Source organism: Tamandua tetradactyla, chromosome X, assembly GCF_023851605.1.
Source record: "Tamandua tetradactyla isolate mTamTet1 chromosome X, mTamTet1.pri, whole genome shotgun sequence".
NCBI classification, from domain to species: Eukaryota; Metazoa; Chordata; class Mammalia; order Pilosa; family Myrmecophagidae; genus Tamandua; species Tamandua tetradactyla.
This window is the reverse complement of record NC_135353.1, coordinates 129032597-129104685: the sequence shown is the minus strand read 5'-3', so window position 1 is coordinate 129104685 and position 72089 is coordinate 129032597. Positions and strand designations below refer to the sequence as shown.

Below are 72089 nucleotides of genomic sequence, written 5' to 3'. Positions count from 1 at the left end.
AGGTTCCATGTAGTTATAGTGTTTCAATAAACTGACCATCCAAGTTAAATTAGATAGTGTGCTACAAAAATATAAATTTTGCACAAAATAATCATCTTTTCCTTTGATCTCACACAGAAGTTGAAGTTTTAAAACACAGTCAATATCATCCTTTACCCTCTAGTCTGATTTACCATAGTCCTAACCAGATCTGCTTCCTTCATACCTCAAATTGAAGTCTGATCATTTTTTCAGCTTTTTAAACCATTGCTGTATGGGGTAATGTTGACTTTCAGAACTGCAGAACTCTACCTGAGTCTCAGAAATATCAAACAGATACCCAAAATCCCAGGGACTGACCAGTTATACACAAAGAACTCGGCATCTCAGAATTTAAAAATAATGGTTGCCACTCAGGATTAGATGTGAATACTTAAGAGCTTACAATCTAGGAACCTTTACAATGAGCCTTCCTTTGATAACCTATGCTCTTGGATTCAATTCTCAGAGTTTGCACATTATAGTTAGTCCATATTAGTGAGGCATTATAATGTTTGTCTTTTCATTTCTCGCTTATTTCACTCAACATACGGTCCTCAAAGACCATTTGCATAGTTGCATACCTCACAACTTCATTCCTTTTGCAGCTGCTCAATATTCTATTGTATTTATTTACCACAGTTCAGCCCTTCCATTCATCAGTCAACAAACCCCTAGGCCACCTCCATCCATTGTAAATTTTTGAACACTCCCACTATAAACACCAGTGTGCAAATGTCCATTAGTATTCCTGCTTTCAGTTATTCCAAGTATACACCTAACAATGGGGTAGCAGGGTCAAATAGCAATCCTATACTTAGCCTCCCGTGGAATCACAAACTACCCTCCAGATGGGCTGCACCATTTTATTTCCCTACCAACATGAGATAGTCAAACAGTCCATAGGGAACAGTACATCATCCTCTCTCCACTTTTTCTCCAGCACTTGTATCTTTCTGTTTATTTTTAATCAGTTTTATTCACACACATACAATTTATCCTAAGGAAGCAATCAATGGTTCTTTGTATAATCACATAGTTATGCATTCACTATTACAATTTACATGAGGAGACTTCCATTTGCTCTGCAAAGAAAGAGGAAGAGGAAGAAAAAAAAGAAGAATGAAAACAAAATGAAAATAAAAACAAAAAATAATTAAAATGTAAAGGTGAAAGAGTAACGCCAACACCAAGAATCCCATACCCCTTCTTTGTATCCTCCTCATTTGACATTTAGCTTTGGTATATTGCCTTTCTTAAATTTACTGGAAGCATATTAAATGTTACTGTTAAATATAGACTCTAGCTTCCATTGATTGCATTTTTACTGAATACCATCCTTTTTCAACACCTTGCAATGGCAATTACCACTTGTTCTCCCTCATGTGAAAGCATACTTATATTTGTGCATTTAATCAACATCATTGACCAATCTAGGTTTCACTAAGTTACATAGCCCCAGTCTTTACTTTCTATCTTTCCTTCTGGTCATACATGCTCCTTGTCTTCCTCTTTCAACAATTCATCTTTGTTCAGTGTAGTTACAATATTGTGCTATCATCAGGCAGTATTGTCCTTTCCATTTCTGAATCTATACAATCAACCCTATTGGACATTCTGTACTCCTTCAGCATCAAATGTCCAATATCTACTCCTTTTCTAACTCCTGAAAACCTGTGTTTTCAACTTTAAGTTTCAAAGTTCACCTTATTAATGTTAGTTCGTATTAGTGAAACCACACAGTATTTGTCCTTTTGTTTCTGGCTAATTTCACTCAACATAATGTCCTCAAGGTTCACCCATGTTGTTGCATATTTCATAACTTTATTCTGTCTTAACACTGTGTAATATCCCATTGCATGTATATACCACAGTTTGCTTATCTTCTTGTCTGATGATGGACATTTGGACTATTTCCATATTTTGGCAATACTGAATAAAGCTACTATAAATATCAGCGTGCAAATGTCCGTTTGTGTCATTGCCTTCAGTTCTTCTGAATATCTACCTAGTAATGGGACTGCTAGATCATATGGCAATTCTCCACATAGTTTCCTGAGGAACCCCTGAACTGCATTCCAGAGTGGTGGTGTAGCGCGAAAACCAGGAACAAGGCCGCAGGCCTCCAGGAACGTTTCACGAAGTTAGAACAGGCTGAGACTAAGGATTCGTAGTAGAAAGCAGGTTTTATTTTCTATGGCCATAGGGCTCAGCCGAGTAGCCTCTGAAAGTCTGAGCCCCAAACAAAAGGCAACCTTAGCTTTTATAGACTCTATGACATGTTAAAGACAAGGTAAATAATTGGCTGATTTAAGTTGAGAATGGCTCAGAGCTGAACCATTGAGGGCCCTTCACCCCAGGAATGTCTTATCTTGCCTACGTGCATCTTCACCAGTTCCTGAAGGCTAGGGGAGGGGGTTCCTATCCCAGGAATGTGTCTTATCTCGCTTGCCTGCAAGGAGAGGGGGTTTGAGGATTTTCCACAGAAAGCACAGCTAAACCAGAAAGAGGGTGAGGCCTGCCTGCTACAATGGCACCATTTTACATTCCCACCAACAGTAGATAAGTGTGCCCCCTCTCAAAATTCTCTCCAGCATTTGTAATTTATGCTTTTTTTTTAAAATAATAGTCATTCTAGTAGGTGTGAAGTGATATCTCATTGTGGTTTTGATCCACATTTCCCTAATAGCCAGTGAAGTTGAACATTTTTTCATATGTTTTTGAGCCATTTGTATTTCCTCTTCAGAAAAGTATCTGTTCAGTTTGCTAGCTGCCAGAATGCAATATATCAGAAATGGAATGACTTTTAAAAAGAGGAATTTAATGAGTTGTTAGTTTACATTTCTAAGGCAGAGAAAATGTCCCAATTAAAGCAAGCCTATAGAAATGTCCAATCAAAGGCATCCAGGGAAAGATACCTAAGTTCAAGAAGGTCGATGAAGTTCAGGGTCTCTCTCTCATCCGAGAAGGCACATGGTGAACACAGTCATGGTTTCTTCCTTGGCTGAAAGGTCACATGGCGAGCACAGCATCATCTGCTAGCTTTCTCTCCTGCACTTATATCAGTTTCCTGCCTTCTTGGAGACCACGTTCTAGTGGGATAAGATGGATACAAAAACAAATAAATAAGTGAAATATGTAATTTTCAGGTGATGATGTGTTAAGGAAAATAATCTAGGAAAGTGGAGATAGAAAAGTTTGGGGAAAGGGGAGATGCAATTTGTAATATGATGGTTGGGAAAGGCTTCACAGAGAAGGTGACATCTATATACAAACTTGAAGAAGCATTTGGATATGATTTGGAAGGGGGTGTTCTAGACAGAGGAACAGTGGGTATAAGGACTCTGAGGCAAGGGTGATCTTGTTTGTAAGTGGAACTGCTATAGAGGAGGTTTCCTTGAGTTTAACAAACTTTTAAAACTATGAGCCACATGACAATTCAAATTTTCCATGACTTTTCTATCAAATTACTATGAAGCTTTTAATTTTACTGACTTTCAGTTATTTGCCCTTTACTTGAAGCTAACAAAATCTTTTGCATATTAAGTCTGCTTCCATTTTTTAAAATTAGACAGGAATGGTAAAGCAATATTATTTGACATCAACATGATAGTAAACCTAATTAAACATGCAGGCATTGAAACACAGTGATGGGACTCAGGGCTAATTGGTCATCGGGTTAGATTATGCTTAATTTAATATAGTTATATTATCACAAAAATCTAAATTCTGAATTAGCAAATTTTCATAGAATACTTGTAGACCTTTCACAGTATATCTGTGGACTTTCTGTGATCTGAGGGACCCCATTTTCATAAGCAAACAGGCACTCTTTCAAGCCAGCCTCTTTACTGGTTGGCTCATGGTTTTCTGTTACATTAATGAGTGTGGACATACAAGACTTCTCTTCTTTAGCCCTTGTGATGTGGGTGAATATGATTCAACACACACTTATAAGTTGCATGGCTAGAAAAGAAATCCAAAATAACAATAGTGGTTCTTTCGTTGTCATACCAACATATGAGGAATGCCTCTGTGATTTAGACCATGGACAGTCCAGATCTTCTGCCCACAATTATTCATGCAGGAAAATCTTTGTCAATTTTGCAGTAGAAGAGATTGGAAGCAAAGCAGAATCTCCATAATTTCGATTATACCTCAAATTCTCAATTCAAACAAAATGAAGAGCCTGAAAGCCAGTCTTATGATGCTGTGCTGTTAGTCACATGGCATGACTTCATTTCAGGACTGATTGAGAAGAAGCATGTAAGGCAGTAAGAGCTCAGGCAGAATGTTTTTTTGTCCATATCTTAGAAGTTTCACTTCTCTGAATGACAGTTCTGAAGAAAAATTTAATAATACAATAGAAGTAAAGACCATGCTGCCATTAGAAATGAATGTAGCTGGCAATAACAGTTACAATAACTGGTGCATCTCTGTGACATATCAGATGCAATTGGGAGAACTCCAAGGAATTGTGAAAAGGAATTGAACATAGTAAAAAAAAATAAGATCAGTTGGAAAAAATGAACACGCATTCTTGACCAATGTTTTTTAGTCAATTTCATATGGAGAAGTACATTATTTGATGAGTCACTGGGTGGATGTGCTTTAAGGTATTTTTATTTTTTTATCAGGATTAATTTTAGACCTCCAGGTTAGTCATAGCTTCTAGTGTAGAATTCCATGATATTCTAGGTTTCATAGTTCCCCAGGTTGCCATGACAAATACCACACCATGGGTTGGCTTAAACAATGGGATTTGTTGTCTTATGGATTCAGGGTCTTCCCAGGATTAATAATGTTTTGGTGGGTCAGTAATATTTGGGGTTCCTTAGATTTCTGTAACATGGCAATGTCTTCTCTTTTCCCTTCTGGGTTGCCATTGACTTCCAGCTTCTGCTTCCTCCTTATAACTTTCACTTTTATAATAATGTCTCCAGTAATAGGAGGCATCATTGACCCATCCTGATTCAGTTGGCCACGTGTTAATAAAAAAATCTTCAAACAGTCCTATTTCAGTGAATTCAACCCACAGGAATGGGATTATTTTTAAAAGGTATTTTTCTGAGGTACATAATTCAACCTATTAGGATATGATCTTGACATGATAATATGATCATTGTATCTTGGAATAAGAACATAAATTTGATCTGTACAAAAATCTTGTCTCCTGTACTCATGCTCTCTGCTTATACCATTTCCACCTTCATGGCCAATTTCCCTCTACCACGTGCACAAACTCACACACACACACACACACACACACATACACAGTTTAAGAGATGAAAGTGGTCTGAGATCCAATAGGACAAACATGCCATTTGATTATCATCTTGGATGTGGGATGTCAGAAGATACATGATACTAGCATTTGGTATCCCCAAAACAGCATAGCACAAGGATGAAATGTAGGGACTCTTTTTAAGAGACAAATTGGTCTGAGATCCAGTAGGACAAACATACCATTTGATCATCATCTTGGATGTGAGATGTCAGAAGACACATGATATTAGCATTTGGTATCCCCAAAACAGCATAGCATAGGGATGAAGTGTAGGGACTCTGGAGACAAGACAGTCTGGGTTGAAGTCCCAGCTGCACTGTTTACCAGCTGTGTGAATTACTTAAACTTCTGCATGGCTCAGTTTGTTCGTCTGTAAAATGAATTTAATAGTTTTACCTAATTCATAGGGCTGTTAATAAGAATTAAGTAGATTATATTTGTGAAGCACTTAAAACAGGGCTTGGTACATAGTAAAACTGTGTAACTAATAAATTGAAATAAATAAAAGACTAAATAAATGAGAATCATCCTGGAAAAATTACTAAGCAGATTATTACAAATTGATAAGACATGACATAGAGGGAGTCATTTAAGTATTTGAATCCTAAAATAGTAGCACACTACCTAACTCATTCTATGAAGCCAACCTCACTTTAATGTCAAAGCCAGGCAACGACACTGCAAGAAAAAAAAATAACAGACCAATAACTTTAGCGAATATAGATGCAAAAATTCTCAACAAGGAGGAAACATCTGTGGCTATGGGAGTACTTGGTATTGCAGTAGTGAGATCCTCCGCAAGATGATTCAAGTGATGTCTCAACACACCATGTCTGCAAATCAGATGTATGTTCTAAGTTGGAGCAAGGAGAGGATCTGTGGAGAGAAGGAATAGGATTTTCCAAAAGGAATATTCAGAAATCCTTCTGGATGAAATTCCTAAGAGGATATTCCTAATATCCTCTTAGGAAGGCACTTTAATTATGCTATTATTGCCATTATTCCTCAAATAATGAGCTTTCTGAAGAAAAGGCTAAATCAAGGCAATGAAAATAAAAGATGAGCCTAGAACTCACTGCACATAAATTAAAGAAGTGCTCAATGATGATAACAAAAAGACATAGGAACACCTTCAAGGAGCAACCAGAGACCAAATTAAGGGTATTAAGACAATCAATATAGCTAATGATAGCAATAAAATAGGAATATTTGCATTCACATTGATATACATAAATAATAAATGAGAGGAAAAGAGGATTCTCCTTCTGACAATAGAATGCTCACTAACTAATATATAAAGGCATGATTGAGTTAGAAAATTATGTTTTGTGTACATTATGGTAATAAGTATCCCAGTCAAACATTATCAATACATGCTAAAACTAGCGAGTGAAATTTGAGAAGAAACAGGATATTCACATAGTTTCAAATATGTCTGTGGAAAATACTTACCTTTACAGAAAGTAAAAGATAACTATGAAGAAGCCTGGTAGATCACACCTTAGCCAAAGAATCAAGTTACCATCAACAGTAATAGGACAAAATGAACAACGTGCCCCCATCCCAAATGATATTCAGGGAAGAACATAGTATCCCCACAATGCTATTCCTCACAAAGATACATACCTCTATCTAATCACATGGAAACTTTAGAGAAACTCACACTAAGCCATGTCTTTCACAAGTTCTCAGTTCCTGAAAATCATGGAAAAACTGAGAAGCCATTCCTGATTGAAAGATTCTAAAAAGCCATGATAACTAAATGCAATACCCCACTGTGAGCTGAGTCCTTGTGTTGTAAAGAATGTAACTGGGACAATTGGCGAAAGCTGAATGGAGGTGAAACCTGAATGAATTTTAGTGATGTATATCATTTTTAACTCCTTTTTTTAATTTGATGGGTGATTTTTTAATTTAAGAGAGTGTTCTTGATTTGAGGGACAATCTAACATATTTGGCATATGTCATCAATTTGGCAACTTGCCTAGAGAGTTCAGAAGAAAAATTCAGAAAAAAAATAAATGAAGCGAGAGGTTGGGAAATTATGTGTGTTTGAAGCCATGTATCCCAGCAAATATGTTCTTAAAGCTAATCCATTCTTTATGGGTGTAGACCTTTTGTGGGTGGAAACTTTTGATTAGGTTATTTCAGTTGAGGCATGCCCCAGGTGGGTCTTAATTCTCTTACTGGAGCCCTATATAAGAGCATGAAATAGAGAAAAAACTGAGGTCAGAAAGAAAGCCACATAGCTGAAGGCTATGAAACTGGGGAGACAAGGGCCACTAGAGGATACCACGCGCCTTGGCATGTGAAAGAGGAGCCCAGTGTCACCAGATTGCCTATTGATGCCTTGATTTGTACATTTTACAGACTCAGAATTGTAAGCCTGTAAACTGATGAATATTTATTGTTAAAAAAACATCCCATTTCTGGGATATTGCCTTTTGGCAATTTTAGCAAACTAAACAGAGATATAGAGCAAAGACTGTAAAGTGTTAACTTTTTGACCCTTATATGAATGCAAGGCAAATGGTTTTTTGTGCAGTTCTTTTCAATGAGATCTTCATTAACTTCTCATTAAGTTGGGAATTATTTTTAAGTAAAACCTTAAAAATGTGAAAAAAAGTCCTTAACAAAATACCCACAAATTAAATCCAGCAACACATTCAAAGACTTATATACCATGACCAAATGGGATTTATTCCAGGTATGCAAGCTGGTTCAACACAAGGAAATCAACTAATGTAATACACCACATCAATAAATCAAAGTGAAAAAAACACACGATTATCTCAATGGATACAGAAAACGCATTTAACAAAATTCAATACTCTTTCTTGATGAAAACCCTTCAAAAGATAGGAATAGAAGGGAATTTCATCAGCATGATAAAGGGAATATATGAAAAACTCACAGCTAACTTCATACTCAATGGGGAAAGACTGAAAGCTTTCCCTCTAAGATCAGGAACAAGACAAGGATGCCCTTTGTCACCATTGTTATTCAACATTGCGCTGGAAGTTCTAGCTAGAGCAGTTAGGCTAGGAAAAGAAATAAAAGGTATCCAAATTGGAAAGGAAGAAGTAAAACTCACTGTTTGCAGATGACATGATCCTATATTTAGAAAATCTTGAAAAATCTATAGTAAAGCTACTAGAGCTAATAAATGAGTATAGCAAACTGACAGGCTACATGGTCAACCTGAAAAAAAAAAATCAGTCATGTTTCTATATACTCCTAATGAGCACTCTGAGGAGGAAATCAAGAAAAAAGTTCCATTTATAATAGCAACCAAGTGAATGAAATATTTAGAAATAAAGTGAACCAAGTACATAAAAGAAGTACACACAGAAAACTACAAAAATGTTTTTTAAAAAATAAGGAAGACAAATAGGTAGAAGAACATATCATGTTCATGGACTGGAAGACTTCATATAGTTGAGATGTCAATTCTACCCAAATTGGTTTATAGATTCAATGCAATAGCAATTAAAATCCCAATAACTTGATTTTCTGAAATAGAAAAACCAATAATCAAATTTATTTGGAGGGTTAGGGTACACAAGAAGAAGAATAAAGTGGGAGGTCTCAGTATCTGACTTAAAAACATGTTATGAAGCTACAGTGGTTGAAACAGCATGGTACTGGACATAAAGAAACATATACTGACCAATGTAATATAATTGAATATTCAGAAATAGACCCTCTCTTCTATGGACAATTGATGTTTGATAAGGTGATCAAGTCAACTCACCTGGGACAGAGCAATCTCTTCAACAATTGGTGCTTGGGCAACTGGATATCCATATGAAAAAGAATGAAAGAGGACCCCTATCTCACATCTTATAAAACAATTAACTCAAAATGGATCAAGGACCTAAACATTAGCACTAAGACCATACAAATCTTAAAAAAAATATAGGGAAATACCTTAAAGACCTTGTAATAGGAGGTGGTTTCCTAACCCATACAACCAAAGCATGTGCAGCAAAGAAGAAATAATTAAATGGGATCTCCTTAAAATTGAATACTTCCTGACAAAGGACTTTGTCAGGAAAGTAAAAATGCAGCTGCCACAATAGAAGACACTATTTGGAAACCACATATCAGGTAAGGGTTTGATATCCAGAATATACAAAGAGATCCTGCAACTCAACAACAAAAAGACAAACAACTCAATTAAAAAATAGGCAAAAGACATGGACAGATTTTTTCTAAAGAGGAAATACAAATTCCTCAAAAACATGAAAAAATGCACAGCTTCATAGGTATTAAGGAAATGCAGATCAAAACCACAATGAAATATCATTTCACACCTACTAGAATGACCATTATAAAAAAAAAAAATTACAAGTGCTGGAGGGGATGTAGAGAAAGAGGCACATTAATGCACTCTTGGTAGGAATGTAGAATGGTGCAACCACTCTGGAAGGCAGTTTGGTATTTCCTCAGGAAGTTTAGTATAGAATTGCCTTATGAGTCAGCAGTCCCATTGTTTGTTATATACCTGGTGAAACTGAAGGCAGAGACATGAACAGACATTTGCACACTGATGTTTATAGTGGCATTATTCACAATTGCCAAGAGATGGAAACAGCTTAAAAGTCCACCAACAGAGGAGTGGCTAAACAAACTGTAGTATATGCGTATGATCAAGTATTATGCAACTGTAAGACAGAATAAAGTCCTGATGAGTGTAATAACGTAGATGAATGTTGAGGACAATATGATAAGCAAAATTAGCCAGAAACAAATCAACAAATACTCTATGCTCTCACTAATATGAACTAACTACAATGAGCAAACTCTGAGAGTTAAAGTTGAGAATACAGGTTTTCAGGAGATATAAAGAAGGTTAAATATTGGGCATTTGAAGCTGAAAGAGCACAGAATGTTCAACAGGATTTATTGTAAAATTCCATAAATGGATAGAACAATACTATCTAATTGCAGCACAACTTTGTAAGTATGATGAACAAACCTATGAATATGGTTGAAAAAGGAAGGCTAGGGGCAGATATGACACAAGAAGGAAAGAAAGACAATAGAAATTGAGACTTTATAACTTAGTAAAACATAGAGTGGACAATGACGGTGATTAAACGTTCAAATACATAAAAGTTTTTACATGTGGGAGAACAAATGAATGTTACCATCGCAAGATATTGAAAAAGGGGTGGTATATGGAAAAAAATAGGATTGATGCAAGCTAGGATCTATAGTTAACAGTAACATTGAATATTCTTCCATTAATTGTAGCAAAGGCAATATAACCAAAGCTAAATATCAATAAATGGGGATATAAGAGAGTGGTATGGAATTCTTATTGCTGTTTCTACTTTTTATTTTCCATTCTTTTTCCTTTTTATTTTTCTATTAATTTTTTTCATTCTTTCTTTGCATGAGAAATGAAAACGTTCTCACATAGATTGTGATGTTGAATGCATAACTATGTGATTATAACGGGGGACATTGATTGTTTACATACGATGTATTATATGATATGTTAATAAAATTTTTTACAAAGTAAACAGAAATTTTTTACAAAGTAAACCTGCTGGAGGAGATGTGGAGAGAGAGAGATATAGCTATTCATGGTTGGTAGGGCTGTAGAAGGGTGAAACTCCTCTGGAAGGTAGTGCTATGACTGCACAGGAGACTAACAGGAGGCTAAGGATAAGGTTGCCATATGGTCTGGATACTTCATTATTTGGTATATACTTGGAAGAACCAAAAGCAGTATATAAATGGTCATTTGCAAACTGGCAGGATTTATTCATCATGTTCAATGGATGGAGGTGGCCTAAGGGTACATCACTGGATAAATGGGAGGGTGCACTGTGATGTACACATATAAAGGGATATTGAGTGGCTGTGAGAAGGAATGAAGTTGTGTGGCATGTAACTAGGTGAATGGAGCTTGAGGGCATTATGTTGAGTGAAATAAGCTAGAAACAAAAAGCCAAATATTGTAAAGCCTCACTGATATAAATTAAGTATAATGAGCAAATACTGAGAATTGAATTTGAAAGCATAGGTTATCAGAGGATAGAATGTGGGCAGAGATTGAGCAATTGATGATTAAAGAGTACAGTATGCGCAATAAGACTTATTGTAGAGGTTCCTAGATTGTGCATCTTTACACTAGTCATATCAATTCCTGAGTTTTAACTATTTCTAAATTAATTTTAGAGATTAATTTATTAAATTAAATTAATGACATGTTGAGCTCTTAGTGTATAATCTGGTAGTTTTTTGGAACTTTGGGTATCTGTGTCACACCTGAGACTCAGCGTTAGTGTTTTGCTGCTCTGAAAGTCAGCATTACTCCATACAGCAACTGTTAAAGAAGCTGAAAAGGTGATCAGACTTTGAATAGAGATATGAATGAAGGAGACTTGGTTAGGACTAATGTAAATCAGAATACAGGGTGATGGATAATACTGACTGTAGTTTAAAACTTCAACTTTTGTGTGAGATCAAAGAAAAAGATGTTTATTTGTTACACAATTTATGTCTTCTGTAGCACACTATCTAATTTAACCTATATGTTCAGCTTATTTAAACAACATAATTACATGGAACCTAGAACAGGGAATGAGATTTTGTTATTCTGTACAGGCTAATGTAATACCACAATATATCCCAGAGTATTTTGGACAGATAATCAAAAAGTATTTGCAAAGGCACCATGAGAAATTTAGGGAAAATGTGGAAATATTAAACATCTCCACCTGGGGAATTCCTGATATTCTTGCAAGCTTTAGGGACTACCGGTTTAATAAGTCAAGCCCTCAAACTTGGGACCTACCCTTATGAAACTTATTCCTTCAAAGGAGAAGCTAAGGCTATTTACAACTATTTCTAAGAGTCACCCCTGAGAACCTCTTTTGTTGCTCAGTTATGGCCTTTCTCTTGAAGCCAATTCTGCAAATAAAGTCACGACCTTCCACCCTATAAGGAACATGATTCCCAGAGGTGTAAGTCTCCCTGGCAATGTGAGACTTGACTGTCAGTTATGAGCCTGGCCCTGGCATCATATAATTGATAATTTCTTTTTGAATAAAAGAGGGAAAAGAAATGAAACAAAACATTTCTGCATCTGTGAGATTTTAAATAGAGTCGAGAACCCATTCTGGAGGTTATTCTTTTGCATTATATAGATATTCCCTTTTAGTTTCTAGTGTATTAGAAAAGCTAGATGGAAATACCTGAAACTATTGAAGTGTAACCCAGTCGTCTTGGTTCTTAATGGTGATTAACTGTGTAGCATTTATTGTGTGACCATGTGATTGTGAAAATATTGTGACTTTCACTCCTTTTATCAATGTATGGGCAGACACATAATAAAATAAAGACAAAAAAACACTTAAAAGTAAGGGGTTTGGGATGTTTTTTATTTTTATTGTTTACTCTTTGAATAATGAAAATGTTATAAAAATGATTGTGGTGATGAATGCATGATACTGTGAGACACTGATTGTATACTTTGGACAGATTATTTACTGTGTGACTACATCGTAATGAAATTGGATTTTTTTTTAAAAGAAGAATATGATTGAGCTTCTGGTTGACATAATGGTGTCATAAGATGCTCCAGGGAGCCATTCTCCCACAGGGTCTTTGTATAACTAGCAGAAACTGGCAGAGCCATTTTCTACAAAATTCCAGAAAACAGTTAAAGAGTTGCAGTAAGAGGAGAAGAGATGAATCAAGAAAACACAACTTAAAAAATGGTAGGAGAAGCTTGTGGTATATTTATTGGCCCCTCCTTAAATCCTTTCTGAGGCATGGTGTAGAATCAGTTTATGCTTCCATTGTGTGTCTCTGGCCCTGTTCCAGAAGAAGCAGAGTAACCTCTATGTGCTTACTGGAGTATCTCAATGTTGGTGCCAATCTATGATATTGGATGGCAGCATCATCAGCCATTCTGTAAATGCAAATCAAAACCACAATGAGATACTATCTCATAAGTACTGGAATGGCTACTATTAAAAAATAGAAAATTGCAAGTGCTGTATAAGATATGGAGAAATATGAACCCTTGTTCATTATTGGTGTAAATGTAAAATGGTACAGCTTCTGTGGAAAACAATTAGACAGTTCCTCAGAAAGTTAAGTATAGAATTTCCATGTGACATGGTAATCCCATTTCTAGGTGTACACCCAAAAGAATTGAAAATAGCTAATTGAACAGATATTTGTTCACTGCTGTTCATTGGAGCATTATTCACAATTGCCAAAAGATAGAAGCAAGCCAGATGTCCATCAAAATATGAGTAAAAAATATGTAATATACACATACAATGGAATATTATTTAGCTTAAAAATGGGACGAAGTTCTGATATATTCAACAATATGGATGAAGTTTGAAGACATCATGTTGAGTGAAATAAGCCAGATAAAAAATGGATACATATTGTATGATCTCACTGATAAGAAATAATTAGAATAACCAAATTCATAGACTCAGAAACTGGAATCCAGGCTTCCAAGGGCTGAAGTGCAGGTAAGGAATGGGGTATTAATGTTTAATTCATACAAAGTGTCTGTTTGGGGTGATGGAAAGGTTTTGGTAATACATTGCGATGATGATAGGACAACATTGTGAATGTAATTCACACCACTGAAGCATGTGTTTGAATTTGGTTAAAAATGGAAATTATGGGTTGTATATATGTTAGTAGAATACAGTTTTTTAAAAATCCATGGAACTGTACCATACAACAAGTGAACTTAATGTAAACTATGGACTATGCTTAACAGTATTATTATAATAATATTGCTTCTTTGATTGCAGTAAAGGTATCACACTAATGCAAAATGTAATAATAGGGAAAACTGTGGGGGGTGTTATAGCTTAACTCTACTTTATGCATGATTTTTATGTAAACCTACAACTTCTCTAACTACAAAAAATCCTTTTGAAGAAAGAAAGAGAAAAATATGGTCAACATAAGAAAGCAAAATAAAATTTGTTGTAATATTTATCAAGCGAGTTAGAGAAGGCAACAGAGATAGCAAGTTTTAGAGTTTTTTGTTTTGTTTTGTTTTGCTTTCTTTTATTTTTTGTGGGTGTTTTGTTTTTGTTTTTCACTGTGGTCAACAGTGAAAATGTATTCTAAGAAATTCTATTAGATTATGTTATCTATAATATTAGGAATTAAATTTCTGCTAGACAGAAATAGATTGTTAACAACTATACCTTATAGACATTGAAAGTTTTTAAAAGTGGAATACAATAAAATTCAATTAATACTAGAGCTATTTTGAATATAATTGTCTTTGATGATGCAGCAAAAATTCTAAGATCATGCATTGATTGGAGATCATGATTCTGAATGTCTTGTCCAGATGAGACATGGAAGTATTGATTAATTTATCTGGAGGGTAAAAAGCAGGGAGAGGTCTTTATTCTTTACACACATACACACACACATATGCACACATGGATACTGAGGAACAGTCTTTAAGACTATTAGAGTTTCCAAACTAGATATCAGAAAGCTTACACATGTTCTCCATGGACACTGTGGTGACAGAAATCGTACTCTAGAGTATTTAACTCACGGACTCATCAATGGCAAGAACAATGGGAACTGTCTGATTCAGTCTCTCCACCACGACCATCACCAATGCTCTAACCGCAATCTCCTTACTCAACCTGCTCTAAGATGGCATGGACATCTTGTTTCAAATGATATTCCATAGAATACTAGAAATGTAATACAAGTGTGTCAAGTACATGGAATTTGGAAGGGAAGGGACATCTAACCTATCCATCATCTCTACCTTGCTCTTAACTGGAGCAGCTTTTTTCTTATCTACTTTACATATAGTGCTTCCCAGTCAGATTGCATTTGAAAAAATACTTTGCTTTTAGAGAAAAACAATTGCCAATAATAACTACTAACTCATGGGTTATTCAATTATAAGTATATCTCCCAAATCTGTGGGTAATCTATGACATATTGAATGACTTTAGAGCAGTACCTGTGCTACTTCTGGTCCTCTGAATCACAAGGAATTACCCAGTTCCACAAATGCCTTCTGTACCTAATACTATCTGGGACCATCTTCCATTGCCTATCTGGATCTACTCTTTCTTGCATTCCTCCTTTAGCATTTCCCACCCTTGGCCCAACTCTCTGGCCTCAGGGCACATCTTAAAACCCCTTCCTATAACATTCCATTGAACAATTATCAACCCACACCAGCCAAAGTTATACTTTGTCTTCCCTGAAGCTTGACATAGCTCCAGGTTGTGAGGGTTTCCCTTATCAACCACAAATCTAGCCCTGCACAAGCCAACATTTTTACCAAGAATACAGACTAACCACAGAGATGGGAGCCCATTGAAAACCCAGTTTGTGATAGACAGGTGAACAGAATGGGAATGAATCCATGTGGAGGTGAGATATCTGCATGGTAGGCTTCTGCCTGACATAGCCTGGGCTCCAGGAAATCGTGCCTACTTAACATCCCTGAGGGACCACAGGTGTTCCCACACTTATATTCTCTGAAAGGCAAACTCTGCCCTACATATTCTGTGACTCAGTCAGTGCCTATTACCGCTTGGAATTAACCCAAGGAAGATTTGAGCAAAATAAAGTTTTCCTGCTTCCTTGTGTGTGGCATGCTTGTTTTATCTTTTTGACATTTAACTTTAGAAGTGCAGAGCAGCCTGAGGGACTTTTTCTCCATTTTGTTTGCTGCATCTCAAAATTGTATCTTGGCTAGACATAGGGTGGCTATGGTTGCAAAACTGAGGAACTGAGAAGCAGAGAACTGGAGCCTAGCACAGAAGCCCAGAGCCCTCAGGAATGCATGGATAGAGAGACAGGAACTAGGAATTAAACCAAGCCATGTTCCTTGAATACAATGCCCTCACCAGCACAGCCCTGCAACCCGCAACTCACCCAATACTCCACGCACCTGAACCCCATCACCCACTCCCACTCCTCATGCTCAAAGCTCTCCTGCCCTGCCAACCCCTCATGCACATACCTTCCCCACATACCCTCCCCAAGTGCAGCCCAAATCACTTCTCCTGAACTCCTCTTTCCTGCTCCCTGCAGGCTGTTGCCACTGCATAAAGGCTGTAGGTGCCTACTGCCATACCCAGGCAACACCCACTCCCAGCTCATATAGTCGCACAGTCCCACCACACCCCACCTGAGCCCTACATGAAAGTACAACAGTTTATGGCACTCCTAGACTCATACATGCACCTGGCCCCCAGTCATACCCCCAGCTCTGGGAAAGCACTGACCTGCGTAGCCAAGACACATTGACCCCTAACCCATGCAGTCATAATGCTGAACAACTGCCATATGTCTTTATATGCACACAAAGTGCCCTGTGTCCTAAACCTGTACACACCAGGGCCATGCTCCCCAGACCTGTGCACCTGAACAGCCACATCCTCCCCAGCTACTCGGTTCCCATGTTCACAGGCACCAGCATAGCATCCCTAACCTGTGCCTATACCTGGGCTACAATTCATCACCCTACTCTTGTGCCCTGCCCCATGCCCTGCATCCTGCTACACATCCTTTCCACAAATATAAGGCTTTAAACTACTTAAGGAAATCAACTTCCAAAATAAATCTATCAAGATATTTACACGCGGCAAAAAAAATGGAAGATCACTAAGCATATCACAATGCAGACAGATATAGCACAGCCTAACAACCAAATTAAAACACCACAGGAGACACAGACATTGAAGCAACTAATCAAAGATATTCATATAACTCTACTAAATAAAATAAGTGGGATGGCTAATGACATAAAGGAGATCAAGAAGACATAAGAAGAACATAAAGAGGAAGCTGAAAGAATAAATAGAAAAACAGCAGATATCAATGGGATTAAAGATTCATAGACCAAATAAAATACATACTAGAGATACACAACAGCAGATTTGAAGAGGCAGAACAAAGAAAATGTGAGCCAGATGACAGGATAACTGATTTTGAACAGTCAAAGCAGGAAATGGTCAAAAAGATGGGAAAATTTGAATTGGATCTCAGGGAAATTATGGACAAAACAAAGCACACAAACATAAGAATCATTGGTGTTCCAGAAGAAGAAGAAAGGAGTAAAGGGCTAAGAAGAATAGTTGAGGATATAATGGGGGAAAACTTTACAACCCTTACAAAAAACATAAATGTACAAGTCAAAGAAGCTCAACGAACTCCAAATAGAATAAATCCAAATAGGCCTTCCTCAAGACACATACTAATCATCCTGTCAAATGTGAATGAGAAGCAAAAATTTCTGAGAGTGGCAACAGAAATGCAGTCTACTACTGTGGTAGTTAGATTCAGTTGTTAACCTGGCCAGGTGAAGGTACCTAGTTCTGTTGCTGTGGACATGAGTCAACGGTATGCGGACCGATCTGTTGCTCATTACATCTGCAGTCAGCTAAGAGGCAGGCCTACTGTAATGAATGATGTTTGATTTAATTGGCTGGTGCTTAAATGAGAGAGCTCAACATAGCACAGCCCAAGCAGCTCAGCATACCTTATCTCAGCACTCACAGCTCAGCCCAGGCCTTTGGAGATGCAGAAATAAATCACCCGGGAAAAGTTGTTGGAATCCAGAGGTCTGAAGAGAAGGCCAGCAGAGATCACCCTGTGCCTTCCCACGTAAGAAGGAACCTCAGTTGAAAGTTAGCTGCCTTTCCTCTGAAGAACTAGTGAAATAAATCCCCTTTTATTAAAAGCCAATCCATCTCTGTTGTGTTCCATTCCAGCAGCCAGCAAACTAGAACAACTACATACAAGGAAACCACAGAGGACTGAGTTTGGACAACTTAACTGGTACCATGGAGGTAAGAAAGCCCGTATGATATATTTAAGATTCTGAAAGAGAAAGACTTCCAGCCAAGAATTCTGTACCCAGTCAAATTGTCCCTCAAAACTGAAGAAGAGATTAACATTTTCACAGACAAACAAATCCTGAAAGAATCTGTGAACAAGAGACTGGCCCTACAAGAAATAATAAAGGGAGTTCTGCTAGTTGAAAAAAAAAGACAGGAGAGGAAGGTCTGGAGGAGGGCACAGAGCTGAAGAGTACCAGGAAGGGTAACTTAAAGGACAAAAGGAGAAAGATGGAAAAGAATATATAGATCTGAAAAATAAAATCCAAAATATAAGACAGTGAATTCAAGAGATGCCTTTTCAGTAATACTTTGAATGTTAATGGATTAAATTTACCAATTAAAAGTTACAGATTGGCAGAATGGATTAAGAAATACAATCCAGCCATATGCTACTAACAAGAGACTCATCTTAAACATAAGGATACAAATAGATTGAAAGTGAGAGGATGGAAGAACATTTTCTATACAACTGGCAACCAATAGAAAGCAGGAGTACCTATACTAATATCAGACAAAATAAACTTAAGAGTAAAGACATCATAAGAGATAAAGAAAGACATTATATATTAAATAAAAGGACAATTCACCAAGAAGAAAGAACAATAATAAATGTTTATGCCCCCAATCAAGGAGCTCCAAAGTACATCAGACAGAGATTGGCAGAACTGAAAGGAGCAACAGATGCTTCAACAATAATAGTAGGAGACTTCAATACACCACTCTCCTCTATAGATAGAGCAGCCAGACAAAAAATCAACAAGACTTTAAACAACTTGATAAATGAATTAGACCTAACAGACATATATAGGTCACTGTACCCCAAAACACCAGAATACATTCTTCTCTAGTTCTCATGGAAAATTCTCCAAGATAGATCATGTGCTGGGGGCACAAAACAGGTCTTTATGAATTTAAAAACATTGAAATTATTCAAAACACGTTCTCTGTTCACAATGGAATAAAGCTGGATCTCAATAACCAACAAAGAATGAGAACACTCACAAATATATGGAGATTAAATAACACACTCTTAAACAACCAGCAGGTCAAAAAAGAAATTGGTAGAGAATATGTAGCTAACTGGAGATGAATGAAAATGAGAATACAATATATCAGAACTTATGGGATGTGGCAAAGGCTGTGCTGAGAGGGAAATGTATTGCCCTAAATGCCTGTATTAAAAAAACAAGAAAGAGCAAAATCGGAGGACTTAACTGCTCACCTGCAGGAACTTGAAAAAGAACATCAAACCAACCCAAATCAAACAGAAGAAGAGAAGTAACAAAGATTAAAGTAGGGTTAAATGAATGGGAGAACAAAAGAATAGTAGATGGAATCAATAAACCAAAAGTTGTTTCTTTTGATTTCTTTGAGAAAATCAATAAAATTGATGAACCACTAGCAAGACTGACAAAGAAAAAAGAGACAGGATGCAAATTAAAAAATCAGAAATGAGAAGAAATAAAAGAAATTACAAGAGAATATGAACAACTATATGCAAACAAACTAGACAACTTAGATGAAATGGACAAATTCCTGGAAACACACAAACAATCTACCCTGACTCAGGAAGAAATAGAAAATCTCAACAAAGCAATCACAAGTAAAGAGATTCAATTGGTTATCAAAAATCTTCCTACAAAGAAAAGCCCATGGCCACATGGCTTCACAGGGGAATTTTATCAAACATTCCAAAAAGAACTGACAACAATCCTGCTCAAACTTTTTCAAAAAATTGAGGGAAAAAGAGCTCTACCTATCTTGTTTTTGAAGCTAATATCAGTTTAATACTAAACCAGGTAAAGATGCTATAAGAAAGGAAAACTACAGGCCAATCTCCCTAATGAAAATTTTCAACAAAATATTAGCAAATCTAATGCAACAACACATTAAAAGAATTATACACTACAACCAAGTGAGGTTTATACCAGAAATGCAAGGATAGTTCAATACAAGAACATCAATTAATGTAACAGAGCAATTAACAAGTTGAAAGGGAAAAATCACATGATCATCTCAATTGACGCTGAAAAAGCATTCAGCAAAATTCACCACCCTTTTCTGATAAAAACACTGCAAAAGATAGGAATCAAAGGTAACTTCCTCAATATGATAAAAGGCATTTATGAAAAACCAACAGCCAGCATCATACTCAATGGAAAAAGAGTGAAAGCTTTCCCCCTATGATTGGAAATGAGACAAGGATGCCCTCTGTCACCACTATTAATTGAACATTGTAATAGAAGTTCTAGCTAGAGCAAACAGGCCAGAGGAAGAAATAAAAGGCATCCAAATTGGAAAGGAAGAAGCAAAACTTTCATTATTTGCAGATCACATGATACTATACTTGGAAAATCCTGAGAAATGTATGGCAAAGTTAATTGAGCTAAAAAAGAAATTCAGCAAGGTGGCGAGTTATAAAGTTAATGTGCAAAAATCGGTAACATTTCTATACACAAGCAATGACCTAACTGAGGAGTCAGTTAAGGAAAAAATTCCACTCAAAATAGCAACTAAAAGAATCAATACTTAGGAATGAACTTAATTAGGGGTGTCAAGGACTTGTACACAGAAAACTACATAATGTTGCTAAAAAGAATCAAAGAAGATTTAACTAGGTGGAAAGACATTCCCTACTTATGGATAAGAAGGCTAATATAGTTAATATGTCAACTCTACCCAGATTGATTTAGAGATTCAACACAGTACTAATCAAAATTCCAACAACCTACTTTGAAGACTTGGAAAAGCTAGTTATCAAATTCATCTTGAAGGGAAAGAGACCTCGAATAGCTAAAAGCATCCTACAAAAGGACAAACAGGAAGGATTAACACTCCCTAAATTTAAAACCTATTATGAAGCCAACATAATAGTGGTCAAAACAATATGGTACTGGTAGAAAGATAAAAGCATTGACCAATGGAGTCAAATTGAGAGTACAGAAATAGACCCCCAAATCTATGGTCAACTAATTTTTGATAAGGCCCCAAATCCACTGAACTGGGACAAAAGAGTCTTTTCAATACATGGACATGGGAGAACTGGATATCCATAGCCAAAAGAAGAAAGAGAACCCATATCTTACACCCTATACAAAAATTAACTCAAAGTAGATCAAACACTGAAATTTAAGAACTAGCATCATAAACTTCTAGAAGAAAATGTAGGGAAACATCTTCAAGACTAGTAATGAGAGGTAGCTTCCTATACTTTACACCCAAAGCACAAGCAACAACAAAAATAGATAAATGGGAACTCCTCAAAATCAAATGCTTCTTTACCTCAAAAGATTTTGTCAAAAAAGAGGAGAGGCAACCAACATAACAGGAGAAAATATTTGGAAATCACATATCGGACAAAAGTTTGATATCTTGTGTACATAAAGCAATCACACAACTTGACAACAAAAGAACAAACAACCCAATTATAAATGGGCTTAAAGATATGAAATGACATTTTTCAGAAGAGCAAATACAGATGACTCAAAAGCACATGAAGAGATGCTCATTTTCATTGGCTGTAAAGGAAATGCAGATCAAGACTACAATGAGATACCAACTCGCACCTGCAAGAATGGCTACTATTAACCAAACGGGAAACTATAAACATTGGAGAGGATGTGGAGAAATTAGGACACTTATGCACTGCTGGTGGGAATGTATAATGGTGCAGCCACTATGGAAGGCAGTTTGGCAGCTTCTTAGGAAACTAAACATTGAATTGCCCTATAACCCAGCAATAACACTACTTGATATATACCTAGAAGAGCTAAAAGCAATGACACAGACAGACATTTTCACAGTGATGCTCATAGCAGCATTACTCACAATTGCCAAAAGATGGAAACAAAGTGCCCATCAACAGATGAGTGGATGAACAAACTATTTTATATACATACCAATGGAATATAAAGCAGCAGTAAGACTAAATGGCATCCTGAAGCATATGACAAGATGGATGAGGCTTGAGGACATAATGCTGAGTGAAATAAGCCAGAACCAAAAGGATAGATACTGTGTGATTCAACTTTTATAACCATGGTAAAGGTAAAATCAGAGGCTTATAATATAGAATATAGGGGACTTAGCCATACATAGAATCTAGAGATGGGTGAATGTTTAGCTCATGAGGTTGCACTTCAATGTAAGGGAATAGATAGAAGTGAAGGCAGTTCTCTAGTGGGTCTATAAATAATATTACCACATTGAAGATGAACAAGATTGAAAGGGGTCGTATAGTCTTATGTGTTCCACTGATTAACACCAGAAATATACATTGGTTCTTGTAAGAACTACTCCAAAGATAAACTTCATTTAGACATTGTTATCGATCATAACTTGTCAACCCCCAACCAGGCCATTTCAGCCAATCCTAAAGAATACCTAGGACAATATATAAGATTCTCCAAAAGTCCCATGCACTAGGGTAGCTTTCCAGAAACCTACCACCTCCAGATGTGTCCCTGGACCAGATAAGTCCTGAAACCTAGAGGGCCCAGCCTCTCCAGAACATTGGCTAGTTCCATCTCCTTACTCCATATTATTGACGGACCCTTCCAACATGAAAACGTTAGATTGGCCATAGCCCAAACACCCTTAATGAGAGGGACTGAAATATCAAAGGTGATGGTGGAGTTATACAGAGAAGTAGGATTTAACAAAATGAATATGATTGCTGAATCATTAAATTGATATCTCATTTAGTCTCCAGTATCTTAGAGCAGCTAGAAGTAAAAACCTAAAATTGTGGAATTGTAACCCATGCCAAACTCTGAAATATGTTCTACAATTAATTGTGATACTGTGCTTTGAAAATTATTGCTTTTATGTATATATGCTATTTTTCACAAAAAAGAAAAAAACTCAATTGTGTTGATAAAAACAAATTATTTCTGTTATCCTCCTATATTCTGGAGCAGCTAGAAGGAAAATTCTGAGAGGCTCATATGGTAGCCCATGACAAACTCTGGGATCTCTCTTGTAACTACTTGTTGAAAAGTGCTTTCAAAATTATTGCTTTTTTTCTTTCTTTGCTTTGTATACAATAAAAAAGAAAAAAATGTATCTTAGCTAAAAAACTCCTTCTCTATTGGTGGTTTCATAATTCACAGGGTGAGCCATAATACCCTGAATGATCAACAGAGATAACCTCAGGGTAATTAAAAAGAAAATCATATATAATAGACACACTTCCTCACACAGGCCTCAGGAAGAAGGACAAACATTATATCATGGTTGTGGGACAATGGGAGCCAGAGAAATAGAAGTATTGATAGTTTAGGGGAACCAAAGTGTAGAGTTTAAACCCAATAGACACTTGGGAGTTGAAGGAAGAGATATTTTGAAAATATCCTTAGTTTGGAAATGAAATGACATGCAGAATACTTCCTTGTTCCTCTGAATTCTTCACTATTCTAATTTTATATTAAGTCCATGCCAAAATCTAAATAGTGGATTTTTGAGGTCTTAGTTTGGGTTACCTAGGAAACAGAGTCTAAGACAAAAAAAAAAAAAAACTTATGTGCTAAACTTTATTGAAGAGAGCATATCCAAGAAAACAGGAATGAGCAGGGCAAAGACATGGAATATGGAAGACAGGGGAAACATTTTACAAGATATGTTTCACAGCTTCATAACAAGTGTAGGACATTTCTTGGTCTTACGAGATATCTTTAGAAAGGCTGTATGAATGACTGCATCTTAGAACAGTCCATAATCGTGGAAGAAAGAAGAATTTATCCATAAATGTCAAAGACAACTTCAGAATATTACTTTATAAAGGAGAGGAGAGCTAAGTTTGGAGAGTGGGATGAGGGGCAGACACATCTTGCATGAAACCAATACTGAACTACTTTTTGTTTGTTTCCCATCATAAATGTCAGCCTGTCAGCACACTGCTTGCTGTGCAAACTATCAATCAAAAAGAGGCACCTGTAATGACCTCCAGAGGGAAGTTATCACCAGAGGGAAGTTTTCCCACTAGGGAAAAAACAGTCCTAAGGTCCCATCACATCCCATGATTTGCAGGTGTCTGGGACACCAGCAAAAGTATGAATCATGCAAGAACTGATGGAAAAACATTTGGTCAAGGCAAGGCTAACCTCACAAGTGAAGTCTAACCCCTATGGCCAGCAGGTTCAATCCATGACCCATGCAGGAAGATGGTCTATGTATAGTATGTGCCATAGTGGAGGGATGCTGCTCTTTCCTCACCAGGAAGAGATATTCCACCAAGGGTAAGTTGGGTGCCATAAATCATGCATATTTTAGCCAATGGATTGGCTGTCTCCAGTGGATGTTTATGTATGCTCAGGACAAAAGGGAAGGTATGTGACAGCAGTCCACTATCTGTTAGGGGATATGTTTTATTTCAAGGTAATTCTGAGAAGGGAGTCGGTCCACATTTGTCATCCCACTCTAGGAACCAGGCTAACACAGCTCTGACCATGAGGTTTGCTTGTGCATCACAGGAAAGGGAAGTAAGCAGCATTTGCATTGTCCCCTAACACAATAAAACTTCTGAAAAGGTGTTTCCAAAAAGTGCCTTATCTTTGATCCTCTGTCCCAGCACAAGAGCCCTGAAGAATTACAAGAACTTACTGATGCCTTAGTTTAGATTTACCCAGAAGTAGAGCCTGAGATCAGGATCTGAGTGCAAGAAGTTTCTTTGGGAAGTGTTCCCAAGGAACCACCATAGGAGAGTGGAAAAATAGAGACAGGAATGGGAAAGCAGTCAACAAAGGGTATGCTATTAAATTAGTTACCAGTGTGGTAACTAGTTACTAGGGCTCAATCCTGCTGGGAAATTCTGGAGGTCAGTGTATAGAACACATGCCTCAGTTCTCAATCAAGAGGCAAGTCTCATCAGTCATTGGTAGAAGTTAGATCCGAGGGATGCATTTATTCTCCTTTACTTCCAATCTGTGGTGTTGATGGGAAGAATAGACATTTGCCACCAGAGAAGACCTCAGACACAGACATGCAGATGCTAGCAGTTTTAAGCCAAGCCAGGCTGTGCTAAAATGGTTTAAGACTAAGAGGATGTGAATGAGGTATCAACAGCATCTGCTACAGCTGAGTTTTACAGCTAATTTTGACCCCTACTAGTAAAGTTTTAGAGACCATTTTTGGTTGTGGAACATCTGTTGTAGATATACTCTGAGATGACCCCCAAATTTCCATAAATCCTCATAGTCACATCTTCTTGTGATTCTCTGCCCAGAATATAGGAGATACCCATGACTTGCTTCTAATACATAGCCTATGGTAAAGATTACATGATGTCATTTCCATGACTAGCCTATATAAAATTGTGACTTTTGTTTTCCTACCACTCTACTCCTTTTTGGTTTTGATAAAGTAAGTCTCCATGTTGAAGAGGCCAATGTGGCAGGAACTGAGAGCAGCCTCTGACCAATAGCCTACAAGGAACTGAATCCTGTCACAACCATGTGAGCTTGGAAGCAGATTCTTCCCCCTCTGAGCCTCAGATGAGATTCCAGTTCTGACCAATGCCCAGCATCATGAGAGACCCTGGTATAAAGGACCCAGTTAATGGATTCCTGACCCACAGAAACTGTAAGACAGTAAATAAAATAATAAATAGATATTGTTTTAAGCTGATAAGTTTGTGGTAATATTGTCATGCAGCAATAGATAATACAGCATCCCAGAAGGAGCTATGTCTAAGGGTGTTGATTAAGGGACAAGATAAGTCTGTGGTGACTGTTAGGAAGTGTGAGTGTAAAATAAAAGGGGAGCCAGAGAGTAGAACAGGCTAGTAATTAGGAGTGGACATGAAGATCTCTTTGGGCAACAGGAAGGGTCCTGAAAGGCTACTGATGAGTGCAAAGATGTTTTTTTAGGAGATTACAAGTCTAAATGTTCCACAGCAACAGTGTTCAATGAGAATGCATGATGTGTTAGAGCCCTTTTCATACTGAAGAGAGAACATAGTAAAAAAAAAAAGAAAAAAAGCCTTTGCTTATAGTAGATCTTCCACAGAGTTCCATATGATTCCTGTTGCCCAAGGTTGCGGGGGGGGGGGGTGGAAAGGAAGAACTTGCAGGATCAAACATAAAGATTGAATCACAGAACACCACAAAACATGAACCCTCCTGACAATTTCACAACAACAATCTTTGATCCAATACTATTTTTTAAATTGTTAAAGACAAATGTCTTTTAACTGAATGCCAAAGAACAGATAGAGAAGAAAGCCAACCAACAAGAAAACCTTAAGAGAGAGACAAATTCTTGTAAAGGAATAAAAATGTCCCTCACTTACTTAGGGTTGTCTTGTTGGTTTTTTCCTTCTATGTCTGTTATTTGGCATTCAGCTAAGCTTATTCTAGATCTCTAGCTTAGCTTAAGTTTAACTGCTCAGAATTTTTCAGCTCCTGTTTTCTGGTTCTTGCTCTGCCTATATGGAGCCTTTTATTCATGGAGGGTCTGCCCAGATATTACTGACCCTATTCAGATTTTCCTAGACAAGGAAGGTCCAGGTCTCAATAAAATTATGTAAACAGCATCAAGTTTCCTTGAAGAAGTCACCTACCAGGTGGACTTGTCGGTCCACAGCAGCCCACCAGCATAAAAGTAGTACAGTGCCTTTAATTCTCAGCAGGCCCTATCCCTACCAGGGGCATGGCTGAAACAGAGGTTGAGGTAGAGGGCAGGCTTAAGCTGTTTCTGTTTTTCAGCCCTTGGCATCTGAATTTTCTGAATAAGAGCCACCACTTGTGTTGGGCTATGTCCTCTATTTTCTTGAGAGAAGATATGCTATTTATGGAATTATTTCCTTCTCTTGAGTAGTTAGTTTGTCTCTCAGACAGTTTTTTTTTTTTTTGTCAGCCCTACTTCCTCTCTGCTGGTAGAGACCTCAGGGTTCTGGTTATGCTTGATCTGTGTTTACCTGTGCTTGTAACTTTTATTCATCAGTTTGAACTTGTTTATTAAATCCGTAGTTGGAGTTTGTTGAGCTCTCCTTGCCTTACTCCTAGCAGAGATTGCTTCTTTTTCCCATGGGGATGTGTCTCTAAAACAGTCTGCTATGACAGTAAGGGTGGGGCACCAGTCTCCACAGTTTGAGAGTCTATTTACAGTTCTGTGCTGTGATCTCGGCCCTTTCACTCATTCCAGATAGGTGTACAATGTGTATCCAGTCATGGAAGTCCCCCAAACAGTTTTTCAAGAAAGTTTTGAACTGCTTACTATTTTCCCTAGAAGACTAACTTAATTCCAAACCTTCCTACACTGTCACCTTGTCCTGCCTCCTGACCATATCATTTGTGATCCAATTTTTCTCCTGTGGCTTTTTAAATGTGCACCATATTTATTACATTGTTTTGTTAACAAATGCAGCATATGCTTTCACTAATTACCAAGACCACTCACTTCAACATCATACCCTTTGTTAAAATTAATACTCACACTTAAGGAAATTCTTCATAGCACACATGTATATCTTTGTCTAATACTGACCTATCACCTTAGGGATTTGCTATGCAATTTTCATCCTGAACTTTCTTTTCATTGCACTGTTTCTTGGCTCTCATGTCTTCCTCATTTTTCTCATTCTTGCATTCCTTCTATTTTTTGGTTTCACTGAAGCCCATCACTCAAGCAACTCTTCTTTTTCAAAAGTGTGTGTGGTTATTAAAACTTTCTCAGTTCTTGCCCATCTGAAAAAGTCTTTATTTGGCTTCCTGCCTTGGTTTATAATTTTCCTGAGTATAGAATATTACGTTGAAAATATGTTCCCTCTGAACTTTTAGTTATTGCTCCATTTCATTCAAGCATCTACTGTTTGGGGTGCTATGCATTATCATGGCTTATTTTTTAGCAACATACTACCCCCTGAACTCCCATCCACCAGAAGCTTTTTTAATCATTCCTTGATTACTGTTATTTTGAAATATGAGTCATAATCCTAGCATAGGTTTCTGTGCTTATTCTGTTGGGCATCTCCTGGGAAACTTGAACTCAAAATATGATTTCATTAAACTTTAGGAAATTTTCTTCTATTATTTCTTTGGTTTATCCTTCCCTCTATGTCCTTTGCTATCTTTCTAGAGCTCTGATTAGATAAATATTCAATCACCTAAATGCCATCTTTATCTCTCAATTTTTCTTTAGTGTTTTTGATCTGTTTCCTCAAGTGTATTTAATTATATTCATATTGTCAAGAATCTTCCTTTTTCTTTACATATGGCTTTTCACATCCTATTCTTATTTTATGCATCCAATATTTTCCCAAATATCAGAAGATGTTAAATTGGTGCATTTATTCCTTTTTTGTTGTGTTGAAATCTACATACTTTATTTAATACAAATTATATATTTTTTTAAACTTTTTTATTGTATAGTATAACACATATACAAGACAAAGAAATAAAAAAGCAATAGTTTTCAAAGCACTCTCCAAAAAGTGGCCACAGGACAGATCCCAGAATTTGTTATGGGCTACCATAAGATCCTCTCATATTTTTTCTTCTAGATGCTCCAGAATATAGGAGGCCAACAGGCTTAAATACTTTTTTATCATCACAATTGACTTTTTTCCTTTTCTTTGTGAACAATAACACATATACAAAAAAGCCACAAATTTCCAAGCACAACACCACAATTAGTTGCAAAACATATTTCCGACTTTGACATGGGTTACAATTTCACAATTTCAGATTTTTATTTCTAGCTGCTCTAAAATACTGGAGACTAAAAGAAATATCAATTTAATAACTTAGCATTCATATTCATTTGTTAAGTCCCATCTTCTATGTATAATTATATCATCATCTTTGATCTTTCCATACCTCTCATTGGGGTTGTTTGGGTATGGAAACTCCAAATTTTTTATATTGGAAGGTCTGTCACTAATGTGGGATAGGCAGATGGAACTATCTGATGTTCTAGAGATGCTGGGCTAGGTTTCAGGACTTTTCTGGACAAGGGACCCACCCGGAGTTTGTAGGCCTCTGGCAAGTTACTCTCGTGCCTGGAACTCCCATGGAATCCTATAAATTGCCGTAGGTATTCTTTAGGATCGGTTGGAATGGTCCTGGCTGGGGGTTGGCAGGTTATGATAGGTAGCAAGGTCTACCTGAAGCTTGTGGTTCATTTATTCTTATTTTTTCATTTTCATTTTAATTTTTTTGCTTGTATGTCTGGCTTATTTCACTCAGCATTATGTCCTAAGGTTTGTCCATCTCGCCATGTGCTTCAGGACATCATTTCGTCTTACTGCTGCATAATATTCTATTGTATGTATATACCACATTTTGTTAAGCCACTCTTCTGTTGATGGGCACTTGGATTGTTTCCATCTTTTGTTGATTGTGAATAATGCTGCTGTGAACATCGGTGTGCCAATGTCTGTTTGTGTTACTGCTTTCAGCTCTTCTGGGTATATACCAAGCAGTTCTCTTGCAGGGTCATAGGACATCTCAATACTTAGTTTCCTAAGGAACCACTAAACTGTCTTCCATAACAGCTGCACCATTATACATTCCCATTAGCAGTACATAAGTGTTCCAGTTTCTCCACATCCTCTCCAACATTTATAGTTTCCTGTTTGTTTAGCAGCAGCAATTCTTAAAGGTATGAGGTGGTATCTCATTGTAGTCTTGATCTGCATTTCCCTTATAGCTAATGAAACAGAGCATCTCTTCATGTGCTTTTGAGTCATCTGTATTTGCTCTTCTGAAAAATGCCTTTTCATATCATTAGCCCATTTTATAATTGGGTTCTTTGTTCTTTTGTTGTTGAGTTGTATGATTTCTTTATGTATACAGGATATCAAAACCTTTGTCTGATGTGTGATTTCCAAATATTTTATCCCATTGAGTTGGCTGCCTCTTCACCTTTTGACAAAGTCTTTTGAGGTGCAGAAATATTTGCTTTTGAGGAGTTCCCATTTATCTAGTTTTTTTTTCTTTTATTGCTTGTGCTTTGGGTGTAAAGTTTAGCAAACTACCTCTTATTACTAGGTCTTGAAAATGTTTCCCTACATTTTCTTCTAGAAGCTTTATGGTGCTAGTTCTTATATTTAACTACTTTCATATATTGACCCACTTTGAGTTAATTTTTTGTGTAGGGTGTAAGACAGGGGTCCTCTTTCATTCTTTCAACTATTGGTATGCAGTTCTTCAATGCCCATTTATTGAAAAGACTATTTTGTCCCAGTTCATTGGATTTGGGGGGCATTTCAAAAATCAGTTGACCATAGATTTGGTGGTCTATTTCTGTACTCTCAATTCAATTCCATTGGCTAATAAATTGGTTCATTTTTAACTTATATTCTGTTCCATTTTCTCTCTCATTTTCCCCTGGAGTCCTTTTTAAAGTATTCAATTTGTTTTTTTTTTTCTATTGAGAACTCTTCATTTCCTCAAATGTCATGTGATCCCAAGTTATACATTAGACTTAAAAATACAGGAATAGGTATACTTTTTTTAAAAAAAAAGTACTTAATATAATTTCCTTTGTTACTGTGTATGTCTCTTTCTCCATTTAAAAGTGATGCTATTTCAGCCACTAGGGAGCTTTACTGTGGAGGGTGAAGAGAAAGGTATTAAAGGGGCATATTGAGCATCTCTCCTATCATCAAAACAAGGAGGTTTGTGGTGGTTAGCTTCATGTGTCAACTTGACTAACACACGGTGCCCAGTTGTCTGGTCAAGCAAGCACAAGCCTATCTATTCCTGTGGGGACATTTCACGGACTTAAATTATCATTATATTGATTGCATCTATGGCTGACTATGTCTGCGAACAACTGAGGGGAGTGTCTTGGAATGAGAGAGGCTTAATCCAATCAGTTGAAAGCTTTTAAGGGAAAGTTGAAGACTTCAGCAGTTAGAAGAGAGAACTTTTGTCTCTACTTCAGCCAGGCAGCCTCTCCTGGGTAATTCATTGAAGACCTTCATTGGAGTGCCGGCTTGCAGCCCGCCTTATGCAATTTGGATATATGCATCCCCACAGTTGCATGCAGCACTTTTATAAAATCTCATACTGTTTACAGGTATCTTCTGTTGGTTCTGTTTCCCTAGAGAACCCCGACTTACACAATGTTTTACTATAGTAAAAAGAACTACAACAGGAATCCAGGTCTTTCAATTCTTTTATAGGACTTTCTCCTGTTAGAATTTAGAGGCATTCTCTTCACATGGGTCTGTGGGGTGGTATACCTGATGTAGTTATTTCTGAGATAGTAATTCCATTAATATTATCCTGAGTTACACTTTACTTTCCAATTTCTGTACCTGCTAACTCTTAGCCCTGAACCCTGCAAAGGCTGTTCAGCTGTTTCCTCTCCTGCCTTCTTCTGTGTTGTGAGCTGAGACATCCACCACTATTTCATCTGTCAAAATGACCCCTTCCTTGTCATGCTGGACACCCAGGTTCGATTCCCGGTGCCTGCCTATCTGAAAAATAAAAAATAAAAAAAAAAACCCTTCCATTTTTAGTCTTTCAGAACTATGTTAAAATCTCTGATCAACCCCTAGGCCTTTCTCCACTTTTAGTTATAATGTTTCCTTTTGTACTTCTTGTCATTTCAGTGGGGTTTGAAAAGAAGAAACAAAGCTGGCCATCCTGAAAGAACCTGAATGAATTTTATGTGAATATAATTCTACTGAAGTCTATTCTATGGCAGAAAATTATAGAAATGGGTCAGGCTATTTATGCTAATTTTTACATGGTAGTTCCATCTTGATACTTTAAATATTAAAATACTGATTGGCATATTATTACTAAATTAGACATGATGCAAGTTTAGCAATTGTTTGCAAATGTTTATTGTTCTTAAACTTTACTGCATGACTAAAATCTGCATGTGCATTCTTACAAAAGCTTATAATTTACAAAGTATTTTCTTATATCACAGCTGATCTTCATTACAAGTCAGCAAAGGAGGGATATTAGGCTATTCTAGCTGAAGCATAGTGGTGAAGAGACTCAGACTTCTTGCCTTACAGTCTTGGTGTTGATACTTGGTGAAAACTATATTACTCTTCCTTAAACTACTTACTTAACTTTTCTTGTACTCAATTTCCTGGACTGTAAACTTAGAATGATAATAGTAATTATCTCATAAAGTGGTGATAAGAAATTATAATACCTACAAACACTAAGAATAGGGCCTGGCACTAATAAATTCTTAACAAATGTTAGATAACATTATCATTGCTATTATAATTATTATCATTAATTAATTCATCATTATCTCTTATTCTCATTTACAGATGACAAAACTGCATGGAATCCATCACGCTACTCTAAGACTCAGTTAAAAGACATAGATCCTGGATACAAATTCATGTGCTCTGACTCCATGTCAAAGTTATTTCTAATACACCATATTGTTTCAGCATGCATAAGAAGATTAAGGATCCTGAAAAAAACATTTAAATTGGAGATGTTCAAAAATGTTCTCTTTTACCCTAAAACACTAACCAAGAATGTGGTGTTACACATATTCTATGGATAGAGGTCAGGAGGGTATCTATTTAAATGGACATTCAAAGTCTTTTATCTCTGCTTTCTTAATACCAGGCTTGGATACTACACAGATACTAATGGTAGTGCATGAGAAATAAGTAATGTCAAATAGCATGCATATTACTTTTATTCTCCTCCATCATATTTTCTCCAAAATCCAACATTACAGACAGAGGATAATTTTTAACAATAGAAAAGGCAGATAGAAAATTAGAATATTATTTTTTTCCTTATTGCAGGCACCATAAAGCAAAGATTAGATTGTTGGAGTTGTTACACCAGTACTATATATATTGCTCAAACTATGATAAAACTTCAGCGTGTTTCAAAGTTATCATGGAAGAGCTTCCATCTCATAATGGTAACTTCTATATATTTTCTAACAGATGGTGTGGCCATCCACATTTTTAAGTGTGTTACATGGATTTTTAAGAATATAGATTGTAGACCCTGGAGGGTGGAGGCGCCTCCAGCCAGGCGGTTCCGAAGTGTGCGCTTAAAAAACTTCCAACCCGAGAGATCAAGAAGACAGTGTACCCCATTCTGGAATGGCTGACTGGCTGGGAGAACCCGCTCCGGTGAGATCGCCGAGGGGCAGGGGCTTCCCCGGGCCGGGGCAGCAGGCGGCCGGAGTCCCTCCCTCCCTCCTTCCCAGGCTGGCTGGGAGAATTGGACAGTTGGTCCCTTCAAGCTGTGGCGGCTGGTGCCCCACCAATGCGCAGCCCCCCGGACCAGCTGGGAGAATTGGATCGGAGATCCCCAGGCCGCAGAGAATGGTGACAAGGATCCCTTCCAAACACGTGGCTTCCTGGTCCGGCTGGGAATGGTGCACTCCCCCGGGCTGCGGTGGCTGGCACCCTCCCACCACGCTTGGCGCCCCGGTCCGGCTAGGAGATTCAGACGGGTGCTCTCCCGGGCTGCAGCGGCCGGTGATCCTCCCCGCATTCGGATCCCCGGGCCGGCTGGGAGATTCGGATTGGCACTATTCCAAGCCACTTCGGCTGGTGAACCTCCCCCACGGCGAGAGTTTTCCAAAGTTCAAGGACCCACAGCACCTTTTACTGGTGGGAACCGCAAACAAATGAGTGCCACGAGCGTCACCTACTGGGCAGAATAAGAAAAACAGAACCCAGGGATTTCACAGAAAAATCTTTCAACCTGTTGGGTCCAACACCCAGGGAAATCTGACTAAATGCCCAGACGCCAGCAGAAGATAACGGATCATGCTCAGAAAATTGAAAATATGGCCCACTCAAAGGAACAAACCAACAGGAGCTGAGACAACTAATGCTGAATATACGAACAGAAATGGAAAACTTCTTCAAAAACAAAATCGATAAATTGAGGGAGGACATAAAGAAGACATGGGCTGAACAAAAAGAAGAAATAGAAAAACTGAAAAAACAAATCACAGAACTTATGGGAGTGAAGGACAAAGTAGAAAAGATGGAAAAACAATGGATACCTACAATGATAGATTTAAAGAGACAGAAGACAGAATTAGTGATTTGTAGGATGGAACATCTGAATTCCAAAAAGAAACAGAAACTATAGGGAAAAGAATGGAAAAATTTGAACAGGGGATCAGGGAACTGAAGGACAATATGAAGCGCACAAATATACGTGTTGCGGGTGTCCCAGAAGGAGAAGAGAAGGGAAAAGGAGGAGAAAAACTAATGGAAGAAATTATCACTGAAAATTTCCCAACTCTTATGAAAGACCTAAAATTACAGATCCAAGAAGTGCAACGTACCCCAAAGAGAATAGACCCAAATAGGCGATCTCCAAGACACTTACCAGTTAGAATGTCAGAGGTCAAAGAGAAAGAGAGGATCTTGAAAGCAGCAAGAGAAAAACAATCTGTCACATACAAGGGAAACCCAATAAGACTATGTGTACATTTCTCAGCAGAAACCATGGAAGCTAGAAGACAGTGGGATGATATATTTAAATTACTAAAAGAGAAAAACTGCCAACCAAGACTCCTATATCCAGCAAAATTGTCCTTCAAAAATGAAGGAGAAATTAAAACATTTATAGACAAAAAGTCACTGAGAGAATTTGTGACCAAGAGACCAGCTCTGCAAGAAATACTAAAGGGAGCACTAGAGTCAGATATGAAAAGGCAGAAGAGAGAGGTATGGAGAAGAGTGTAGAAAGAAGGAAAATCAGATATGATGTACATAATATAAAAGGCAAAATGGTAGAGGAAAATATTATCCAAACAGTAATAACATTAAATGTTAATGGACTGAATTCCCCAATCAAAAGACACAGACTGGCAGAATGGATTAAAAAACAGGATCCTTCTATATGCTGTCTACAGGAAACACATCTTAGACCCAAAGATAAACATAAGTTGAAAGTGAAAGGTTGGGAAAAGATATTTCATGCAAATAACAACCAGAAAAGAGCAGGAGTAGCTATACTAATATCCAACAAATTAGACTTCAAATGTAAAACAGTTAAAAGAGACAAAGAAGGACACTATTTACTAATAAAAGGAACAATTAAACAAGAAGACATAACAATCATAAATATTTATGCACTGAACCGGAATGCCCCTAAATACGTGAGGAATACACTGCAAACACTGAAAAGGGAAATAGACACATATACCATAATAGTTGGAGATTTCAATTCCCCACTCTCATCAATGGACAGAACATCTAGACAGAGAATCAATAAAGAAATAGAGAATCTGAATATTACTATAAATGAGCTAGACTTAACAGACATTTATAGGGCATTACATCCCACAACAGCAGGATACAGCTTTTTCTCAAGTGCTCATGGATCATTTTCAAAGATAGACCATATGCTGGGTCACAAAGCAAGTCTTAACAAATTTAAAAAGATTGAAATCATACACAACACTTTCTCGGATCATAAAGGAATGAAGTTGGAAAGCAATAATAGGCGGAGTGCCGGAAAATTCACAAATACGTGGAGGCTCAACAACACACTCTTAAACAACGAGTGGGTCAAAGAAGAAATTGCAAGAGAAATTAGTAAATACCTCGAGGCAAATGAAAACGAAAACACAACATATCAAAACCTATGGGATGCAGCAAAGGCAGTGCTAAGAGGGAAATTTATTGCCCTAAATGCCTATATCAGAAAAGAAGAAAAGGCAAAAATTCAGGAATTAACTGTACACTTGGAAGAATTGGAGAAAGAACAGCAAACTAATCCCAAAACAAGCAAAAGGAAAGAAATAACAAAGATTAGAGCAGAAATAAACGAAATTGAAAACATGAAAACAATAGAGAAAATCAATAAGGCCAGAAGTTGGTTCTATGAGAAAATCAATAAGATTGATGGGCCCTTAGCAAGATTGACAAAAAGAAGAAGAGAGAGGATGCAAATAAATAAGATCAGAAATGGAAGAAGAGACATAACTACTGACCTCACAGAAATAAAGAAGGTAATAACAGGATACTATGAACAACTTTACGCTAATAAATACAACAATTTAGAGGAAATGGATGGGTTCCTGGAAAGACATGAACAACCAACTTTGACTCAAGAAGAAATAGATGACCTCAACAAACCAATCACAAGTAAAGAAATTGAATCAGTCATTCAAAGGCTTCCTAAAAAAAAAGTCCAGGACCAGACGGCTTCACATGTGAATTCTATCAAACATTCCAGAAAGAATTAGTACCAACTCTCCTCAAACTCTTCAAAAAAATCGAAGTGGAGGGAAAACTACCTAATACGTTCTATGAAGCCAACATCACCCTCATACCAAAACCAGGCAAAGATATTACAAAAAAAGAAAACTACAGGCCAATCTGTCTAATGAATATAGATGCAAAAATACTCAATAAAATTCTAGCAAATCGTATCCAACAACACATTAAAAGAATTATACATCATGACCAAGTAGGATTCATCCCAGGTATGCAAGGATGGTTCAACATAAGAAAATCAATTAATGTAATACACCATATCAACAAATCAAAGCAGAAAAATCACATGATCATCTCAATTGATGCAGAGAAGGCATTTGACAAGATTCAACATCCTTTCCTTTGAAAACACTTCAAAAGATAGGAATACAAGGGAACGTCCTTAAAATGATAGAGGGAATATATGAAAAACCCACAGCTAATATCATCCTCAATGGGGAAAAAATTGAAAACTTTACCCCTAAGATCAGGAACAAGACAAGGATGTCCATTATCACCACTATTATTCAACATTGTGTTGGAGGTTCTAGCCAGAGCAATTAGACAAGAAAAAGAAATACAAGGCATCAAAATTGGAAAGGAAGAATTAAAGCTATCACTGTTTGCAGACGATATGATACTATATGTCGAAAACCCGGAAAAATCCACAACAAAACTACTAGAGCTAATAAATGAGTACAGCAAAGTAGCAGGTTACAAGATCAATATTCAAAAATCTGTAGCATTTCTATACACTAGCAATGAACCAGCGGAGGGGGAAATCAAGAAACGAATCCCATTTACAATTGCAACTAAAAGAATAAAATACCTAGGAATAAATTTAACTAAAGAGACAAAAAACCTATATAAAGAAAACTACAAAAAACTGTTAAAAGAAATCACAGAAGACATAAATAGATGGAAGGGCATACCGTGTTCATGGATTGAAAGACTAAATATAGTTAAGACGTCAATCCTACCTAAATTGATTTACAGATTCAATGCAATAGCAATCAAAATCCCAACAATTTATTTTTCAGAAATAGAAAAATCAATAAGCAAATTTATCTGGAAGGGAAGGGTGCCCCAAATTGCTAAAAACATCTTGAGGAGAAAAACAAAGCTGGAGGTCTCACACTGCTGGACTTTAGGGCATATTATGAAGCCACAGTGGTCAAAACAGCATGGTATTGGCATAAAGATAGATATATCGACCAATGGCATCGAATAGAGTGCTCAGATATAGACCCTCTCATCTATGGACATTTGATCTTTGATAAGGCAGTCAAGCCAACTCATCTGGGACAGAACAGTCTCTTCAATAAATGGTGCCTAGAGAACTGGATATCCATATGCAAAAGAATGAAAGAAGATCCATATCTCACACCCTATACAAAAGTTAACACAAAATAGATCAAAGATCTAAACATTAGGTCTAAGACCATAAAACAGTTAGAGGAAAATGTAGGGAGATATCTTATGAAACTTACAATTGTAGGCGGTTTTATGGACCTTAAACCTAAAGCAAGAACACTGAAGAAGGAAATAAATAAATGGGAGCTCCTCAAAATTAAACACTTTTGTGCATCAAAGAACTTCATCAAGAAAGTAGAAAGACAGCCTACACAATGGGAGACAATATTTGGAAATGACATATCAGATAAAGGTCTAGTATCCAGAATTTATAAAGAGATTGCTCAACTCAACAACAAAAAGACAGCCAACCCAATTACAAAATGGGAAAAAGACTTGAACAGACACCTCTCAGAAGAGGAAATACAAATGGCCAAAAGGCACATGAAGAGATGCTCAATGTCCCTGACCATTAGAGAAATGCAAATCAAAACCACAATGAGATATCATCTCACACCCACCAGAATGGCCATTATCAACAAAACAAAAAATGACAAGTGCTGGAGAGGATGCGGAGAAAGAGGCACACTTATCCACTGTTGGTGGGAATGTCAAATGGTGCAACCACTGTGGAAGGCAGTTTGGCGGTTCCTCAAAAAGCTGAATATAGAATTGCCATACAACCCAGCAATACCATTGCTAGGTATCTACTCAGAGGACTTAAGGGCAAAGACACAAACGGACATTTGCACACCAATGTTTATAGCAGCGTTATTTACAATTGCAAAGAGATGGAAACAGCCAAAATGTCCATCAACAGATGAGTGCTAAACAAACTGTGGTATATACATACAATGGAATATTATGCAGCTTTAAGACAGAATAAACTTATGAAGCATGTAATAACATGGATGGACCTAGAGAACATTATGCTGAGTGAATCTAGCCAAAAACTAAAGGACAAATACTGTATGGTCCCACTAATGTGAACCGACATTCAAGAATAAACTTGGAATATGTCATTGGTAACAGAGTCCAGCAGGAGTTAGAAACAGGGTAAGATAATGGGTAATTGGAGCTGAAGGGATACAGACTGTGCAACAAGACTAGATACAAAAACTCAAAAATGGACAGCACAATAATACCTAATTGTAAAGTAATCATGTTAAAACACTGAATGAAGCTGCATCTGAGCTATAGGTTTTTTTTTGTCTGTCTGTTTGTTTGTTTGTCTTTTTTTTCTTTTTCCTTTTCTTTTTTTTTACTATTATTATTATTTTTATTTTTTTCTCTATATTAACATTCTATATCTTTTTCTGTTGTTTTGCTAGTTCTTTTCCTAAATCGATGCAAATGTCCTAAGAAATGATGATCATGCATCTATGTGATGATGTTAAGAATTACTGATTGCATATGTAGAATGGAATGATTTCTAAATGTTGTGTTAATTTCTTTTTTTATTTAATTAATAAAAAAAGAAGAATGTAGCTTGTATCTATTTGAAATCCATTGGACTTGAGATTGTTACCAACAAATATCCATATTTATAGTCCCTATGAACCAAATCTGATGAACAAATGGGTCAGAAAATCCCTAATAAATTTTTGTTAAAACATTTTGGGGGTCCTGCTGAAGCTTAATGGACAGACTAATAAAAATTCCAACAGAGCTAACTGAGTTAGCTTGTCTGTTCCAAGGTTCCATGCCAAGAGCTAGAAGGAAAGTGCTATTATAGCAATATTTAAGTGTGGCAATGCCTAAGGTGTATGTTCTTTCCTCAGTTTATTTCTCACAGCTAACTGTCCACTGGCATTTGCTGTGCAGGATTAGCTCTCAAATTTTAATGCTACACAGTATGTCAGCTTGCCCATCTGAGGATTGAGAAGAGACATTTGAGTTTAACACTAGATCACATCCATTTCAGATGCTAGATAGAGATTTGTTGCCCATTGGTTTCCCTGGGAAGCAGACACTGAGTTTGAGATTAGCATGCAGGAAGTTATTAGAGGATGCTCTCCTGAGCAATACTAGTAAAAGGGAGGGGGAGGAAATGAGATAGGGAAGAGAGGGAAGTCTGGTTATGAGTAAGTCTCAAGGGTAGACCTTGGCCAGCTCCAAAAGGAGCCTTGCACCTAGGATGACCTTTCTGAAATGTCTCAATTCAGGCCCAGATAGACAGGCCCCTTATACACACCATATTGATCAGTCATTGGATTTGGGCCACCCCATGAAGGGAGTGTGATCTAGGGTAGAGTATTTTACTCCAGCTGAGGCAAGTCCTGATAGCTGAGGGGAGAGATATCTGAGAGCAGTCTGTCAAGAGAACTCTCCACAGCTGTAATCCTAAACAGGAATTTGAGTGACAGATCACAGGGTTTACCACAAAACCTAATTTTGGTACAGCCAAGTCTTGGTTTCAAACACAAAGCTTAATCTGTGATTTGAACAGCATGTTGATCCTTTAATGCCTCACCCACTTATATGTGAGCAGTGGAGTTCACCCTGGTTTAAAACTAGGCAAAAAAAATCTAAGTATAATAAAAACAGGGACTATGATGGCTGTGATTGATCACTAGAGTCCATGGGAAGCTCTGAGACAGTGCTAACAATAACAAAAATAATATTAAAGACGGCCAATACTTACTGAGTGCTTACATTGTGCCTGGCACTCTACTGAGCACTCTCTGGGTATTACTTAATGCAATCCTCACAACAACCTTATGACATAGGAAACTCTCCATGTCACAAATGAGGAAATGTGGACAGAGAACAATGAGGAGGCAATGCATGAGTGCCTCTGGTTCTGTCACTCAGAGAAGATAAGGAGTTCTTGGACAAAGGCATGGGGGAAGGCTAACTCAGTGGCCTGTCCCATGCGTGTACCCTAATCTTCCTTAATGCAAAGCCTACATTGTCTTTACTCTCAGTTAAAGAGCAAGGTGCATTCCCACGGAGCTTTAGAAGTCAAAATATCAGCTGGAGAGGCAATTGACTGCTAGTCAGTAGTCAGGATTCCTAAGAAGGGACATACTCTCCTTGAAGGTTTTTCTAAGTTCTAAATAGAACAGTAGTCTCCAAATTAACATGAAAGCACCCTTTAATTTCAATTTATGTCCCCATTTATAAATGGAGAGACTGTGTGGCTATATACAAATATAGCTTCCCCTTGACTTCAGAAGTACTGGGCTAGAATTTGGTCTCTGTTTCTTATGAGATAGGAAACTTTACCTGAATTAGTTGGACTAATATGTCTTTAAGGCCCCTCCCGGTGCTAAAAATTTTATGTTGCCATGAGAGTAGAAAGTACTTAATAATAAGGGGAGTGTAGAAGGAAAAAAATGTCAGGAACACTTTGAGAATATAAAATGTCATGAGTTACTATAAATAATTGAAAGTGGTTCTTACCTGTGGTTTGGCTTCATGAGTCAGAATTAATTATTGTATTTAATAAACTTGAGTGTGTCCTAGTCATTTCAATGCATTTTAAAATTAGAATGTAGACTGGCTTTACATCCAAATACAACTTGTTGTTCTCCCATTTCATCTACTTTGCAGGCTTATTTGTGATGGAAACACCAAGGCCATCCTCAAACACATAGTTATGTGAGACAGCTAACACTCAAGACTTTCAGTTTGGGACTGTCATCTTTTCACTTTGTCTGCACCTGCGCCCCTCACAGTTCATGGCAGTGAAACTTGAGGAAACCCAGGGAGCAAGTTGTGTTTTTATAGGCAAACCATAGATGAATTATAAAATCTGATTCAACAGAGGAAGTGCTCAAGAACAAAATTCCCAGTTCCGTTCTACAATATCTGGTGGCTATAAGAAACTGTGCTGAGAGAAGGCGCATAGCTACTTTCTCCAAGAGGCCCAGTGGGAAAATAAAGAAAAATACATTCAGAAACGTCTAGCACTATTATAGAAATGATTGACAGATGTAAAGAAATTTTGTGTGCAGATGAGAATAATAGCTACCATTCAATGAATACTTACTAAATACTATGTGTTTGTTAGCATCTTCTTTTATAATCATCCCAACAACTATAGATGGAAGGTACTTTTATTATTATTCTCATTTGATTGTAAGGAAACTGACTTAAATTGTGCTTCGCCTTGTAATCAGCTGCTATATGGCAGAGACTAGATTCAGACCCAGATAGTTGTTATTGCAAAGTCTTTGCTGTTAATTACTACACTTTTCTATCTCCTCCCAGGTAAGCACTCACTATACTGATTTAGAACATTGAACTGAGAATTGCACTGAATGTTAAAGGAAAACAGTAAAATGAGGAAGCATATATTCTGGGCAAAATTAATAGCCCAAGCAAAGATGAAAAAGAAAAGTCCTCAAACTGAACAGGAGGCAGTGGAATTCCTACTATGTCAGTGCAACTCCAGTGTAACTGCAACACAGTGTACAGGTGGGTAAGGAGGAGGGTCTAGAGAAAGAGTTGCATAGGGAGGAGTGGGCCAGATTAAATATAAATGTGATCTGAATCTGGCAGTTTACCTGTGAAAGTTTCTTAGCAAACCAGTGTGCAGCAGTATCCTGACATTTAATGTGACATCTTTTTGCAAAATTGTATACACATTACCCATGTGCATGTACACCCACAGTAACACTGAAATCTGTTACATAGAAAGTTAAACTGAGTTAATTAAAAAGATGCGTTGTACAAAATTAAAAATTCACTCCCTTAATTGCAGTATTAAATGTTGAGCCACATTTCAAGTGCTCAGCAGCCCATATGGTTAGAGGTTACTATCTTGAACAACTCAGATATTGCATGCTATGATCACAGAAAGTTCTATTGGCAGCAGGTCCAGTAAAATTGTTCCAATTTATGTTTTCCTTAGTAAAAGAAAGTGGTGCTTTATCTCCCACATCCTCATCAAGAATGAATATTTTAATTTAAAAGAATGTTTGCCAACCTAATAAAAATGAATCTTGTTTGAAAAATAATGCATCATAGTTCTCAATTTTGAACATCCATGAAAACCATCTGGAAAACTTGTTAAAGCAGAGATGGCTGGCCCTCAGCCTCAGAGATGATGACTCAGTCAGTCTGGGGATGTGGGGGGGGGGGCAAAAATTTACATATTTAACCAACTTCCAGATGATGCTGATGCTGCTGGTCTGGGGACTAAGTGTTACATAGCACTGATATAGAGCTGGGTATGACATTGTTGGAATAAAAGGTAAGAGATTCAGCATTTGAACATTGAAATCATCAGCTTCTTGACAGCAATGTCACATGTGTGCTCCAATTTTGTCCTCCCACCCTGCCCCATTCCAGGTCCAACCCTACAGCTTCATGTTTTTTCTAAAACATGAGTCTACTCATGTCACTCTCCTGCTTCAGAATTGTAGTGATTCTTTTTGACTTTGTGTGATACGTGAGTGCTTTCATAGTCCTTCTTACCTCTCTAATTCCTTGTATTCTAATCCTCCTCTAAGACTCTGTGAACCTCCCTGAAAAACCCACATCATCTCTCACCTCCTTATGGTTTGCCAGCCTCCCAGAGTCCTCCTCTTTACACTTGGATAAGTTCCGTTTCTCCTCTAGGTGTTACCCTCAAAATCACTTCCATGGAAAGGCCTTTTAAGACTTTGGGAAATACCACTCAAGGGCCCCTATAACCACTCTTGGACTCTCTAGAAATTGCCAGGTGATATGTCTGAGTTTCCACTAATATGGGAGCTCTTTAAAGTCAGGCACTAAGACTTGGAACTTTGTGCATGAATAAATAAGCTAATAAATTATAATTGAACTATTGTTACTACAAACCTAGCAATCGTTAACCATCACATCTCCTCTTCCTGGAGCAAAGAGCTGTGTGTTTTCTTATAGTTTGAGCTATCTCTAAGAAAATTTACTCACAAATAGCATGGAAAAAATGATATGTCTTTAATAATCTCAAAGAAGCTGAATTTGCTTTAGGATTTTTCCGTCTGGGCACTACAAACTACAAAAGCAATTGTTTTCCCTAACCCCCTCCAGAAATTTTTGCAACAGCACAATTTCAAAAAGGACAACGCTTCCATCAAATTCTGATGTATTCTGATTTAATTTAAAATTTAGCAATGGGGTCTGACTATCAACTATCAGTAGTTGAGTCACTGTCTCATGGAAATACAGTTTGAAATTCATTGATAGGATGGCCATACATTAAACTTAGAAGCTCTGGGTTATCACTGAGGTTTGCAAATGCTATGGAACCATATGCCTTGAAAAAGAAAGAAAATTAAAAAAAAAAAAAAACAGAGGAAAGAAGAAATAGAAGCCTCCTTGAAAGAATATTTAGTACCCAGCATGCATAGGCCAGCTCAGTCATGCAAGAAGCTCTGCCTACACAATGATAAAAAAATCATTTACTTTCTGTAGGCTTTAATAATATATAACCTTACATTAGAGTGTGGCATTTATATTGGTGGATAAAATGCCTAAGGTAGCTTTCCCCCATACCCACACATAGACACACAGACATAAATACACACACACAATTTTCAGTTTTTCCTGGTCTTTTTGAAGCCTGCCTCCTTAAAGTCTCCAAAGATCTTTGCACATGCAGCTTCAGCTGCTAAACCTCAGCTAGTAAGGGCAATGGCTGACAGCTCAGCTCCTTTTTCCTCCTTTTGAATTTGTGTTACTTTTTGAGTCCCAGAACTTATGAACTGAATTTTGCAATTTTAAGCTCGTAGCACTAATCTGGTCATGTTTCTTATATAAAAAAAATTGATTGTATTCCTCCCCAGACTAAGGCTATTGGGGAGCTCCATCCCTTGCCTCTCTTCTTTCCTGGTTCTCTCCCTAATAAACTAAGTGTGGCATTGTGTTGGTCAAATAACACAACAGTGCAAGCAGCTGTCAACAGGAAGGGAGAGACTCTGCCCACTTGCCCCTCAAGGCTGGCATGGGGAAAGAACCCAGAGCACTAGGGCGAGGAGCCTAGGAAGTGGCTCCTGAGTGGTCTAGCCCTAAAGTTGAAGCTGGCATCATCTCACTCCCCTTTTACTTCCAAGTCTTCACCTTTCCTAGCCACCTCATTTTTTTTATTCAACATACAAAGATACAAACACAAACATTCTTACCATATGATGATTCCATTCTTGACATATAATCAATAACTCACAATATCATCACACAGTTGTATATTCATCATCATGATCATTTCTTAGAACATTTGCATCAATTCAGAAAAAGAAATAAAAACAGAAAAAACTTCATACATACCATACCCCTTACCCTTCCCTTTCATTGATCACTAACATTTCAAGCTACTAAATTTATCTTAACATTTGTAACCCCTATTATTTATTTATTTTTAATCCATATTTTTTACTCATCTGTTGATAAGATAGATAAAAGGAGCATCAGACACAAGGTTTTCACAATCACACAGTCACATTGCAACAGCTATATCATTATACAATCATCTTCAAGAAGCATGGCTACTGGAACACAGCTCTACATTTTCAGACACTTCCCTCCAGCCTCTCTATTATGCCTTAACTAAAAAGGTGATATCTATTTAATGCATAAGAATAACCTCCAGGATAACCTCTCGACTCTGTTTGGAATATCTCAGCCATTAGACACTTTTGCTCTTCCCCCTTTTAGTTGAGAAGGCTTTCTCAAACCCTTGATGCTGAGGCCAGCTCATTCTAGGATTTCTGTCCCACGTTGCCAAGAAGGTCCACACCCCTGGGAGTCATGTCCCATGTAAAGAGGGGGAGAGCAGTGAGTTTGCTTGTTGTGTTGACTGAGAGAGAGAAGCCACATCTGAGCAACAAAAGAGGTCCTCTGGGGGTGACTCTTAGGCCTAATTTTAAGTTGGTGTAGCCAATCTTTTGTGGGGTTAAGTTTCATATGAACAAATCCCCAGATTGAGGGCTCCATCTATTGCCTTGGTTGCCCCCACCACCTGTGAGGATATCAAGAATTCTCCACTTGGAGAAGTTGAGTTTTCCCCATTTCTCACGATTCCCTTAAGGGGGCTTTGCAAATATTTTTTTATTCACTGTTCAAATCACTCTGGGATTTATCGGGGCATCGCTCTGGGCAAACCTACAAAATCTCATGCCCTACTCAAGGTGCATGTATTTGTGGTGTTCAATTAAACTGTCCACATAAGTTATATTAGGAAATGTACTAGTCAAAATATAAATTTTGTACCAAATAAACACTTTTTGCTTTAGTCTCACACATAAGTTAAAGTTTTAAAATATTAATTACCGTCTATTTTCAACACCCTGCAGTATTGACATTCCTTCGTTCTTCCTCATGCAAAAACATATTTAAATTTGTATTTTTAGTCACTGTCATTATGCACTCTAGGCATTCCTAGATTATACCATCTCAATCTTTATCGTATGTCTTTCCTTCTGATTTCATTTGTGACCCCAGGCCTACTCCCTCTATCCCTCTCACATTCAGTTTCATTCAGTGTTCTAACATTATTGTAGCTACCTCATTTTAACTACATTTGCTCTGCACCACTTCTCCTATCTACCCCCTTTCTTCATCTTCTAGTAAAGGTGCTCTTCCCAAAGGTCCAATTTGTCACCAAGGTAGCATAAGGCCTATAAAACCATTCCTAAAACATGCAGAAACCAGCTCAATAGCCTAAGGAAGGGACATAAAATTTGAATGCACTGGGAAAATACTAGAGGTTTATAGTTCTAATTTTTTTTTGCCCATATTTCATTATACAACTGACTCCCTTTGCCTTCCATCTCCTTTTCTCTTCCCTTGTACTCTTTTCTTTTTTAATGCTTCATCCTGACTTGCGTCTCTCCCTGTCACTCCCATGGCCTTCCTTCCCATGTAGTCCAGCACGTGTAGAATTGGAAGTACAGGGTTGTGAACCTCATTGCTTGCAACACAGACCAGAAATCTCCCTGGCCCAGGGTTTCAATGTTCTCCAATATTCCAGAGAATAGTAGAGTGGCATAAACCATGATCCAACCAAAAGAAGCATGGTTTACATCTCATATTTTATATAACTGTTTTTCTTCTGGTAGGAAGTATCTATAATTCTTCATTCACATAAGATAAGGCAACCAAAAAAACTGAGCCTCATCTTGTGGAAAAAAGATTCTTGACGATTCCCCCAATGCAGAACCAATTGTTTTTCCCTCTTACTCTGCCCATCTATGCTTCTCTTGAATCCTTATATGGTTTTCCCCTTACCTTTTCTGCAATCTTCTCTTCCCCTAATCTTAGCCAGATGTTAATTGGGCCTCTTTCTTTCTGAACAAGAACTGGTCACGAGGGCTAGGCTCCCTCTGTCCTCACCTTCAGACAGAAGGAACTCAAAAGGGAGAAAATCCCATCAGAAGGCTGGCTCCACAGGCATCTGAAAACCACTTTTTTTGCTTTAAAATAGTTACATAATCCAAGCAAGAACTCTTGCCCTTCTTTAAATATTCAGTTCAGGTATCCTCTCCTCAGGAGGCCTTCATAAACAATCATTTCAGAACCATACAAAGGCACCCCCATGAGATTCGGGTTTCCCAGTGGCAGAGTTTGTGTTTCATTCATTTATCTTTCTCTCCTTAGCACAGGTTACTGTACCTGACATGTAGTAGGTGCTTGGTAAATATTTGCTCACTTGTCATCCAATGGAATCTGTAGGAGTGAATGTTCCAGGTTTCTTTTTGAATACTGACTCAGAGTAAGGGGTAGGAGGGAGTAACATAAGGACATGAACTTGGGACTCTGGCAGTGTGTGTGGGGTGACCTCCTAGGTTGGTAAACATTCTCCTTAGAATACACAGATGGTAGCAAATGCATTCTCACCTCACAGCTCTGCAGAAAGTCAGCCCCTGCTGCACTTCCAGACTGGGCATGCTCTCTGTAGCACCTTCAGTGCCTATCAAGGACCTGAGTGCAGGTGGTATTGTATATTGGGGAAAACACCCAATTCCATCAGCTAGCAGCTATGGATTTGGGCAAAGTACGCTATTTACTTAATTTTAAATTTCTTCATCTCTAAAATGGTCAAATCAATACTATTTCATAGAATTGCTGGCATAATTGAATGAGGAAATGATTTTGAAGCCCTAATATCATGTCTAGCATATTGTATATACTCAGTAAATGGCAATTATTGCTATCATTATCATCATTATTATTATAATTATTCAATTGAATGGAAAGAAAAACTGTTATTTTCCTATTTCTTCATTATGATTTTGTGTTCTCTTTATGACAGTTCAGAGAACTAGTGGCTCACTTACTCTGAGCCAGACATAAGCTAACTTTTAAAGTTAATGCATTTAATCTTTTAGTGTTAACTGCCTTCTTATTCTCTTCTCTCTCCACCTCTCCCAACTCTTCACTTCTAAGTATGTCTTCCTCTCCTTTCATTTTCTTTTCTTTTTATATTTTTGCACTTTTTTATTTTTCTTCTCTTTCATTTTCATAATGCTCCTTTACTCTGGCCCAAATCCTCTCCCAATCAGTAATTTATATCATGTCCTTCAATTACACTAAGGTGATTGAGAAGAGCCTACAGTATTACTCATGGGTGATGTTTACACTGGAATAACTACAAAATCCTTAAAATGAAAATACTTAGGTTTTTTGTGCTCAGTGTTTGTCAAATTGCAGGTTGCTAGCCATTTTCATGGAATCAATTTAGTGGTTCCTGACTATATTTTTCATATTAATGTGCTTTATTACATGTTTAGTGTTCTAACTTAAAGGAAAAAATGCAAACAATTTCCAAGTCTAGGGAGCAACTGCATTTTGCTTTAACTTTCAAATTGAAGTTATTCTTATTTTCACAATTTACTTGTACCATTATATGTCTCATATTTTAAATAACCAGCCCTGCTAAATCTAACCTGATAAATGAGTAAACAGATAATGACATCAAAAGGGTTAAGAAGAAGAGGTGCTATTGATAATGAATTGAAAGTAAAATCTTTCTTTGTTGGAACTGAACATTCTCTGATACTTTTCTCCAAAGGGAAATCTAACGTGAATTATAAAGTTCCATTTTCTGTACAGTCTAATGACCATATCACTTAATTAGGAATCATGAAACATATCTTTGGAAAATATATCTTTCTTGATTACATTTTACTAGGGTATCTAAAAACCTAATAAACGTGCTGCCTGCTGTATCTTTCTCCTTTAAGATGAACTATCTCCTTTCCAAAACTAGAAATGAGAATTTGTCTATGGGAACCTAAAAACCTAATGAGTGTGCTGGTTGGTATATTTAAGATAGGCTATCTCCTTTAGACTATCTTCTCTAGAAGAACAGAAATAAGAGTTTGTCTATGATTTCTGTCATTGCCAAAATAATCAATTGTTAAAGTTCTTACACTTTTTTGCCTGGTATAGCAGCTATTATTATAAATAGAAAGAACCTGGATGATTTCTAAAAACTAATACTGAGAAATCTTATATGATGAAAACTACAAATGCTAAACAATTAGATTGAAGAAAATCTAAATAAATGAAGAGGCATACTGTATTCATGTATTAGAAAACTTAACACAGTAAGAATGTTAATTCTCTTCAAACTGATATACAGGTTTAATACAGTTCCTATCAAAATCCCAGAAAGATTACTCTAAAATTTATAAGGAAAAGAAAGGCAACTAGAATATCTAATACATTTCTGAAAAAGAAGAATAAAGTGTGAGGAATTACTCTATCTGATGTTAAGATTTATTATGTAGCTATTCAAAAGACTGTGTAGTATTTGTGGAGGAATAGGCACATAGGTCAATGGAACTGAGTACAGGGAACTCAGAAATAAGCCCAAACAAATATGCTCACCTTGTTTTTGTGCTGGAGCAATTAGGTATCCATCAGTGAAAAAGAATGGACCTTGACCTGAGTCTCACAATTTATGCAAGATTTAACTCAAACGGTACAGAGACCTAAAGGTAAAATTTAAAACTATATAACTTTTAAAGGAAAATATTGGAGGAATTCTTCAAGCTTTAGGGCTAGGTGAAGAGTTAGACTTGACAGCGAAAGTACAATCCATAAAAAGAAAAATCGATAAATTATACCACAGCAAATTAAAAACTTTTTCTTTGCAAAAGACCTTGTAATTGGATGAAGACAAGTTACAGACTATGAGAATATATCTACAAAGTACACATCTAATAAAGGATTAGCATCTAGAATATATTAAAAAATCTTGAAACTCAACATATATAAACAAAACAATCCAATTAGAAAATGGACAAAAGATAGGTAGATATTTCACTGAAGAGGCTATACAGATGGCAAATAAGAAAGTGAAAAGAGGTTCAACATCATTAACCATTAGTGAAATGCAAATTAAGGCTTCAGTGAGGTATAACTGCACATTTATCAGAATAGCTAAAATAAAAAATAGTGACAACAAATGCTGGCAAGGATGTGGAGAAACTGGAATGCTCATGCATTGCAGATTGGAATGTAAAAGGATACAACCACTCTGGAAAAGTTTGGCAGCTTCTTTTAAAACTGCATCTACCATACAACCTAACAATTGCACTCCTGGACATTTATCCTAGAGAAACAAAAGTTTATATTCACACAAGAGTCTGAGCATGAATATTCATAGCTTCATTTGCAACAGCTAAAGCTAGGGCCAACCTAGATGTCCTTCAATCAGTGATTGGTTAAAAAAAAAAAACAACTGTGGTATATCTTTACCATGGATACAAATCAGCAATAAAAAGAAAGGCAACAACTTAGGTGCATCTCCAGGAAATTATGCTAAGTTAAAAAGCCAATCACAAAAGATTACTTATGGTATTACTTCATATATATAACATTCTTGAACTGACAAATTTATAGAAATTAAGAACAGATTAGTAGTTGCCAAGGATTAGGAGGGGGTGGGTATGGAAGGGAATTGGGCGTGGTTATAAAAGGGCAATATGAAGGATCTTACTGGTGATGCGTTTTCTGTATCTTTTTTTTTTATTTTTGCATGGGCAAGCTCTGGGAATAGAACTATTTTCTGTATCTTGATTGTAATTAATGTCAATATTCTGGTTCTTGTACTGTACTATTACTTTGCAATGTGTTACCATTGGAGGAAACTGGATAAAGAGTACACAAGATCTATCTATATTATTGCCTACACCTGCAGGTGAATTTACAATCATCTCAGTAAAAATTTAAATTTAAAAAGAAACCACACACACAAATTGTTTGGGCTGACTTCTATCTGCATACATTCAGGAACTATAACCATATCACTGGTTCCACAGGATTTTCAGCCAAAAACCTTACTTGTTTTTCAAAAGCTAGTTAGGATAATGGCAATCTATTTAGCATGCTGTAAAGCAGAAAGCTGTAGGTAGAAAATTAGCAGTTGAATTGCTTGTCTATAGCACTTCTGCAATTCAATATATTTTCTCCACCTATAAGATGACTGAATAGGCAATGATAGTCAAAGTAGGAAAGATATTGCTGCAATGAATATAAGCATATTTGGGAGAAGAAAGGGTTCAAAATGTTTTAGCAATCTTTATGATACCTCATAAAGGCAAAGGATTGTGTGTGTGTGCATGCATGGAGAGGGGTGGGGAAACAAAAGATACAGATTAAGACAATTATAGGTTGAAAACAGTGAGATAGCTACATTAGAATTATGCATTTTCTAAAATATTAATTTCAAGACTGCCTATTTATGATCAGAATAGAAGGATCGATTTTAGCTTGATAATACACAGTTATTTTTTATGAGAAAAAATTCCGTCATTTCCTTGTAAACACTGAAAGAAAATCAACAGGAATTTTAAAGGTACCAGGCCAAGGAAATACAAATTAAAGAAAAGCATTAAATACTTTTTAAGAAACCTGAATATTTATCAACCTCTACAACTGATTATGCCAATTGTGTTTTGATTTTCTAACAAAATATTTTTTGTGGTAAAAGTTAGCACATCTGGAGGAGTCACTAGTCACCCTTCCAAAGATATTGTTAAACTTTTAAAACATAGCTAGCTATACGTCTTATAGAAATTAACAAATATTTTTATAAAAGTAATGCAGTTTTGGACTGACGGCAGCATTTGTACTTGTGGTGAAGTACTAGGCACAAGAATATCAAGCAGTCATTTCAACCTAATCTGTTATTCTAATTTAAGATTACCATTTAGTTCTTGCAGTGCAATTTAATCGATACGCACGTCAGTACTTGAAGCGTGAGCTGAAGAGAACAAGAAGCACTGTATTATTGTAACAAGGTTTGTATCTGGCAAACAATTGAAGCCTTGAGCAAATGTCTTCTACGAATTGTGTGGTTTGGTTTGCAGTCGAACTCTCGTAGTTAGACCCTTCATTTGAGTCTTCTTGAGTCTTCTGTCATAGTGCTTTCTTCATCGGCAGAATGCGGACTTTCTTCCTTTTCATCTCCTCACCTTGTAGGTCTTTTGAAATTAATTGCCTAGCCAATTTAATGCTCAGTCCTTCATTGTAGTGAAGCTTCCTTTTCATTTCAAACTGTGGCTGTTTTTCCTCTTTGTCACATAGGATGCTATGGTCCTCCTCCCCAGAGCTCTCTTGTTCGTCCACCTGAGGCTTAGGTTCCAAGGTTTCTCTGGCGACTGCTTTCTTAGCTAACGTGTCCGGGATCATGGCTTCCCTTGTTTCTAAATCACTCGCTGGATCTTCACCATCGTCTAGCATAGCAAAGTATGGAGTACTCGGCTTGTTTTTCTCTAAACCACAGTCTTTTTCTGTTGGGCGGTACGTCGCCAGGACGTTCGATTCATCCCACTTCTGGGAATTTTTTCGCAGCGTCCCCTCAATAGCCCCTCCGTGCTGTTGGGCAGGAGCCGCCACAGAAGAAGCCGTGCAAGCTTCGTTCTTCAGGATCCCCTTGATGGCCCTGTGCGAGGTGGTGGAAGCTGCCATGCCTCTGGAGTCAAAAACAGCGTGAGGGCCGGGCTGCTAAGCAGTCACCCACTGCGCTCCGGCCACAAGCGGCAGCACTCATTGTATCACAAGCGCCACGGCGCTCTCGGAATGGCACCAGGACCCCTGCGCCATCTCAATACTCTCAGCTAACCACGCCACAATCGTTGCTGCTGTCATCACTGCGTGAATGGCCCCCTGGCCCAGGAGCCGCGCTGATGCTTTTTTAATTTCCTTTTTTTTTAGGTGATTAGGAAACGTCCATGCCTTGCACATAAAAAGAGTAAACACTGTTTTATGAACTTTTTATGCCCCGTCTGCGTAATGCTATGTACTATGTATTTCTTTTACTGTGAGTCACTATCAAAATTTGGAAATCTACTACTTTGATTAGTAAGATTGAACGCATCATTTATAAGGCGATTAACTTTTTCTCCCCCTTCCTCTCAGGCTACTTATCCCAGTGAATGAATGGCCCCATCATGTAGCCACTTACACTAGCTGGAAACTTGGGTATCATCCTTGATACCCTCCTATTGTTAATTTTTCAATACAGCCCTGGGATTTGGGCCTAAGTATTCCCAGAAACGATCCGATTCTATCTCTTTTGCCACCACTCTGTTTAAATCTCTCTTTTGCCCATCTCTTCTCATCACTGTAACCACAGCCTTTGAATCTGGCTCCCTTCTACTGTCTTCCAAATCATTATCCACCCCCTGGCCAGAATGGTCTTTTAAAAACAGATCTTGTTCACATTTCTCTTTCAAACCCGTCAAGAGCTACCTGCTGTCTTTAAGATAAAGAGCAAATGCAGAATGGGCCTAAAAGCAGCTGCATAATCTGTTCAAGCCTCATCTGGAGCCTTCGTCCCCTCCCCCACACCCTAAATTTTTCCCACCCTTCCTCCATCTTTTTATACTGACTTTTCAATCCTGGGAGCATTCATGTTCCTTCTTGTCACGGGGTTCTTCCTCATCCTGGAATGCCCCTTCAGATTTCAGTTTAAACATCACCGCCTTATTGCGGGTGTCCTTTGCTGATCTCCAAAGGTCATAGGCCCACTGTACTTTCACTGCATCTTTTCATTTTCTTTTCCAGCCCTCCAAGTCATTTGCGATTACATCATTTATGTACACTAGATGATATTCAGCTCCAAGAGAAAAAATGAAGGTGTCTGTTTTGTTCACTGTATCTCCTATTCTTTATCTTCATGATATGATACTGTACCTAACATCATATATCTACTGTAGTAAGTGTTGTAAGAAGATTTGTTGAATGAATAGCAAATGATAGTGATGGGGAATTGAGAGAGTGAGATGTGTGAGTGGAGATAAGGGGGCTCTAGATTCTTTACAGTAAATTGTGAATTGTTACAATTAGTTAGGTGGGAGAAATACCCTATCTGTGGAATTTGGAAGCTGTTAGGAGGAGTGACTTTAGAACATTTTCTGTCTTTCACAGTCCTCATTTTTCACAAACAGCCATATTCTTCTGAAAAACAAAAAGAAAATTAAGATCCAATTTCACATTTTCTCCTCCAGGTAGCATTCGTGAGATTTTTTTTTTTCCTTCTCGATAACATTTTGCATCCTCTCCTCTCCCTCAAGGTCTTTCTGTGTTTTAGAATTTAAAAGCACACATGAAAGAATGAGAAAGCTTTTATAAGGGTCTTAAGCACCTTAAATTCAAGTTATTCTGTATTCTCCAAAGTCCTATTAACTTCTGGAACTCTGCAATCAGTCTAAAACTCTGTTAATCATTCCAGAAAAAGATTTCTCGCCTTTGAAAAAAAGCTGTTTTGTGTGGTGAGTGTGTTCAGGCATTCAAAAGCTGATATTCGAGGCTATAAGAAGACCCTTGACTATGTCAAGAAACACAAAGTATTTTCACTATTCAAAAATACTCCGTCTACCCCTTAAAAAATCTAACTCACAGGAGTCATAGATGAGATATCCTCCTGGCTGGTAGACACAGTGGGCCTGTGCATGTTTAGCTGTAGACAGAATATTAAGGGAGACACCGATTCCAGTGCATTGGGAGTTTGCTTTTCTGTATGTAGAGCACCATCCCTACACATTGTGATCTGAATATACAAACTGTTCAATATATAATGACTCAGCGACCCAACAGTTTTATACCTTCTGAAACTCTTCATTAAGTAGTATAATGGCAATTCAGGACAGGAGCACTGTGATTTGTGATCTATTGCATAGGCCACATACAAAACCATTTAAAGAAGAGAATAACCTGGCGTGACAGATTTTGCTGGCATTATATTTTAGAGTAATCCTTTTTCGCTAACCGTTTGTTAATTTTCTTTTTAATGAAAGTCACTCTAAGAAAAAAAAATTGAGTTCTTGTCATCAAACTAGAAATTCTCAATCTAGTCAACCCAGAAGAATATGTCTCATTATCATAAGCCTAAAAGTTACAAAAGATCATTAGTGTTTCCAACATTTCAATTTACACACACACTAGGGCAAAGGCTGAGCAGATAGGTTTGAGGTCCTATGTCATTTCACTGATGAGTGTAGGCACGTGGAGGGTAATGTACTTACTTGGGCAATACAATGAAAAGTTGTGTGCATGAATTAACTAAAAACACAAGCATATGTTACTGGTCGAAGTCCATGGACACTGGGGTTTCAAAGAGAGAGTTAATTACTAGGTGCATAGTAGGAGAGCAGATGGCTAGCGGCCCAAAGACTGTTTCCCCAAACTGCAGTAATTCTGATAGTTTTAGTAGAGAAAAGTATGGGCAGGGTTTAGTGTAATGAGCACAGTGGCCCCAGATGATGTAATTAGGGGTGATCTAATTATTGAGCATCTGCAGATTGATTACATGCTTCGTCACAGAATGTGTGTAAGAAAATGGTGAAATGAGGTATAAGGGACTTATAGGTTAAAGTCTAAGCTACTGTGTATGTCAGGTGGGCCAAATTTGGTTCGAGCTGGTCTTGGTTATCAAGATAACTTTGGATTTGGGGTGGATTAGATCTGGGTTGTCCCAAAACCCTTCATTAATAAACATTAAGGGCTGTCTTTAGTGACTACAAGACTCTAATGTTGAAAAACTGGATAATTGGGTATAAATGAAGGTTAGTCACAAGATTTTTACAATCACAGGGACAGAAAATAAGGGCTGTACAATCATTATCAGAGATCAAGGCAGCTGGATTACAATTTAGAGATTTTAGTATTTTCCCTCCGTCTACTCCAATATATCAGAAAGCAAAAAGGAATATCCATATAATGATTCAGTAATCAAAATCATTCCTTAAATCTTGATTTCTCAGTTACACACACACACACACACACAAAGTGGGGAAGAATAAAACTTTCCTAATGACATCTTACATGAAGTTTTGATACAGACCTAAAAATTCCATCTTTCAACAATTGTTTGGCAGACATGTACTATGTTTCCAGTAGGAGAAGCTTTATTTTAGAATGCACCAAAGATGAGGTTGTGCACTGGTGATCTTCAATAGGCTAATATTTGGTAAATACATCTAAATATGTATGTTGTTCTGCCACCACTGTTTTTAAATAAGTAAAAATATATATTGCTGATATTTACAATGTATTTTGAACCTTCAACTTTTTGCATGGAGTGTGAGTATTCTACAGAGCACCGCTTGTTAATCATGGCAGGAGATCATTCTACAGCTTTTTTTTAGTCCACTGAGAATCACATCCCTTCTCCTATGGATACAACCCCCAAACTCTGTACGTACAGGAATTTAGTCAGAAGGAGAACCAAGCTAACAAAGAAATTTTCAACCAAAAATGTGAACACCTAAGAATCCAAGAGTCATTACAGACAAGGAATGGATCTCAGATGTTCCACTGGGCACCATTAGTGAAATATTAATAAAACAAAGCAAAGGCAGTGGACCAATCATGCTGCCCAAAGTAGAGATTAATACTCCACATGGTATTCAGATACTCCTTGTGGTATCTGAAGTTATGTATCTAAGAACTGTACACAGCACTTGGTATAAAATAAAGGCCCAGTTTGGTTTTAAGTCTGTATTTCTTGCCCAATATTTTACTCATACACAAAACCAAATTTTTAAATATTCTAACAAGTATCTTTATCTGATTGGGTTTCCATAGTAGCAGACCCTGAGTCAAGTATTCAAGCGCAAGTGGTTTACTTGAAGGTGATTTGCAGGAAACATGGGTAAGAGAATGGGGAATTGAGACAGGGAAAGAAAGATAGCAAAAGGTACAGTGGGAAATTCTGGAAGTCAGTGTAGAAGAGTTACTTTTGTGGCCTCCCCTATACCCCACAGGTGAGGGAACTAGATTACACATCAATTGCTTCTGTCTTTAGTTGAAGAGGTGGAGGTGGAGGTGTTGGGGGTGGAGGTTGGGGGCATTAATTCCTTAGCACTTTAGATTTCTGCAGTCGCTAGTAACCAGAGATAACCCTAAGATAAAGAAATATAGCTGCTGGCAGTCTGACTTCCTAAAATGTCCTCCTAAGGCTCAGGCCTGAAGGGATACAAGTGGAGCACCCAGAGCAGTTTGCTATAATCTCCACTTAGATATCTCATGGGCACCTCGAATCACAGTATATCCAAACTCAGTTTATGTTCTTTGTTGGGAAGGTATTCCAAGAGAATTTGAGTAAGCTCTTCCAATAACCCAGCTTACAGGGCACAGAGCCTGCTTCAGCAGATGGTTTGGCATCTACTCTTTTTTATTTGTCCGTTAACTACTAGAGTTGATATATTTTGTGTGTATCTTCCCAGCATCTATTTCTTCTCCAGCATGTGGTAACAGGACCCTGATGTTCCTTTGGGGAATCATCCCCTTTCTAACTCTCAGTTCCTGTAGATCAAAGGCATGGGCACTTGACACAAGTGCTGACCCAGTCAACATACCCCACCCCCCTGGCTGCAGTGACTGGTTCAGGGATGGGCATATGTCCCAGGGAAGCCCAATAGAACCAATCCCAGAGCACTAGTTGGAATGTTGCTTTCTCCTGATGGTGGCCTGGAGCTGTTGGTATCCCTCTTGCCACTGCAAGGGGGAGAACCTACCTGAAAGAGAAGTTGACCAAGAGGCAATGTTAAGAGACAGAGATTAAGTCCATGCAGCATCAGTTACACACCTTCAAGAGCTGGATCTGATTGCTCAAATGATGTTTCCATATGCAAAAGGAAATAAATGCCATTTATGCCGAGACCAGTTTGAATTGGAACTTCTGTCACTCTCAACCAAGAGTCTTAAAAATACCCATTTAGACAATTTCTTTGTGATGAGTAATTTGCTTCTTATCAAAGTTACTGTTTGTTATTGGACTATAGTCAGATAATAGTAGCTTGAATTAGTTATCCTTGCTGCCTAATAAATTACCACAAACTTTTTTTGATTAGTCAAAAAGCCTGAGCATTGCACTGTGCTTTGACATTTATTGCTTTTTTGTATATATGTTATTTTTCACAAAATAGAAAAATAAGTCGATTGTGATGATAAAAAAATATTTATTCCTCCCAGCCTCCAATATTTTGGAGCAGCAAGAAGGAAAAATATGAGAGGATGATATGGTAGTCCATGACAAACTCTGGGATCTGTCCTGTAACTACTTGTTGAAGAGTGCTTTGAAAACTATTGCTTCTTTCTTTCTTTTCTTTGTATGTATTTTAGATTATACAATTAAAAAACTTTAAAAAAAAGACCTGAGTATAGCTTAGTTAGGCTCTCTCACTAGGCTGTTTGATTGTCAGCCATGCTATGTTTTCATATGGAGCCCTAGCTGGGGAAGAATCTGCTTCCAAGCTAATTCAGGTCGCTGGAAGAATTCATTTTCTTGCATTTGGAGGACTGAGAGCCCTGACTTACTGCTGGCTTTCAACTGGAGTCTACCCTTAACTCTTAAAGCCATCATTAGCTCCTGCAGGCCATTTGTTTGTTCCTACATGGCTTACTCAACATAGTTTCTTACTTCAAAACGTCATTAAAAAGAGTCCCTAAAGTGAATCTGCTAGCAATATAGTGTCTTGTATAATGTAACAAACACAGGAGTGACGTCCCATCATCTTTTCCATATTATATTTATTACAACAAGTCACAGACACTGCCCCCACTCAAGAGGAGGGGATTATACAAGGATGTGAATACCAGGAAACAGGGACCATAGGGGACAAATTTGAATTCTGTCCATCACACTACTCAAAACTATTAAAAACCTGGGTGCACGGGTGGTTTAGTGGTAGAATGCTCGCCTTCCATGCAGGAGACCTGGGTTCAATTCCTGCATCATGCACCTAAAAAAAAACCGAAACAAAACAAAGCAAAAAACTATTAAGAATCAAATATAATTTAGTTTAATATGGAAAGTACAGAGACATAAACAGACATATTTAAGTTATCAAAAAATGAAAACATGCAACCATAGAAAGGAAGTTGAAGTACATTATTGAATTTTCAAACAAAGACAATAAATAGTATACTTTCTGATGAAGGAGAAATGGTTTTTGGCAAGAACAACAGATGGGTCTTGGTCCTTGAAAAACTGGGACCCAATTAAGGAGGAGGGATAAAGTGCAGCAAATAAGATGTTGCCTTCCCTGCTTGGGACGTTGTTGCATTCTCTTCCCTCTTTGCCTCTTCCTTCAAGATCCAATTCAAGCAGCATCTCTTTCAAGAAATCCTTTCTGACCCACAGTCTGAGTATCCCCCACTAAATAAAGTGCTCTTTCAGCACCTTGGTTTAACTCTGTTATTCCCTTTGGATATATTTCTCAAAATCTGTTCAATGGATACCTAGTTATGTGGGATGTAAATAGTTTTTTGTTTTAAATTTCAAAACCTCTAGTTCAAAATAAAGAATATTTTTCTGAGGCAAATACATTTGAAATTTGCAAAAAAATATGATAAAATGTAGAAAGAAAAATAATGGCCAGAATTTTTCAATATACTTGACCATGTGTATTTTCTTCTTTCTTTTTATGACAAAATATTCTGAACTATTAGTCCATGAATTAAATAAATCAAAATTTATTGTTTATTCATTTATTTATTTTTTGCATGGGCAGTCTCCAGGAATCAAACTCGGGTCTCCCGGATGGCAGGTGAGAATTCTGCCACTGAACCACCGTTGCACTGCCCTAATTTTTTTTTGGTGGGGAGGGGTGCATGGTCCGGGAATCAAACCCAGGTCTCCTGCATGGAAGGCAGGTATTCTACACTGAGCTACCCGTGAACCCTGCTCTAATTTATTTTTAGTTATTGAGATGACATAGATAATGGTTAAGAATATGTGCCCTGGAACCAAATGGCCTGAGTTTACTTCACATCTCTATCTACTACTAGAAAAGTGAACTGAGGAAGTTACATAAGCTCATTTCTCATCTGTAGCATACAAATGATGAAACCACTGTTCCCTGGGGTTGTAGTAAGGATTAAATGACTTACTGCAATAAATGTCAGCATTTTTTGTTTGTTTCCCTGCCTGAATATGAGCTTCGGAGAAGAGTGACTGCATCAGACACCTCCTGTGCATGTTTTGCAATCTCTGTGCCCTACTTTATTCTAATGAGTACTCGGGTGACAAAGTTCAGGCAGGCTTCTACCAGCATCATTTCCTATAGCCTCTGCCCACTCTGCACATCTCCTGCTTCCTGCCTCAGAGTTCTTCTGACACTGAAAAATAAACTACTCTACACTTACATGTGTGTAAACTGGAAATGTAGAGACAAAACATTCATGACAATCCCCTTCACTAACACATCCCCTTTTCTCCTTTTATAGAGCAGTTTGGAGATGCATTTTATAATGCGCTTCAGTAGGTCCCAGCAGACTGGAGCATCAAAAGTGGATGGCCAATTTGCTAGTGCAACCTCGTATTGTTTTTTTCCCTTTGTTTCACGAACTCCATCCTGCTATCCTGCTCCCTGGTATCACATTCCCAAATGAAAATCTTTTTCTCCAGCTCTGCCTTCTAGGGGGAAGCCAGGCCAAAATAAAGATCATTATTTTATCTCCAAATCCCTGACACCTGATATAGTCATTGGTATATTGTTAATACCCAAATATTTGTGAATAGACTGAGGAAACTAGGCAAAAGTATTTTGAAAAGGCCATCTCAATAATAGGGACCAATTCAGAGAGAGATTCAGAAAAGCAGTGACTTTCCATTTTTTTATTTTAATTTCTGAGCAGAAAACCTTTTTTATCCCCGAATGAAATATTTCATAGAACTGTAGAATAAAAATAGATAAAATTGGAGCTAGAAAACAAGAGTTGGTCTGTGTGATTAAAGGTGTGTGTCATGTGTCAACTTGACCAAGTTATGGTATCCAGTTGTTTGTTCAAACAAGCAATGGCCTGATTGCTACTGTGAGCATATTTCATAAGATGGATTTACATCATTAGTTAGTTGATTGCATCTGTGGTTGATTACATCTACAATCACCAAAAGAGATTGCCCTCAGCAATGGGGGGAGTCTCCTCATCCAAGTAGTTGAAGGTCTTAAAGCTGAACTGAGGATTTCAGAAGGCAGAAAGAAGAATTTCTGCGTTTTCTTTAGTCAACCAGTTTCTCGTAGGGAATTCAATTTTCACCTTCATCAGAGTTTCTAGCTTGGAGCCTGCTTACCGAATTCAGACTTGTCAATTTCCACGGTCATAATAAATCTATAATAAATCTCTCTTTCTTTCTTTACTCTCTCTCTCTCTCTCCACACACACACACACACACACACGTATATATTATGTTACCCTAATGAATACATTGGTGAATCCAGAATTCTCACTGGTTGGCATCTCATAGGAGGCCCTGGAGGTCACATGGATTTGAGGAAGAAGACCAGTTTAAGAACCACTGCAAGAAAGAGTCATTACATAAAGCAGGGGTGACTTGTTTTGAGAATTGGGGTGAGGATATTTTATATTGCAGTGATTCACACAACCACATTGTTGAGAGCAGATGACAAAGGAAAGAGGATATATATAAGAATTTTTGATGTTGTGTAATAAACATCAACTTTCCCCTGATTTCCAAGGGGCTAATCTAGTTTTGGAATTTCAACTAAAGAAACATTTCATCAGTGGGAATGTTTGCCAGGAGTCGTGCAGAAAGCAATATCAAAGATATACAAAAATATACTTTGCAATGTTTGACTGAATAAGTTGTAAGTAGAGAAGAGTTCTTTCTGCTCCCTAAACATACACTAAGATGCTTTTTGGCTAAGGAAATCAAAGAGCATTCTTCCTCTTGTTCTTGATCCTGCTTGGTCAGGGAAGGAGCTATTGATAAAATAGAATGTGCTCCTACATATATTTTTTTATATATAAACATTATATTTATTTGGGTAGAAGGAAATTTTAAAAGTTGTATCATCCAATACCCTCACAGCATAGATGAGAAGACAAGACCAGAGAGGTATGGTGAGTTGCCTTGGGTCACACAGGAGTTAAATGGCATAACGAGCAAAATCCATGTCATCTGGGAACTGCCATGCCAGGGCATTTTCCTATCTTCTACACACACCCTTAACGGTGGGAGGAGTTATATATTCCAGCATGTGTCTGATACTCAATCAAATATCTATAGTAGCTTAGATAAGAATCCTCTTCTCTTCTCTGCCTCCTTGGGCTGCACCATTCTCTAGCAGCACTGGCCTTTTGAAAGAAGAAAAGTAACAGCCAAACTACCATTTTCAGAATAATTAAAAAGTCAAAGCTTGTATGCTCTGAATAGAAAGTTAAAATATGTGGTGCAAAATAAATAAATAAATAATAATAATGAATACAAAAAATTTTACTATTTTTTTTAAAATATGAAGTTTAAATTCAGCTTGAGGTACAAGTGAGAAAGATTTTGGGCAAGGAATCGACAGGCCAGCTGACCAAGTTTTCTAGTTCTGGATGAACCATAGTCAAATTAGAAAAGCAATAATGTGATCCACAGCAGCAAAATTCAATTTTGCCAACTGCCTTAAGGCAGTCCTTTAGAGATGACGTTACAGACTGGATTATTTCCCATGTGTACAAATATAGCTGGGGGCAAAAACACACAAGAGATATAACCCAAAGCATTATCTATTCTTTTCTGGAACCAAAATTTCTTGTTATTATGTATATCTATATTTTTTAGAAAGATCTTTCTAAAAACACTAAGAGAGAGTATTAGAAAAAGTAAATGAAATGCTGAAAGTAATTTTTATGATGTTTCACTCAAAAAAGAAAAGTAACTCAGAATTGTCAGATTTCTTAGAAAATGCAGTAAATAAATCATTAGCATCTTCATGACTCACTGACAAGATGTTGCCTGCAGGGAGGTGGGGCAGGAAATCTGTCACCAAATGTCAGTCAATGATTTACAGTATTTGTGACTACCACATGCAAAGAGTGTCAACTGGCAATTTATTCTGGCTGATGTAACCTGACAGACTCTTCTTCCTTTCTGACAACCAGCCCAGTAAATAAGGTTAACACATTTCAACTCTAATAAACAGAGGTACACCCAGCAGTGGAGTTTAGGTCTGTCTTAGTCATGCCTGTCTGTTGGTTGTGTTTAAACAGACATGGTGACAGGAAGGAGAGATTCAAAGAGAGTAAATGAGGGGTTCTCAAATTCACTATATGGCAGAATCCATTAGAGGGCTTGTTAAAATAGAGATCATTGGGCCCTACCCCCAGAGTTTCTGCTTCAGTAGATCTAGGGATAGAGGACAAGAATCTGCATTGCTAACAAATTTCCAGGTAATGCTGCTGCTGCTGACCCAGGGACCAGAATGAGAACGAGATGAGTAGAGTGTGGCCCTTCCCATTCTAGCAGATGAGTCAGGCAGGTCCAGGTCCACAGCTGGAGACAATACTTTTTACCTCTGGAAAGCAGAGGGAGCATACATATGAGAGGGAGAGGGAACCAGAAAGGCTCCATGTAGGAGTCAACTTTTGAACTAGGCCCCGAAGGTGGGAAAAGATGCCATCACAGGAGAAGAACCAGAGTAGGGGACTCCAGGCAGAGGTTTGGTGTAGGTGACCTGTGGTGTATGAATATCAATACTGTTGGGATTAATCAGCAATATGTTGCAGCTGTTGTATGGCTACTGCTTTTATAAATATAGACATGAAGAGGGCCCTTACTCCTTGTTTAACTAAAAATTCACATTGACTATTTGAGCTGATTGCACATCTAGAAAGAAAAATAAAAGGAGTTGGCAGGACAAGTTCCCTGGCATTTCCTCCAATTGATTTGCTGCATGAAAAATTATTCTTCAAAAGTAGGATAAAATTTGATTCCTGGTGCCTGCCCAAGCAAAAAAAAAAAAAGTAGAATAATTTTCTCTTGGCTGAGAGTTCTTGCTCATGTAGGGAAGCTCAGTTACCCTCCTTGAAAGTTACCACAGTCCAGCAGCAAATAGTCCACTGTCATGGGCTGGAACAATAACAAAACTTGTGTAGAAATTTGGGTTCATGTCCAAGTTGAATTGCCTCGAACAGCTATCATAACGTTCCTGAGACTCAGTTTGTTCATCTGGAAAAAGTAATAATACTACCTACCTCTGATGTCTGTTGCATGAGGCAAATGAGAAAGGCATTCATGAACTGTGAAGTACTGTGTAAATATAAGGTGTTGATATGTTGATTAAGAATACATGCTCTGGATTCTTTTTAGCCCCATGATCTATAAGATGCGCTTGAGTGATAGTTATGGTTATAGTTGCTGCCTCTGCTACAGGAAACTGTATGAAAAGAATCTACATAAAAGGCTTGCTATAAAATTGCTCACTTGAAAACGTGGATTTGCATATATGTGTTGTTTAGTTTAATATACAGGAGCTGCTTATTTATTCCCATTATCCTCTCCCCATATAGCAGAATCCCTATTTATAGATTGGCATACTGCCTCTAAGAATAGATTATTGCATGTCCTAATGATTTTTCTATTTAGATGTGACCATAAGATCAAGTTCTGGCCAGTAAATGTCCCATATGGTACTTGTGAGAAGAGTTCTTACAGAAAGCAACTCAGCCAGGAGGGATGCTCTTAACCATCTCTGCATTTGCCTGCTGCTGGCCTGGAGTATGGATATAATGGCTGGAGCACCAATAGTCATCTTGGACTTTCAAGCACCATAAAAAATGTAATCCATGAGCTAGCTTGGCAGGCAGAATGAAAGGAGCCTTTGTCCCTGACAACAATGTGTTCAAGCTTTAGGAGCCTTTGTCCCTGACAACAATGTGTTCCAGATTTCTTCTCCCTAACTCCAGACTTCTTTTAAGTGAGAAGGAGAAACTCTTATTTGATATATTCTACTATTATGTTTCCCATTATCTGTGGCTGAATCTTATCTGATGCATATGATTTGAATCGTTTGTTGTTAGTGGTTGCAGGTGTTCATTTTTGCTGCATTATCAAACATCCGCAGTTGGTCTTCTATGAGGCCATGGATGTCTGAATTCATATTCCCCAGACCCATTGAAAACATTTCTGATCCACGAAATCATTGTTCTGGGTATTGCGGGGCAGGCATCGACTGTCCCTTCCTAGTACTTCACAAGTCAGTAGAAATTTAGGGTAAGTATATTTTGGTCCTTGATTCTGCACCTTTTCTTTTTTCCTTTAATTTGCCCTACAGAGTCCTTGAGAAGCTCAGTATCATAATTTTACCTTCTTCCCCTCAAGAACTGATTGAAGAAAAGATGCTGACGAATTCCTAATAATGTTAATACTGCTCAATGTGATATTTTTCCCCAGGGGATTTTAATTGTAACAGATTGCACAGAGCTATACTTACTATAACCATGGGTTAGTAAGATTTTGGGCACCTAATGGAAGATGCGGGATATATTCTTCTATGCATGCAACTTTCTTGGCACACATGAAATCCCACTTCATAAATGATCCCCTATTGGCCATATTTATCCCCAAGCATGTTTCATCCAATAGCAAATCTCAGTGGTTCTCATGGCCTAGTTTTCACAAGGACTACAAGACTGAAAGTACCTCACATGAAGTGATCATGTTTCCAATGTCCTTTGTTTCCCCTGTATCTCCTAATGTAAGGTTATGCACATAGAAGATAAATGCTCTAATTGATAAATAGCAAGGATCAATACAGGTGTATTCAACAGCCAGTCATTGTTTGGAGATGATGGTTGCCTTAGCCTTAAAAGAAAATTCTTATGCAGTGGATAGACACTACTCTTTGAAGAGATTAACCCCCATCTCTGGGTAAAATGGTCACTTTAGATCACTGTGGAACTCAAAGTGATGTATTTTGTAATCAGGATTTTTGAGAAATATGAACTTAAAAAGAACAAAATGGATTATTGTTTGTGGCTCAGGCAGTATATCCCTGTCTCTATTGTTTGTTTACATCTTATTAGGGTCAGTTGTGCTCTGAATTATTCCATTTCCCATTTCTCCCTGCCATTATACTTCCAAATCTTTCAGAAATAAAGTCTTTTTTTAAGTTTCCTTTTTCCTGGGGAAGTACTGAGTATGACAGGGCCTGTTATCACCTCATGAGAAATGACCCTTAGAACCCTTATGACTATTGTTAAGATGATGTCTTTCCCTCTGAACATCAAACAGAAACTTAGATGCATTGGCTTTAAAAAAGTAAAACAATGAAGGCCATAGAGAAGACAATAACCAGAGAAAAATTGAGGAATCGTGTTTACCAATTTAGGCTTTGGTTTATAACATTTTTAAAGATTCCTGATAACTTTCCTTTAAAGAAAAACAGAAAAGCAAAAAGACACGAGGGAGGTGAGATTCAGTATATTATGAGGTTTATTAGTTTTTGGTAGACTTCTTGCATTAGTGACCCAGTTTTCTCACAAAGAAAAGTTCCTCTCATTGCCTGTCCATCAAAGAACCTGTAGTAGAGAAAGTAATTTCCATATCAGTTCCTAACAGCAAGATGAAAATAATTAGTATGACATGCATGTGTAGTATGACATTGCTACAAAATTGAAACGGGGTGTCCTCTGTAGACATAAAATACTGTATTAAAATTTTCTATATTGTATTGGATACTTAAAAGCACCATTATCTTTTCTGGTAATGTCTTAGTTTGCCAGATTCTTGCTGAAACACAGCACAGACTAGTTGGCTTAAACTACAGGAATTTAATGTCTCATGATTTTGGAGGCTTGAAGTCCAAATTCAAGGTGTCGGCAGGAACATACCTTGCAAGTCTAACATTCCAGTGGTGACTTGCTAGTAATTCCTAACTCAACCTCTCCTCAATCGTATAGCCATCTCTTCCCCTTTTGCCTCCTCTTCCTGTGCCCAAATTTTCTCTGCTTATTAGGGCTCCAGTCATATTGGATTAAGGCCTACCATGATTCAGTTTTGCCTCACCTTAACTTGTAACAAGTTCAAACATCTTATTTGCAAATGAGTTCACATCCACAGGACCAGTGGTTAGGATTTGAACATGTCTTTGTGAGGAATACGATTCAATCCATAACAGACAGTATATGGCAAAAATTCAAAGAACTCTTACTTTCCAAATTACAGTTCCAGTTTATTTTTATCATTTAATTTCCCAACAGATCTCTAGGTATATGCCAAAAGTCATGAGGGTAAGGATGGTATGAAGATGAAAACACAAACTCAAAACTGTAGCAACTGATGCCCAGAATCTTGAATGTTAGAGCAGATGCAAGAATTATGAATTGGAGTTTTGTGTGGAAACAATCTGTTGGCAACCTAATGTTGAGTTACAACCTAGACCAGATAATTGCTTTTCTCTTTTGGTAGCACGGCTATGCTTGGAAAATGAAAGAACATTTTAAATTTTGGAGACATGACAAGTAGCGATAAGAGGTTAGGTTTTATTGTAGATGCTGATGTCATGTCTGATTCTCTCTTTTCACCTAGATTTGCAAAATCTGTGGGATGAAAGGAAGTCAATATATCTAGTCCAGTGCTTCTTAAACTTTAATGTGCCTACCATCTGTGTGTATTATTAAAATGCAGTTTCTGATTCAGCAGATGTGGAGTGGAACCTGAGATTCTGCATTTCTGACATGTTGCCAGGTGAGGTTCGTGCTCTTGGTCTGTGGACTACATATCGAGTAGCAGGACCATAGATAGTTTTTACTTTTTTTCTTAAACTATGGTGTTAACACACCTAAAGTTTAATAATTTATTCTCATAGATAACTTGTTACCAATACTAATTGAAATCACTGAAGGTTTTTTTCTTACTGTAAGTGCATTTGTGCTAGTTGTGTCTGCCATATCTCTATCACCATTCATATCTAAATCTTTAAATGGAAGTAATTCAAGGTTATTCCCAGAATAATGCAATTCTCTTTGACTTATAGCTTCTGAATGCTTTCTTTAGGGGAAAAGAAAGAGGTAAATTACTGCCAGGGATTTACACATAAACTTGCTTATGCCTTTGGGAATGTGTTACACATGTGGATGTCATCTGTTGTGAGTGGACTAAAGATTGAGAATTGATAATTTAGTTCAATCTCTCAACTGAAGTTTTTTTCTTTATAAAATGCACATTGCCTAATTTTTCCTGGAACAGACCCTGTTCTGGGAACTTCTGCATTCTAACTCAAGAAATTGCATTTTAGAACTCTAAGGAACAGAAATCCTTAACAATGAACCATCATTTTGTCATCTTGTAGCTCCCACCAATTAGTTGTACTTGTATGCCTTAAAATAGAAAATAGCAAATCTACATTTCTTTATGGTAGGTCAGCAATTAGCTATCAAACCTACCCTAGGTTTATCTCCTCCAAACTTAACTCCTGGATCCTTCAACTCTCTTACAAATGCACCACGTAAATAGTCAAGGTAGGTAGATGGGACAAAACATCCTCCCCCACTTTGCCCCTTCTGCATTATCCCCACTTTCCAGATACTTTCAGGATCCTTTCTCTCCTTGCAAACCCACTTTCAAGAAAGACCATGAAATGTCTTTCTCCCAACTCTTTCTCAGCTACCCCTTTCCTTCCACTGTGGTGGCAGCAAGTGTCACCAATACCTTAGCTATCCAAACAGAAACATTATGTGTGCCTGTATGTATGTGCACGCACATGTGTGCAAGTGAATGTGTATTCCATTTTGATACAACTGCATATTGGTGCATAAATTTGGGGGGGAAGGTCATAATTGCAAGGCAACTCATTGATGAATGCACTTTATTCAACAATCCCTACTAAAAGACATTGGGTTGTTTCCAATATCTTAACCATAGAAACATTCTGCAAGAATATTAATTTTTCATGTGTTCAAGTACATCTATAAGATAAATTCTCAGAAGTGAAATTGTTAGGTCATGCAGATTCACTTTTAATTTTGACAGATACTGAAAAATTGCCTTATTTTTTAGATAAAATTAATAACACATTTTTATAATTATACTATTAACTATAGTACATAATTTAACATAGAGTTCACTGCTTTAGTAGTACAGTTCCATGTAGTTTTTAAAAATTTTATTCTATTTCCATATATACAACCTAACATTTCCCTTTTTAACCACACTCAGATATTTATTTCAGTGATGTTCATTATGTTCACAAGGTTGTGCTACCATTACCACCATCCATTACCAAAGCATTTCCATCATTCCAGTTAGGAACTCTGTACATTTTAAGCCTTAACTTCCTATTCCTCATCCCTACCTTGTCCCCTGCTAACTTATATTCTAGATTCAAACTCTATGGCTACCCTTATACTTATTATTTCATATCAGTGAGATCATACAATATTTGTTTTTTGTGTGTCTGACAGTTCATTCAATATAATGGTTTCAAGGCTCATCAATGTTGTCACAAATATCATTCCTTTTTAATGCTGAATAATATTCCATTGTATTGTATATGCCACATTTTGTTTATCCATTCACCTATAAATGGACATTTTGTGTTGCTTCCATCTTTTGGCAATTGTCAATAGTGACTCTGTGAACATTGGTGTGCAAATATCTGTTCAAATCCCTGCTTTCATTTCTTTTGGAATATATCCAAATAGATATGCATCTATGATGGGATTGCCAGGTCACATAATAGTTCTATATTTAGCTTTTGAGGAATTGCCAAACTGTTTTCCACCACCACTGCACCATTTCCATTCCCACCAGCACTAAATCAGTGTTCCTATCCACATCCTCTCCAACACTTGCAATTTTCCATTTTTTAATAGCAGTGATTCTAGTTGGTATGATGTAATCCCATTTTCTTTTCTTTTTTTATTTATTATTATTTATTGCTGAAGTTGTAGGTTTACAGAACAATCATGCTTGTACTACAGGTTACCCATACACAATGCAATACCTTGCATTGGTGTGGAGCATTTGTTACAACTGATGAAAACACATTTTTATAATCGTACTATAGTACATAGTTAGATTTAGGGTAAACTGTATTGTAGTTCCATGAATTTTTAAAAAATGTTATTGCTGCCATATATACAATCTGACATTTCACTTCAATCACATTCCGATATATATTTCAGTGCTGTTAATTGCAATGGCAATGTTGTTCTGACATCATCACCGTTCATTATGAAAACATTTCCTTCATTCCAAAGAGGAATCTTGTACCTTTTAAGCCTTAACATTCCGTTCTAGCTTGTAAGAATTCAGTACACCAGAACTAGAATGGCTTTTTAAAAAGGGGAATTTATTAAGTTGCCTGTTTACAGTTCTAAGGCTGTGAAAATGTCCAAATTAAGGCAAGGATATGAAAATATCCAAGTTAAAGCATCCAGGGAAAAATACCTTGGTTCAAGAAGGCCGATAATGTTCCGGGTTTCTTTCTCAGCTGGAAAGGCACATGGTGATGTCTGCTAGCTTCTCTCCAGGAATCTGACAGTTTCCTTAGGGCTCTGTCCATTGTGTTGGCTCTTGTGGCTCTGAAGCTTTTTTCAAAATGGTTTCCTCTAAAGGGCTCCAGTAAGCAACCCCACCTTGAATGCGTGGAGACACATTTCCATGGGAACTATCTAACCAAAAGTTACCACCCACAAAAAAAAAAGACAAAAAAGTTTTTTTAAGTTACCACCCACAACTGTGTGGATCATATCTCCATGGAAACAATGAAAAAGATTCCATCCAGCAATATTTAATGGCTTTTCTGGCATACATAACAGATTCAAACCAGCACATGGTCCCATAGCCTATCCACTGGTAACCTATATTATAGATTTTGATACTATGAGTTTGCTTATTTTAATGTTTCAAACAACATTTGTCCTTTTGTGTCTGGCTTATTTCACTCAACATGATGTCTTCGAGGTTTATCTATGTTATCACATGTATCAGGACTTCATTCCTTTTTTATGGCTGAATAATATTCTATTCTCTGTGTGTGTGTGTGTGTGTGTGTGTGTGTGTGTGTGTGTGTGTGTATCTTTGACATTTTATTTATCCATTCATCTGTTGATGAACACTTGGGTTGCTTCCATCTTTTGGCATTGTGAATAATGCTGCTATGAATATTGGTGTACAAATATCTGTTTGAGTTCCTGCTTTCAGTTCTTTTGGGTATATTCTAAGTAGTGGGATTGCAAGGTCCTATGTAATTCTATATTTAGCTTCCTGAGGAACTGCCAAGCTGTCTTCCATAGCAGTGTCACCATTTTACATTCCCACCTTCAATGAATGAGTATTCCTATATTTCTCCACATCATCTCTAATACTTGTAATTTTCTATTTTTTAAAAGTAACTATTCTAATTGGTGTGAAATGATATCTCATTGTGTTTTTTTTCTCGTTGTGGTTTTGATTTGCCTTTCTCTAATAGATAGTGATGTTCCAGATCTTTTCATGTAGTTTTTAGCCATCTGTACATCCTCCTTGGAGAAATGTCTATTCAAGTCTTTTGCCCATTTTCTAATAGGACTGTCTTTTTAGTGCTGAGTTGTAGAATTTCTTTATATATATTTACATATTCTGGATATTAAACATTTTATTGAACATGTGGCTTCCAAATATTTTCTCACATTGTGTAGGTTTTCTTTTCATTTTCTTCACAAAGTCCTTTGATGCACCAAAGTTTTTAATTTTAAGGAAACCACATTTATCTATCTTTTCTTTCATTGTGTTTTATACAAGATGCTGAAGATGCTTCCCTTCATTCCCTTCTAGAAAGTCTTTCTGTGTGTGTGTGTGCAGGCTTTTATATTAAGTCTGTGTTAACTTTTGTATATGGTGTAGATAGGGGTCCTATTTCATTCTTTTGTATGTAGATATCCACTTCTCCTGGCACCATTTGTTGAAGAGACTATTCTATCCCAATTGATTGGTGTTTACTCCTGGTCAAAAATCACAAATGTGATCGGCCACAAATGTGAGGATTGATTTCTGAGCACTTGAATCATTTCCATTGGTCTATATGTCCTGTCGTTTTGCTAGTACCATGCTGATTTGATTACTGTGGCTTTTTAATGTGCTTTTAAGATTGGAAAATGTGAGTCTTCCAACTTCATTCTCCTTTTTCAAGATGGCTTAAGGTATTTAAGGGGGGACTCCTTGCCTTTCCAT

At 37.3% G+C, this 72089-nt stretch overlaps 1 protein-coding gene across 2 annotated transcripts; it reads right to left on the bottom strand.

The window, feature by feature from the left end:
• Positions 1–13071: 13071 nt before the first annotated feature.
• Positions 13072–52731, bottom strand: PPP1R2C (PPP1R2 family member C). 2 transcript variants are annotated; one of them, XM_077145300.1, is made up of 2 exons: positions 51843–52731; positions 13072–13235 (listed from the first exon to the last, which is right to left on the bottom strand). In XM_077145300.1, exon 1 carries the CDS (start codon positions 52604–52606, stop codon positions 52055–52057), a length of 552 nt encoding a protein of 183 aa, XP_077001415.1. In that variant the 5' UTR covers positions 52607–52731; the 3' UTR covers positions 13072–13235; positions 51843–52054. The 2 variants fall into 2 exon arrangements, with proteins under 2 accessions (XP_077001415.1, XP_077001416.1); XM_077145301.1 differs by having other exon boundaries at positions 51880–52731.
• Positions 52732–72089: the final 19358 nt, after the last annotated feature.

Coding starts and splice junctions, on each gene's coding strand:
- PPP1R2C (XM_077145300.1), bottom strand. CDS start 52,606: ATGGCAGCTTCCACCACCTCGCACAGGGCCATCAAGGGGATCCTGAAG.